The sequence below is a fragment of the Agelaius tricolor genome, unplaced genomic scaffold (assembly GCF_023055355.1).
Source record: "Agelaius tricolor isolate 1412-34295 unplaced genomic scaffold, bAgeTri1.0.p SCAF_3, whole genome shotgun sequence".
Taxonomy (NCBI): Eukaryota; Metazoa; Chordata; class Aves; order Passeriformes; family Icteridae; genus Agelaius; species Agelaius tricolor.
Window position 1 is genome coordinate 66,717,112 of NW_027269263.1, and position 60,948 is coordinate 66,778,059.

The 60,948-nt window shown below is 48.5% G+C and overlaps 1 protein-coding gene across 9 annotated transcripts; it reads right to left on the minus strand.

Annotated features, from left to right (window-relative positions):
* Nucleotides 1-14,842: 14,842 nt before the first annotated feature.
* On the minus strand, nucleotides 14,843-60,557 carry PFKFB3 (6-phosphofructo-2-kinase/fructose-2,6-biphosphatase 3). 9 transcript variants are annotated; one of them, XM_071424156.1, is made up of 17 exons: nucleotides 60,356-60,557; nucleotides 32,861-32,986; nucleotides 32,480-32,576; nucleotides 32,151-32,217; nucleotides 31,943-32,017; nucleotides 31,577-31,633; nucleotides 29,735-29,859; nucleotides 27,602-27,809; nucleotides 26,335-26,481; nucleotides 26,103-26,207; nucleotides 24,974-25,103; nucleotides 24,200-24,262; nucleotides 23,978-24,042; nucleotides 22,341-22,511; nucleotides 21,309-21,331; nucleotides 19,477-19,527; nucleotides 14,843-17,722 (listed from the first exon to the last, which is right to left on the minus strand). In XM_071424156.1, the coding sequence occupies exons 1-17, from the start codon at nucleotides 60,369-60,371 to the stop codon at nucleotides 17,716-17,718; spliced, it is 1,533 nt and encodes a 510-aa protein (XP_071280257.1). In that variant the 5' UTR covers nucleotides 60,372-60,557; the 3' UTR covers nucleotides 14,843-17,715. The 9 variants fall into 9 exon arrangements, with proteins under 9 accessions (XP_071280257.1, XP_071280254.1, XP_071280253.1 ...); XM_071424153.1 differs by lacking the exon at nucleotides 60,356-60,557 and adding an exon at nucleotides 37,273-37,892 and having other exon boundaries at nucleotides 19,477-19,524; XM_071424152.1 differs by lacking the exon at nucleotides 60,356-60,557 and adding an exon at nucleotides 37,273-37,892.
* Nucleotides 60,558-60,948: the final 391 nt, after the last annotated feature.

Sequence of the window (60,948 nt, forward strand, 5' to 3'; positions counted from 1 at the left end):
AAAATGGCAACAAGCCAGGGACCACAGAAGATTTTGGATTTTTGTCCTGGTTTTGGACATCAGCCCTTTTCCGCTGGCAGTCTATTTGGAGTGTTCCACACGGCCACAAAGCAGCTGATGGCTCCTTGCTCTGATCTCAGTGATCTCTCCAGAGGCAATTGACATTTATAGATTCAGAAGTGTGTCTCCAATTATAGAAGTGCTGCAAGGTGGCTCCAAGGCACTGTCTGCCACTGTCACCGTGGGACCCCTGGGGACTCCACTTCTCCAGGGTCAGGAGCCATCCTACTTCCTCTTATCTGATAGAACACCCTGGATCTTAGCTGGAACTTGACAAGTGGTTGAAAAAACACTGCTGTGACCTCCCAGACTTCCCTGCCTCTTCTTCTGATGGTTTCAAGGAAAAAAACAAGCAGAGGAAAGTATTCCTTTGGCTGCTCTGTAGGTGATACACACGTGGTGGTGTGGCTGGAGGAGGTTGTACCTCATGGTCACTCAGACCTGGGATCACAAAGATTTCTTAGCTGAAAAAAAAAAAAAGGCAAATTTGTGTCTATTCCACTGGTGGGTGGAAGAAATGCACATTTCCAGGTGCCCACAGCAAGGAGCAGTGGAAGGATGACTTCAGGTGGAGCATGTGTCATATTGAAGCACTTTCTGGCGTGGCTAAGATGAGTTGTGCCTTCTGTGCCTCAGAGAGAGCAGAGGAGATGGCCAGGTCTGCCTGATCCTGGCTCCCTGTCCAATCAATTGAGTCAAAGGCACATGAGCATTTTTTTTTTTTAAAGTCTAAACTGGACATTACACCTGCTGCTTTCTCTGGGAGCTGAGCATCACCCACATTTCCCTTGGAGTTAAATTGCAATATGGGCCCTGCTGGGGCACCTCAGTTAAGTACCGTGTGTTCCTGGCAAATTGGTGTCATAAGGGCTATAAAAGTAGATAAGGATAAAATATGTCCTTAATTGCTTGTGAGGACAGAAGCAACCAGACTTGGGCCAGACAAGAATCTCCACATTACCCTTAATGCTTCTTCCAGTTCAAACCAGTTCCAATTCAGGAGAAACACCCCGAGGATGACATCAGAACAAACCCCAGCTCCATAAAATACTCAAGGTAGCTGAGAACTTCCCTCTTTTTCACACCCTGGTAGACATTGGAAAAAACCTTCCCCTGGGGCCAGTTCCCTGACCTCCAGCAGCCCATGGTTACTCATCACATCACAGGTCATTGTTACCATTTTAGACAGGAAATTAAGGTTCTCACTAAACACCCCTTATCTAATCTCCGTGGTCAGTATTTCCACCTTGCTTGCACTAAAGACATTTCCTGACATCCATAAAGCTGGGACAGATCATGGGACAGTTATCACCTGGCTGTGTGTGCTCACAGTGAGGGGAAGCTGCAACACCTCCACATTTTGCCTGCAGCCTCATTAAATCAGACCTTGGGTGGAAATCTTCGGTGGTCATGTGATCAAACCTAGGAATTGACCTAGAATTTAGTCACACAAGGTAATTTCATTCTTCTCATGGCAGTTACCTTGAGATGATCAGGACATTGATGCCTGCACTGGATCCATATTGATTTTGCAAAGTACAACAGGTGCATGATTTTTTATATTTTTTTTAATGAACAGGAGCAAGGGCATGTGGTGACAGGTCAAGGGGGAATGGATTTTAATAGAGAGAGAGTAGGTTTAGATTGGATATTGTCACAGACATATTTTATGAAAAATCCTTTCACCAGGATCTTTTCTCCTGAGAAGCTGAGAAGCTTCTCCATGTTTTGTTGCTTTGGAATGTGATTTGGAGAATTGTTTACCCAGCATGTGAAATTGTTTTTACTTGATGACCAATGACAGCCACCTGTGTCAAGGCTGTGAGCAGTCACAAGATTTTATCATTCCATTCCCTTCTATTCCTTTCAAGCCTTCTGATGAAATCCTTTCTTCTGTTCTTTAGTGTAGTTTTAGTATATCATTTTCTTTTAATATAATATATATCATAAAATAATAAATCAGCCTTCTGAAACATGGAGTCAAGATTCTCATCTCTTCCCTCGTCCCGGGACCCCTGTGAACACCACCACAGGATATTACAGAGAAATTCTTCCCTGTGAGGGTGTGGTGAGGCCCTGGCACAGGTTGCCCAGAGAAACTGTGGCTGCTCCATGCCTGGAAGTGTCCAAGGCTGGGTTGGATGGGGTTTGGAGCAACCTGGGACAGTGGAAGGTGTCCCTGCCCATGGTAATGGGGTTGGAATGAGATGGAATTTAAGTTCCTTTCCAACCCAGATTATTCTGTAACTTTTAATTAATTGCTCCTGTTGAGGTTTACTCTGGCTGGGATAACCAGTGCTGTGTGCTAACTTAATTCAAACCAGAAACATTCCCATAAAAGCCCATCCTGGTGTTAAGCACACCTAAATGTTCATAACTAGACAGATGGAGAAAAGATGCACATGTGTGTGTGTGCCAAGACTGAAATGGCATCATCTGTCATGCATTCACTCCTGCAAACATCTGATTTATGCATCATTAATGCCAAGACACCCAGATTATCATTTCCAGCGCTGAGTACTCATACGTAGGTGAACGTGGGTGGATGGAGATTTATGTCTGTTAAATGATTTAGCATACACACATGAATATGTGAGAATTCTCAGTGCAAGATTAGAAATAGATAGACAAATGTGTGGTGCAGAAGAGTTGTTCAGATATCCAAAAAGAAATCTTGTGCACCTAGATGTCAAATTGCTAGAAATCCCAACATATTTATAACAAATCTTGCCAGCTCCTCTCCTCCCCTGCCTTAGCAGATGAAAGTGTGCCCAGGTTTGCTGGGATCAAAGGAATCCATCATCCACGAATGAGTGTGTGCCCCTGTGACACAGAAACAAATATTTTGATGCTGACTGGCAATAAATAAATACCTGCCAGTGTTTATTCCACACCCCAGGGTGGGGCTGGCACTCAGGCTGATCGAGTGAGTCCCTTTTGTGTTTGTTTTGTCGGTCTCCAGGGGGGCTTTTCCCATCCTTTCCCAGCCCTCTGGCGGGGTTTGGCAGGCAGGGGCTGGCAGTGCTGCTCTGTGTGACAAGAAAAGCTGCAGAGGTGGGCTGGAGATCGACTCATCAGGGAGCTTTAATGAGCAGTGTGGGGAAAGGAGAAGCATCTCCCTAAATACAGAGTGAGTCAAACTCACCTCTGGCAAATGGAGGAGAAGACCTGGAGCAGAGGAGGCGTTGGCAAGGCACCGTATGTGCTCTCAGTCACATCCTCCGCTGTTTACTCCAGCTGCAGGGATGTGAGCAGAAGTAAAACCTGATTTAGGTCACATATGCCTTTCTCTTTGCTCAGTGCTGGAATCAAAACATCCTGTGGGCAAGAGGAGGAGGAGATGAGGACCGAGTGCATTGTCTGGGAGATGAGATAGGACTTGATGCACAGTCCTGGACTAGGAACCAGGGCATTTCTCCCAGCAGAGAGCTGGTTTTGCTTCTCTCTAAAACCTTCTTTTCTGTTGTTGTTGTTTTTAATTCATGACAGGTAAGTTTGACTTATCTGAGACTTTATTTTCATAATCAAGAAGCTTTGCATAACTATTGAACTCTGTTCCCAGGTTGTTCTGTAAAGCAAACTCTAGCTGGCAAAGAATTTGTTAGATTGATGCACCTAAACAATACATATGGTTTGCTCCCTCATTTCCTGCCCACCCACCCAGCCTTTCCAGTGCAGCCTCTGAGCTCTGCATAAAACCACGTGCCCTTGGAGTCAGGAGCCAGTTTGGGACCTCTGACATCCCTTGGGACCTCTGACATCCATTGGGACCTCTGACGTCCATCTGCTGAGCAAAGGCAGAAGGAGCTGTGCCAGGAGCCCCAAAAACAGGTAACCCAAAGGCAGAAGGAGCTGTGCCAGGAGCCCCAGTCCAGGTAACCCAAAGGCAGAAGGAGCTGTGCCAGGAGCCCCAGTCCAGGTAACCCAAAGCACCTGACCCCATCTCATGCAATTTAGATGTGGGGCAGTGGTAGGACCATCACTTCCAGGGATGGGGCAGCAACAGCTTCTCTGGGCAACCTGTGCCACCTTCTCAGCCAAGAATGTCTTCATTTTATCTAATCTAAATCTCCCCTCTTTCAGTTTAAAACCCTTCCTCCTTGTCCTATCACCATCTGCCTATGTCAAAAATCACCCTCCATTTTATAATCCCCCCTTCAAGTACTGGGAGGTGTTTTAAGGAATCCCTGGAGCCTTTTCTTCCCCAGCTCTCCCTGGGGTCCTGTCTCCAGAGCAGGGGTTCTCCAGCCCTTGGAGCATCTCCATAACCTCCTCTGGACTCTCTCCAGCAGCTCCACATCCTTCTGCTGTTGAGGTCCCAGAGCTGGAGGCAGCTCTGCAGGTGAGATCTCACTGCAGTACGGCAGAGAGGGAGAATCCCCTCCCTCCACTGCTGCCCACACTTCTTGTGATGCAGCCCAGGATGCCCTTCAGCCACAACTCCAGTGAGTGAACTGGAAGGAGCCCTCTCTCCAGGAGGCCACACGTAGGGATGGCTCACAAGACCAGCGCTGCTGGCTGTCTCTGCTCTCTCAACAGCAGAGAAGGAAAAGGAGGCTTCAAGCCCTGTGACCAAGCAGTGGGAGAGCTCTCCACCATCTGCCTGCTGGTAAATTAAACATGAGCTCTGCCTCAGCACACGGCAATTACTGGAAAAGGCTGACTGTGACATGTGGTGACATCCTCCCCCTCGCTTCCTCTCTCCCCCCGTGCGAACGCAGCCGTGACTCCGGAGCAGCTGAGCCAGCCCAGGCAGAAACGCAAAATCTCAGTCACTTCTTGCACTCACCCCTGTGAAAAACGCCAGTCACTTGGTTTTAAAATTGTGAAAGTTTGATAGTTATAAAAATAGTAATACAATTAGAGTAATAATAATTTGGACAATTTGGATTAGGACAATATGAGACAATAAAAACAAACAGTTATGGATGTCCAGGTACCTTTTCTGGGCAGCATAAGCCCGAAAAAGGACCCACATTAACAGAGGATTAACCCTTTAAAACAATAACCTTTAAAACAATAACCTTTAAAACATTAACCTGTTGCATATTCATACACCTCATCCATGATGCATAAATTCCATTCAAACAAAGGATTCTGTCTGGGCAGTGTCAGCTTCTTTCTCTTAATCCTAACAGCATCATCCTGCATGAGCAAGGCAGGAAGAAGTTCATTTCTTCTGATAATGGAGCAATAAATTTTCTTTCTCTGAAAGATTCAGGTGTCCTGTGGCTGCTATCTCACTGCAAGTCCTTTCTTTAGAAAAAAAAAGTATCCTACATAGCATAGTTTCTATTTTAACATTTTATTATAACCTAAAACGATATTTAACACACTACTGAAGAGAATTAATACAGCATCACTTCCTAACACAACACATATAATATTCATTTGAATATTTGCTAAAAGCCAATCATAAAATAGGCATTTTTCACACCACATGTGACAGGGCTGCACTCACCAGAGAAATAACCTCTCACAGCCCCTGGCTGCCTCCAGGGAGCAGCCAAACCCACCTGCCTCTGCTCTTTGTGGAAATGGATGGACAGAATGCACCTGAAGTCCAGCAGTTTTATGGCTCAGGCTGGCTGCTGTTAACCTTTTGCAACCTTTTCCGACCTTTTCCTCCAGGTGTATTCCTGGAGCAATACAACAATTAATACCTGGCTGTCAGCTGCAAAGGGAGCGGCAAATTTTGCCAGCACCTGCCAAGCAAGGCACAGGCTTTAAATCAAAGCATCAACACTAATAAATGTAATGTCAATAAGCTAAAGGAAGTAAATATCCAGTTTGGACACCAGTTAGAGGTTCTCCTGTTCTTTATGACTCCTCTGATCCATGAACAAATAGTGATAGGATAAGGAGGAATAGTTTTAAACTAAAAGAGGAGAGATTTGGATTAGATGTTATGAAGAAATTCTTTACTCAAAGAGTAGTAAGGCACTGGAATAAGTTGCCAGGTGAAACTGGGACTGCCCCATCCCTGGAACTGTCCAAGGCCAGGTTGGATGGGGTTTGGAGCAGCCTGGTCTCATGGAAGGTGTCCTAGCCCATGACAGGGGGTGGAGCAAGATGATCTTGAAGGTTCCTTCCAGCCCAAACCACCCTGTGATTCTGCCAGCATCTGCCCCATCAGACAAGATCCCTTCTGCTGCAATCCCCCAACCCCAGCAGCTCCTGACCTAGAGGGCAGTGACCAAAGTGAGGTGAGAGCACGAGGTAAATGTGCCCTGTGGGAACACTGCTTGCTTGGGATCGCCTAACAGCAGGTCCCAGGATTGCAGAAAACCCATAACTGGGGCCATGGGGGGGGATGCTGGCTCTGGAGGGCAGGGAGGATGTGATTCCACCTGGTCTCTCTTTTGGGAGATGCCCTGGTTATGTTCTAGAGCAGAATGGGCGCCACATCTGAGCCCTGGTTTTGATCTCTTCCCATACAGGTTCGTGGCTCAAACTGATGGAGATCCTGGTGGGTGTGTGACTCTTCCTAGAGGCTCTAACAGGAATTTATCCCTCCAGGAATCACTGAAGTACCCCTGGGGATCACAGAGAGTGAGAAATGAGGCCATTCACCACTTCTGTCACACCCTTCCTGGACAAATGAACCAAACCCGGGGTTTGAGCTCCAACAGATCTATCCTGAATCCACTCTCTGGATCCCTCTCTGACCTCCTGGCTGCCAAGATGTGCAGAGGAGCTCATGCCACTCCCAGACATAACAACTGTGATAGTAACAAAGACAACAATGATAATAGAAATAAAAAGAAAATACAACTTTTCTGTCTATCAAGGCCAGACCTGCCTTGGGGTGATTTGCACACATACAGACATCATCAGCTGAAGGGGCAACTTGCAGTGCTTCAACAACAAGAGCTGGCAGCTGAAGGGGGAAATATTTTGTGTCTCTGCCCCAAAACTGTGCAAAACCAGGTGATTTCCCACAGCTGTCCCCTTCCATGTGCAAGTGGTGGGGATGGAGCTTCCCTCTGAGTGTTGGGGCTTTCCTGGGGCTGTGCACGGTGTGGCCATGGAGTGCCTCAGGCTCATGTGGCCGCAGCTGCTCCCAGTCCTGCCCAGCTCATCCATCATGGTTATTGTCCCCCTGACAGCAGAATGCTGCCCTCAGCTGTGCTCACAGACCCTGTAGTTACAATCCACACCACCCTGTGGTCCACAGGCTGCACCTGTGGTCAAGATCCTTCTCAGTGTGCCTCAAATAAGGAGGTGGCTTGAGCCCTCTGATTTATTTTGGGAGAGGAGCTTTGGACAGCAGACACCCCCAGCTGATGCATGTGCCCAGACTGGGTGATGGGTACAAAGTGGCTGCATCCCTGAGCCCTGGCATCCCCTGCACTGCTCCTGCCACACACCAGGGACGCAGCAAAACTCCACTGATGACCCCTGCCCTGACCCTGCTGGTTTGCCAGTATAAACACAGCCTGGCATGTAGATGCAGAGAGCTTCAATTTTTGACAAACCAACGTTTTCATCTCAGAAAAAAAGCTCACCCAGAAGAATCCTGCATGGCTCTGCCTGCATTCCCAGCCTCACTTAAACACAGATGACTTCTCCCAGCAGCCACAGCCCTGCCATGATCCCTGCCTGCTCAGATGAGCTCCTACAGACAGTGGCTATAAATAATCCCAGCCAGCACCAGGAATGACCTCCCTGACAGATTTAGTTGCTGCAGGCATGACCAATACACAGTGATTTAATTTGCTCTTTGCACATAGCTGCTTGGGCCCTTTGGTTAATTACCTAGAAGAGGATGCTACTGGATTTCCACCCTGGAATATTTCAGTTTTTGATGGCTTCAGTGCTGTACTCTGTCTCAGCAGAGGGGATGATAACCCAGAGAGGGTTGCAGCTAATGGGATCTGTCTGAAACATGTCCAGGTCACCCGAGGACACCAGGCCTGATCCTGATACAGCATTTAGGTCCATTTCCTCTGGTGGATTTGTTCCTAAGCCCTCCCAGGAAATGTTTCCTTATCCAGAGGTACCTTGATCTCTGGCATTTGCCTATTGAGGCATGAGGGGATTGGGAGTGAGAGTGCATCTCCCACGCAGCCTGGCCTTGGACTCCACCCTTCCAAAGTGGACCCAGACCTCTTCCAGACATGGATTCCACAGCTGTTTATCTCAAATCAGCTCTTCAAAACAATAGAGGAATTTGGCAGCTGCTGAATATTTCCCTTTAGCTTTGCACAGGGGCAAACACATCCCCTTTTGGAGCAGGGACAGTTTGCTTGTGCTCATTTAGCACTTCAACACTGACTTTCTGGACAGTTGGTGTTCATCAGTTGTTGCTTGTGTTTCTTTTGGCACTGATGTGTTTCTTTTGGCGCTTTTGGCACTTTTGGCACTGATGGTTTAGGTTTAGGTCATTCTGTAAGGAGTAAGGAGCTGGTTGTAATGATCCATATGGTCCCTTCCAACCTGATTTGTTCTACACTCCTACAGCTTTGATCCATAGCCTGCAAGAGATGCACAGACATGAGAACTCCATCCACAGCCAGTGGATGGGCTGGACATTGGGTTGTGTGGGCTCCTGCATGCTCTTGGCAATGGCTGTGCCAAAGACAAGCCATGAAACCAAATCCTCTCCTCCAGGCTAGCACAAAAACCCTCCAGGGCACCCAGGAGGAGAAATACTTTGCAATGCATCGCTGCCATTGAGGGCAGATCCCCAGGCTGCATTTGTGGGGGCAAAAATAAAAAATTAAAAATTGAAGAGGCTCCTAAAGAAGCTGCAAAACTCAAATTACAGTCTCAGACACACAACCAAACCATGGCAATGGCAGCCCATCAGCCAAACCCAGCACGTGCATGGCTCACCCTGTGGCATCCCTGTGATTGCCTGGCTTAGCTTAACCCTCCCAGCTCTGCTGAGTCGGCCTTCCTGCAGGAAAATCAGCTTCCCAGCTGAGGCAAAAAGCCATCCTGGGCTGGCTGACACCTTCACAGCCCTAAATCACCCTCCAGCCCGTCCTTCTGCACAGGGCAGCAGAGCTTTGCTAGGAGAGACTCGGGGAGGAAGGTGCAGACAGGCTCAGATCAGCTTAGCAGATAGGAAGGTAATTAATAGCCTGATAAAAGCACCAAGGGCAGACAGGTGGGCTTTGTGCTCCAGCCCAGACCTCCCAGCCTCTCTCCCTGTCTGGGGCACTGCTGACAGAGCTGCTGAGAGCATTTCCAGGGGTGACAGTGACACCAGAGACACCAGGCTGGGTCACACCTGCATTCCTGAGGTTGCTCCTCTCAGGAGGTGCCTGGGGGTGGTCCAGCCCTGTGCAAGATAAGGGCAGTGAAAACCTCATTTCATGTTTAATGAGTGATAAAAGGTCACTCCCATTCTCCCATCAGTGGTTCTTCTTCCCCCAAGAAGTTTTTTTACTTTACATTACTCCAGTGCAGGGTTTTCCAACAAGGGAATTTTTTTTTTTTCAAAGAAGGCCAACACTTCTCTAAAAACATCTTCAGCAAAACAGGGAAAATGATATGTCAGTTCACGAGGTCAAAGAGATCTTCAGAAATTTTGAAAAATATCAGTTTCCATTCCATTTGGACAGGGAGGTATTTTTATTTTTATTTACATTTTAAAAAGAAATCTCTGGTGAACCAAGATCCTTGGTGTTCAGCCAGCTGTAACGATGAGTCTTTCAAACCCTTTATTACAACTTTTCTGGCTTAATTCACTTCCTTCCCAGTCCCATCTCTCTCCAGGGTTTGCTGACTCCTGCAAGTGATTTTATTTAAGGGATGCAGGTGGATTTTTTTCTGCAACAGACCCCATCACGGGCAAAATTGTGCCAAAAAAAGAGGCTTGAATCAGTCTCTGTGCAGTGGCCATGCTCAGAAATATTCACCATAATCCAGTTACCAAGTCTGGAAAGGCATCCCAGTCATTATTACAAATTAATTGTGATGAATATCAATTTTTTATTATTTTCTTGTGCCTTGCTTATAGAGCAGCCAGTCCTTGCTGGGTAATTTATAGCCAGATAATAACCTCCCTGTGCCAAGTGACTTCAAAAAGGTGGGCTCATCCACACCAGTGATGGTGTAAAAATGTCACTGAGAAAGTGCCCAAATGGATGATAGGAAACTGGGACAAAACACCAAAGCAATGCTGAAGGATGAGGCAGGCAGAGAGGATGAGGTGGGTGTGTGGCAGCAGAACACATCTGAAGCTGTCACAGGTGAGCCAAGGCTGGCAGGAGGAGGGAGAGAGTCAGGGCACCACTGTGGTGTCACTGAGGGGAGAGGCTGACATTAATAATATCCAAAAGGGCGGAGAGCAGGGTAAATCCCAGTCCCTGCAGCCGTGGGAGAGGCAGGAGGCAGATCAGCCATGAGCACTGGGGCCATCACCCCGACATGCAGGTGACACCCAAGGGGACACCAAGGACAGCGTGCCTGCAGCACAGAGTGCATGGGGTGACCTCTGTGAGAGCCTCCTGTCCCCTCTGCCACTGCTGGATCAGTGCCCTGGGGTAATCAGTGCCAGTGGGTGGACATGGAGCAAGAACCAGAGAAACGCAAGGTGACAATTGCGTGGTGGGAGTCCCAGGGGAGGACATCGGTATTTTGAGGTGCCACCAACTGTGAAAAATGGCAATCCCTTGTATTTAAAATTTTAAAAGTTTAATAGTAATAAAATGGTTATAAAAATAGTAATACAATTAGAGAATTAACAATTTGGACATTTTGGATTAGGACAATATGAAACAATAGAAACAAAGAGTTACAGACAGTCCAGGTACCTCTTCTGGGCAAAATAAGCCCAAAAAAGGACCCACGTTGACAGAGGATTAACCCTTAAAAACAATAACCTGTAGCATATTCATACACCTCATCCATGATGCATAAATTCCATTCAAACAAAGGATTCTGTCTGGGCAGTGTCAGCTTCTTCCTCCTAATCTTAATGGCGTCATCCTGCCCGAGCTAGGCAGCAAGAAGTTCATTTCTCCTGATAATGGAGCAATAAATTCTCTTTCTCTGAAAGATTCAGGTGTCCTGTGGCTGCTATCTCAGCGTGAGTCCTTTCTTTAAAAAAAAGTATCCCACACAGCATAGTTTCTATTTTAACATTTTGTTATAACTTAAAACTATATTTACCACACTACTTAAGAGAATTAATACAGCATTACTTTCTAACACATATAATATTAATTTTAATATTTGTGAAAAGCCAATCGTAAAATATGCATTTTTTCACACCAGCCTCTAAGCCAACACATCCCCTGCTCACCAGAAAGCCTTCTCCTCTCCTCTCTTCATCTCCAGCTCTGCCCACAGGTTGGCACCCAGCTGTGGTGGAGGCATCCAGCACAGGCTCTCCAGTCTGGTTTGGATGACATTTATCAAAATGCTGGGTTTTCCTTCTGCTGATGCTCAGGCACTCATTTGGGTGGGTGAAGGCAGCAGAAGGCAGCAAAAGGCAAGACCCAGCTCTGGAAATACCTCCTCATAATAACCAAAATCACAGCTTAATTGTGGGGTTTGAGCTGCAGCTAGAAATGTCTGGATTTGGGGCTGTACTCATTCTTGAGCTGTCCTCCCCCATGGTAATTATTCGTTGGGTCTTAATTACTGTTTCTCTTTGTAGCTCTAATTCAGCTGCATTTTTTGGTCACAGCCTCTGCTGCCACCCACTTCTCTAACTTCTTCTCTGAGCCACCAACATCAAATCAGTACAAAGAGCACTCAGATACCTCTTAAAGATCAAATAATGTTTGCTGGTGTCTGGCCAGGAGTGGGTGCACTATCAGAGTCTGCATCTTCTACTAGAGGGAGAAGCAATTCATAAAGCCTGGGCGATCCTGAATGTTGTCTCTTCAGACCATGTTAGATCTGAGTCTTAGATCAGCAAGAAAAAAAATGTTCTCCCTGTGCAGGAAGCTGGGTGGACAGAGGCATCAGCTGGGTTTTATCTGGCTTGCCCTGAAGCTCACCAGACTCAGTAACAGTTGTCACAGTGCAAATTCGATTTTCCTTAGGACTGTGGGAGATAACATCCAGAGAAGACCTCTCAAGGCATTTATGCCACCATCAGCTGAGCTGGAGCTGCTGGCTACACCCATGTCCTCCCCAGAGCAGTCACAGCTCCTGGGGTGGACCACAGAGCAGGGCACTGCCAGGGGGAGCATGAGAGATGAAGCCAACCTTGATGTAGGCACTGCAAATTCATTTCCTAGAGCAGAATCACAGGATGGTTTGGCTTGGAAAGGACATTTAGAGGTTATCTTGTCCAACCCCCCTGCAATGAGCAGGAACATCTTCAACTAGATCAGGTTTATGGGATTATGTCAATGCCTTTGGTGTTGACTCTTACCACTACTCCTCCATCCACGTCTTTCAGCATTGCTGACAAATAAATTCATTTTTGATACACTTTTTTCTACTCACCACACCACTCAGCCTCAAAGAGGACACGGTTGGACACACAGACAAGGGAAATGTGAGGGGAAAAATATTCACATCCACACAGCTTCCCATTATCCATGAATGCAGCAGGAGCTTCCCTGGGGATGGGGAAGGGCCCCTGACATTTGGCAGAGTTTGGGAGCAGCAGGACTGATTTCCACAGAGCTAGAACCCAGCCAGATCTCTGGCCACCTCCATGAGACCTGTGTGTCTACAAAATGCCTCTAAGCCTGGGGATTCAAACCCTTCCCAATACCTCCACTTTCATCTAAAAACCAACAAAGGGGAGAAGATTTATGCCATATCTCAACATAAATATATTCCCTCCCAGGACGTCTTGGTTGCAACAAAACTGCCCGAGTGCGCCTGGAAATATTACAAATAATTCCTATTAGAGCCCCTTGCAAAGCCATTCCCAAAAACAGCCGTTCCTTTTTATCTTTTTCCTCACAGATGGATAAAAAAGAAGAAAAACCCCTCCAACCCCATGAGCGAGGGCAGCCACTCCCCATCCGCAGGCAGGTGAGCGCTGCCGGCTGTGCTCCATCCAATGTGTTGCATTGGGAAGGTTTGCCCGTGGTTGAGTTAATCCCAGACACATTCCTGAGCCATCAATCACAGCTGAGTCAGCCAGCGTGACTGCTCTGCCCTTTTTATTTTTTTTTTAAGCCATCACAAGTTCTCTCGCCTTGTTTGCCAGCAGGGAGCTGGGGGGTTTTTCTTTTTTTTTTTTTTTTTTCTTTTTTTTTTTTTAATAAAAATGGGGCTTGACTGGGAGCAGGGAAATGTTCCTGCTGTCAGAGTATAACCTTTAAGGCTGCACTGCCTGGAGGAGCTTCTCGTCTCTGGGATGCTGCTACAAAATGCATCACTTGGAAGGAAAATAAAGGATGCTGCTTGCTGCCTGGGATGGCACTGGCTCCCCTCCCTCACTTTGGGGGTGGTGTGACACAAGCCCCATCCTGCACATGGAAAAGAGAACAGATTTTTGGAGGAGAAACCTTGGAAATGCTGCCCAAAGCCGTTCTCAGGGAGGCAAAACCCTCCCCCCTGTGCTCTTCCCACAAGGACAAGGATTTATCAGGGCTTCCTAAGAGCCCCTGGGGAGGGCAGGGGAGCTGCTCTGATGTTGTGGCTTCGTGTGACCTCAGCCCACCCGGGCTGGAGGCGCTATCAGAGCCCCTGCAGGGCTCCCTGTGAGGCTGGTGCAAGGCCATGTTCATTGCCCTAGAACAAGTGTTGTGTCTCTGCCTGGTTCAAGGAGACAGCCAGGTTGCTAGAGATAAAAAGAATGTCTAAAAAAATAATTAAAATCTAGTGGCTGCTGGATTTCCTGGGGTCCTCCCTGTCCTCAGGATGCACGAAGGGACGAGCATGGCCAAAATCTCACACCTCAGCATGTCCACCTAGAAAATGTTATTGCAGGTGCTTCAATCACATTTAAAATGAGAGAACACCCTCCTTGGTGAGAGGGCCTGGAGCACAGAGCAGCTGGGAGAAGGGAGATGATCCCTGTGCACCCCAAAAAGCTCTGACCCAAAGCAAGACCTGACAGGCTCTGCCAGCCCAGGGGAGAGCAGAGCAAGGGCTGCACATCACCAGCAGGAGCCAAACCACGGAGCTGAGCTGGGATGCACAAAATATTCTGCACCTTTTAGCCCCTTCAGCTCCCCACGAGCTTTTAGAGATACAACTCCCATAGTGGGACAAGCCTCTTGTCACAGAATAGGCATCCACCCGAGGTGTGCTCCCAAAAATTACACCCTGCTCTGCCTTCTCCCACTTTTTCACTGGAACAATAAATGAATATTAAATTAATTGATAAAAAAACCCACACATAGTTTTACAGGGAATTTAAATGGCAGGTGGCAGCTGCTCTTTTCCTGCCTTCAGGGCAGAGAGCCCTTATCTCAGGGGACAGCTCTTGTCCAGCCCTTCACTCAGCACCCAGGTATTTGATTTCAAGAACTAGACTAGGCTTCAAGAAATGCCTAGTTCTGCCTAATTTGCACCCTGGATTTAGATTTAGACATGTCAAGTCCCAATACATCACTTTTTCTACCCAAGAGTGATGCAGCATGTAGAGCTTGGGAGGCATTTGCTTGTTCTAAGTAGCTGTTAACACTTATAGAATTCATAGAATGGTTTGAAAAACACCTTCCACTAGACCAAGGTGCTCCAAGCCCCCTTCAACTCAGCCTTGAATACTTCTAGGCATGAAGCATCCACAATCTCTCCTTTATGAGAATTTTTATTTATGAGGCACAGGAACACATGTGCAAGGCAGCACAGGGTGACCCTTAGGGCATGAGAGCATGAATTCTGACACAAGGAAGAAGCAGATCACATCTGTATTTCAACAAGATATTTTATTGGTCCAGCAATTGCAAAATATACAAATTTCTGAAAGGCATACCCTGTTTTTAAGCTGGCACAGCTTTATATCAGGCAATTATTCCAGATGTATATACAGAACAGTTAACATATCACAAATCCAAAAAAAAAGTAATCCCAAGTAACTACACCCTTCTCTCCAAGCTTTGCAGTATACATTAAATAAATAAAAAGCGCTTTGCTATTAAAAAAAAAAATTAAAAAAATAAATTCAAGTATCACAAAGGAAAACAAACCAGAGAGCAAAAAAAAGAAAGGTGGGGGAAGAAATCATTGGTGTGGTTTGACATGTCCTCACTGCCAATCTGCCTTGGCTGTGGCATCAACTGCCCAGTCCTTGGCTCTGTTAACTAAAAAGATGGACAGCAATTGTTTTGGGGCAGTTGTGATGGCACAGGGTTGACACCATCCCACCAACCCCTCCAGCACAAGATAAACTCAGGAAAGCATTTTTCCCAAAGCTGGAAAAAACACCATGTTCAAATTCCAGATTTCTGTAGACCTACTGAGACATCTATTACTACTCAAGGATGAAAGTTTAGGGCCATTTTGGGTTTTTTCTTTTTTTTTTTTATATATATATATATTTTTATATATATATACACACACAAACACACACCAAAACATCCGCGCAATTACACGTGTATGGGATCGATCTCGGGGCAGCCAGACGTCATGTTTGTATTTGCTGGCTTATCTTTTTGCAGCAGCAGCAGCAGGAGGAGAGAGATAAAACTCCCCACGAAGGAGGAAGTTGAAAAGAGCCAAGTGAGTGGCCTGCCCAAAACATTCATTTATCTGGAAGGCAGAGAAACCCAAAAAGCGCAGCTGCCACCCAGGGCACGGAGGGAGACGGAGGGAGACGTCTGCTTTTAATGAGGCTGTTAAAACAGAAATAAAGCAGAGCAGGGGTGGGGGGAGTGTTCTTTGTTTTATCTGTACAGGAATATGATACACATATGCACAAGCTGACACAGGCAGGGCAGTGCCAGGACTGTCACCCCATGGGACACGGGCTGAGCGTGGCCCCGGAGCCCTCCCGCCGTCGGTGCCGCTCCAGCGCGGAGCGCGAGGCACTGTGGTTCACCTTTTCCCAAAGGAAAAAAACAGACCAAACCCACCCCCAAAACATGCACACACCCACTAAGAGATCTTTTCTCCACCAATCCTATCTCTGGGGATGGTGTTCCCTACACAGGACGCTGGGGAATGCCATGGGAAGGATGAAGCCAAAGGGTTGCCCACCCCCGGTTCCCCAGCCTAGTGCTGCAGGAGGGGTGGCTCCCTCCAGCCAAAAAAAAAAACCACATGAGATGGGTATGGAGAAGATGTTGCATATAGGTGGAGGGAAAAAAAAAACCCAACCCAAAACCCTAAAAAAAAAAAAAAAAATTCAAAATCCACAGATTTTTGCACAAAGCAATAGTGGTTAATTGCTATTTTTAACTGCTGTCTCCCAGCTCAGGACAGGCTGCCAAAAAGGGATCTTATGGATCAAAACACTGGGAGTTGGCTGATGGAGTCAGTCAGGTCCTCACCCTGTCCTCCCCACCTCAAACACTGTAACTACTATTGTTTTGTAGTCCCAGCTTTCCAGCATGCAAAATACAATTAAAAACAAACAGAAAAAGTTGCCTGTATTCAGGCTTCCCCGTTAAGGGGCACAACTAGGAAAAAAATAAAGTAGTTATGCTTCTGCCACAAATAAAGTGCAAAAACCAAGCAGTTTCTAAGTATACACATACACACACGTGTGTGCATGTGTATATAAAATTTAAAAAATACAGACAAAACTGTCCCTTCTTGTGGCTCTTTGCAGTCAGACAGGGACTCCTGCAACCCAGCCAGACCTCTGGCCACCTCCATGAGACCTGTGTGTCTACAAAATGCATCTAAGCCAAGGGATTCAAACCCTTCCCAATACCTCCACTTCCATCTAAAAAAGAAGAAAGGGGAGATGAAGTACCAGCACAGCACCTCAAACAGTGCCCAGCCTCCCCAAAATTCAACCCATGCCTGAACTCAGACCATCCCTGGGTGCTCCCCAAGATGAAAGCATCACCCAAGCCCCTGCTGGCATGGTTCCTCATGCACTGCAAGCATCTTTCAACCAGTTTTAGCAGCAGATAAAACTGCAAACCCCTTTAAGGTATATTGATTAAAAAAAAAAAAAAAAGTGAAAGAATGGGTTGGTTTTTTTTATTAAACCCAGCAGTTCTTGCAGTGAAGGAGTTCACACAGCTGCTTTTCCTGGTGCTCACAGATCTGCATGAGCCAGGCTGGCATGTGTGACCAGCTGTAGTGTGGGTGAGGGACTGCAGCACAGCATGTTAGGGGCTTATTCAAAAGTAATTAACAACATTAATAATAATTAAAAAAAAAATAACGCAAAACCCCTTTTACCCACCCCCCCTTCCCCCTATTTCTCTACTAACCCCGCACCATCCACATATATACACACCCCACCCAGAGACAGATGGGTACCAATCATCTATACAGAAGATCAAAAACCACTGAAAAGAGAAGGAAATGAAACTCCTGTGCACTACAGAAGCACTTTACAGCTCGCTACGACCTAACAGGACGCCGGAGAGGAGAGCAAACGCTGCAGCCTGAAGAGCTGGTGGTGACCCTGGGATGGAGCTGGGCTCCTCCTGGGCTCTCCTGCATCCCTCCCCGCCGAGCAGAGCAGGGTTTGGGGCAGGGGGAGCAGAGCCAGCCCCGCCTGGGTTGGAAGCAAGCTTCGGCAATGGCGATGGGATGGGAAGCTGGCGGCGCCGGCGGCCTCACAGCGGAGCCCACGGAGTCACGACGGCTTCTGGGAGTTGTTCATGTTCTGGAATGAGAGGGGAAGGAGGGGTTGGGGTCAGGCTCCAGCCCAGCAGCAGCTTCTAGAACACGTGAACACAGCCACACATGGGTCACCACAAAGCACCCACCACAGAGGAGAGGACACTGCCCAGCCGAGGAGAGAGGCAGTGACTGACCCACTGCTCAGCTCCTTGCCACAGACATCTTTCAGGAAAAATCCTTTCCTTAAGATTTTTTTCTCCTGAGAAGCTGAGAGGCCTCAGGAACAAAATGTAACCAATGGTTATCTGCTGCTGTGGAATGCAACAGGTGCAGCTGGGATTGGGCTCATGTGGTTGTTTTTAATTAATGGCCAATCACACTCAGCTGGCTCAGACTCTCTGTCTGAGCCACAAACCTTTGTTATCGTTCTTTCCTTTTCTATTCTTAGACAGCCTTCTAATGAAATCCTTTCTTCTATTCTTTTAGTATAGTTTTAATATAATATATATCATAAAATAATAAATCAGCCTTCTGCTACATGGAGTCAGATCCTCATCTCTTCTCTCATCCTAATCCTAAGACCCCTGTGAACACCATCACAAGCCCCTCCTCAAGCACTGCCTGGCTTTAATTACAGGGTTAGAATTTAGATATATCCCTAAAATCTGAGCTGAACACCTCCTGATGCTGTTGAGTCAGGGACAGAATGAAAGACTCCAGGGATCAGAAGGCAATTTAATGAAGGTAGTGGGACTGGACATGGCACTTGGTGCTATAGTCTGGTTGAGGTGTAAGGGCATGGGGTTGGACTTGATGATCTTAGAGGTCTCTTCCAGCCTCATTATTCTGTGATTCTATGGGACTTGCTAAGGTGAGACTTGGTTGGTCTCACAGTAAAAACCCCTCACACTATTGGTGACCTATGAATAGCACACTCTGGAGAACCATATCTATAAACAATGGTTACAGAAGGAGAGATAATAATTGTTTTAATTCTTTTCTCCAAGTTTCCCAGGCTTGGCCTGGCAGAAATCATCTCTGTTCTTTCTTTTACTGAACTGAGAATATCCACACCCTCCCACCCCACCCTGTCTGCACTTCTGAAGCTGCTCTTTGGTCAAGGCAAGGTGACAGGGGACCACAGTCCCAATCAAGCAGCCCAATTAATCATCTCTCTCTTGCTCCCCTTGAGGGTGGGCAGTGTCCCCCTTTCCTGCCAAGGCCATTGTTTGTCCATCCTTGGCAATGCCAAGAACAGGCAGCTCCTGCTGGCCATGCCAAGGACCCACCCACCACCAGAGGTAGAGCAGCACTGGTGACACTCCATGAGGTCTCATGGGCCTGAGACACGCTCCAGACACAGCCCTGGTACAGAATAATGACAACAGGTACCCACCAGCACGTGGTGAGGACCACAAAACCAGAGACAACCAGCTACACACAAGCAGGAGCAGCCTCCCAGGAGAGATCTGCTCCAGGAAAAGCCCAGGGGACCACAAGGACATTGCCCAACTCACAGAACTACATGAAACAAGGTAGGGGAAAAAAGGACTAGGAAACAGCAAGGAAGGATTCTCTTCTCTCTCTTTTTTTTTTTTTTTTGTTTGGTTTTTGGCAGTTTTGTGTTTGTTTGTTGTTTTTTTTGAGTTTTTTTAATGTTTTTACTACCTAAGCTGCTCCTACAAGCACCAGCAATCCCAGCCAGGCTACAAGGCAGAGCAGGCTGAGCTGTTCTCTCTGTTGTCTAAGGAGACAGGAGGAGGGTGAGGAAAAGCCACATGCACCACAGCCATTTACCTTGGAAATATTAGCAAAGAGAAAACTTTGAGAAAGTGACAAACGGGTCTTCTTTTTAAGCATGAAAAGTGAAGGGAAGAAGAAGGGAGGGGGGAATAAGGTGACTGTTCAAAAGTGCACTTTGGATCACAAAGCAAGCAAAAGGAAAAGAAATCATCACGCCAGGTAGTCCCACATCCCCCAGCCAGCAGGACTCTGAGGCACTCAGCCACGTCCCCATCCCCTCCCAGGTGTCCCTGGTCCTCCTGGATGGGGGCCAAGACCCCAACAATGAGGGCTGATGCAGTGAAGCTCCCACCACCAACCCAGGCTCATGATTCAAGTTGTGACAGAGGCACTTTCCACCTCCCCAGCCCCTTACAGGTGGTGGCAGAGAGGGACCAAGCAGTGTGCAGGACAGCAGCCTCCCAGAGCTAACAGCAGTGAGTGTCACCAAGCCTTGGGGTTGGCATCATGTCCTCATGGGTGACACACAGTCCCACACGAGGAGGGGCAGGCAGGCTCCCAGCAGCTGGAGGTTTTAAACTTGCTGCTGCCAGCCTACACCTGGTGTGGGTAAAACCATCACTGCCTGCTCCAGCAAAATCTGACACATCCATCTCCCAAACTCTACCCCTGAGTGTCTTTTCAGGCTCCCAACCAGCAGCAAGGCATGCAGTGCCTTTTGTTACAACACAGATGTGAAAAGGGTGGAGGGAAGGATGGAGAAAGCCTAAAATGCTTTCAGAGCAACCCAAGAGGCTCAGGTTTCATCAGGGGCTTTCGTGGCCATGAGCAGCGAGGGGAGGATCACAGGCATGCAAGGCCATGCTGAGCAACTCAACTTCTACACTCTGTGATCTCACCTAACCCAGCCACCAGCAAAGCCAAGGGAAACAGCCCTAACTTCCCTTTTCTCAAAAATGTTTACTCTAAAAGGGGAAGAAATAGGAGATTCAAAAGCTGCTACAAGCAAGCAGGGCTGAGCTCTGGCCTGGCCATGGTAGAGCAGATCCCTCCATCTTCAGCCCACTAAACAACCCAAGCCAGGGATGCTCACAGGCTGATTTAAACTGGCCTCAGAGGGCAAAGAGACCCCCTGGATACCACCCAGTATCAGCTCAGCCCCAGAGTCTTCCCCAGATGTCTTTGAGAAGACATCTGAGCACGTAACTGCTGCTCTCAACTCAATGTAGCATTAACTAAGTCCAAAGGCTTCAGATTTACCCAGGAGCTGTCCTGCTCCTCAGGGATATAACAGTCCTAAGCAAACTGCCAGAGCTTGATTATTCATAATTAATGCATGAAATGCTCATGGTGTTTTGCTTTCTTAACAGAGCTAGAGAAAGAATTTCCATTCACTCCTCCCACAACACCTAGGCTGACTGTTTCCAAAATCCAGGTTTGCAGATGGCTGGTCCCCAGGATCATCCAGCTCCAGAAAACACATTCCTGAGAAGGTCAGAAGCTTCTCAGATGCCTCTCTGGTGCCATCACTCACAACCCAGAGCCCTCAGGAAGGACTGAGCACCCAGGTCTCACCTACAGTACAACATTCTATCACAGAGGAGACAGCTCCAGGAAAACCCAACAGCATCACCATCAGAGTAAAAGTCATAATTTGCTTAATTTCACAACAAAACTGGGACATTCCATCCAGCTAGGATACAAACCAGCACCCACAGTCTCCTTTTTACCTTTCCTAAAGCAAATCCCCCCCAAACCAGCAAAATATTAACTCCAAGAAATCCACACCCCGTCCGGATTTTGCAACAACCGAACAACCCAGCAGGATGGCAAGAGACATGGAAAAAAGGGTTGGAAAGGGGAGTAAGAGGCAAGAAGGTACTTACAGGCATGCCTTCCCTAGTAAAGGCTGCAGAGAGACAGAGAGAACAGAGAGAGGTGTCAGTAACTCTGTGCCACGCTGGGCAGAGGACAGTGGACAGCAGCGAGGGGCACTGGGCAGCCAGAGCTGGCAAAAGGTTTTTGTGAGGCTCAACCAGCCCAAGCAGAGCCCTGGGAGCTGACACAGACCCAGCTGTCCTGGGAGGCTCATGCAAAGCAGCAACCAAGCAGAGCAGTGGTGGAGCACAGAGCCATTCCTAACCTGGGCAAGGAGGGGGACATCACACCAACACAGACAACAGGGAGAGGGGCTGGGCAAGACAGCCAGGTCCAACAGGCAGCTGGTGGGAAGGGCAGCATGGTAAAGGCTCCTATAGATCATATAGGACTCCTTAGTGAGCTTGGGAGGGGGGGTTTGTGCCTGGGAAAGTGAGCAGCAAAGCAAGGCCTCTCTTCCGATGTCCCTTCATGGGTGGGTGACAGAGGAGAGGACACATGAGCACCATGGCAGCCACCCACAGGGTTTCACCCAGGTTCACCACACCAAGAGCCTTCTATTCAATTTTGGTCTCCAGGAGGAAGGAGACCCTTCCAGCCAAAGATGAGTCTTGGCAGCAGCTCCTCCTTCAGAGAAGCACAAGAGCATTTGATTTATTGCCATGGCCAGGTCTACAACAGAGCCAAGAGCACCCAGAGGGAAGGCAAGGCACGAGCCCTTTGCTCCTGCTCACTCCAGGGAGGAGCCCCTCAGGAGGCTGATGGCACTAAATTAATGCAGCCTAGAGCTTGGTGGAAGTTGATGATGCTCTCAAAACCCAAGAGAGGATCAACAGTGACCCAAGGCAGGGAGGGGCAGCAGCCATGGGAGGAAGATGCATCTCAGACAGCAGCACAGCTTACGACAAGTGCAAGCAGCTCCTCAGCTTCAGGAGTGACAGGAGGACAACAAACAATAAAACAACAAGAACAACAACAAAAAAAAAAAGGAAAAAAAAAAAAGGAAAGGAAAAAAAAAAAAAAAAGAGAGTTCAACTAACTTGTCCCGGCATCTGCGTGGGCACTTCCTGAGGAACACAGCCTGGCAGGGCAGGAGAAACAGCCACATGCTCCTCCAAGCTGTTGATGCGAGGTTTTTTGGTGGGCTCTGGGCTTGCTAGAGGGGTAACGCTATTACGTCTCATGAGCGGGTTAGGTCCCTTCTTTGCTTCCTAAATTAAAGTGAGACAAAGAAAATAAAAGTAAATATAAAAAAATAAAGCAAAATAAAGGAAAAAGGAAGAAGGCGACAGTTATAAAGGAAAAAAAAAAGAAGCAAGTTGCTTTGGTTTTCTTTTTTTTTAATTTTAGAGCGGTCTCTGTTTTTCCCCATAGTCACTGTCCATGAGCAAAGGATGCACTGAAAGTCTCTGGGCACAAAAAAAAACCAAATCCCTGATGCAAAATGCTTAAGAGCACAGAAGGGGAGGGGAGGAAAAAAAATGGCTCTGCACTCAGATATGAGACAGATTTTTCTCCTCATCTGAGTCCCAGCTGACAAAAAAAAAAAGGTAACTACAGGTAGCTGAACACACCCAGCAGCCAACAAGCCATGACTCTGCAGGACACAGAGGTGCCCATCAGTCTCCTCCTCGAAGCTGGTCCCTCCACCCAGAGAGGAGTGAAAGCAAGAAGAGGGAAGGTGAGCCAGCCCAGGCTGATCAGGAAGATTTGGGACATGGGAGCAGAGCAGGCAGCGAGGGTCAGCACCACGCCAAGCTCCAACTCAAGCAAGGGGGGATGGAGGCAAAGCTGAGCAGGGGCACCCAAGCACTTGGCACTTGTCACACCCTGTCCTACCCAAGGCCTTGCTGCCATTCCCAGAGAGGGTGGCAGAGCAGGGCATCAGTGTCCCCATGCAGGGGGAAGGACTGGCTTCCCCCCACAGCTGCAGGGAGGGACAGGCAGCTCAGGTGCTGCCACCAGACAGGGGAAGCAAAGGAAAGGAGATGTGGGCCAAAAGCATCACTTTGGGCTCCACCACTAAGCACAAGTTGGAAATGTCCCAAGCATCCTGGGACATGGGTGCTGCCCACTCTGTGTGGCTGCCCAGCCCTGACACTGAGCTTTGCATCCTCCTGTTCTGCCCTCTGAGCTCCAGTGGAGCACTTGGCAGACAGACCCAACCCTACAGGAATTTTTCTCCACAGGAGGGGCCTGCTCCACAGAGCATCCCCAGCCCAGCACTGCCACCTCCCACCCTGCAGAAGGACAGAGAGCCACGGGCATACCAGGAAAAGACCCTCAGATGCAGGGCAAGCATTGAGCCCAGGCTCTGCCAGCCAGCTGGGAGACCTGGGAGAAGTCACCTTCTCCATCCACAGCTCTGGGCCAGCAGATGACCATGCAGGTGAAAGTCAGAGACCAGGGAGGAGTTTTCCCTGGACCAACACACAGGGAAGCAGGAACGTGCAAACAGTCCTGTTCCCTTGGAAAACCCTCAGCTGGCCACGACTTTGCAGAGCAAGAACACATCTGATGCTCCCAGTCTTCCAGCAGCACTTCCAAGCACCCAGCTGAGCAATCTCCCCATGCCCACCACCACCCCAGGCAGGATTTGGCAGTTCCCACTGCCTGGTGACCACAGGGGACAGGAGGGGGACACCACAGGACAGATCCAGGGAAAAGCAACACTCACCTCTGGCCGATCTCTGTGGGTGTTGACTGCTTCAATGTTCAGGGAGATGGATTCCACCCGGCAGCCTGCAGAAAGGAGCACAAAGGGACAGATCAGCAGGGCCAGCAGGCACAGGATGTTCCCAAGGGCCCCACCACGGATCCCTGCTTTTCCCCCAGACAGCCTGGAGTCAGGAGGAGGCACAAGTCAACCCCCTGGCATGTTTAGGAAGGTCTCACTCACCATAGGCCACCGGGGTCAGCTTCAACACTGTGTGCAGGGGACATTTCAGGTAGGGCATTTCATCTGCAGAGACAGCAAAGCAGGAGGGTTACCTGAGCAGGAGGCTCAGACACCTTCATCCCACACCAAAGAGATGCACACTGCTGTCACAGACACATTTTATGAAAAATCCTTTCCTTAGGATTTTTCCTCCTGAGAAGCTGAGAGGCCTCAGGAACAAAATGTAACCAATGGTTATCTGCTGCTGTGGAATGCAACAGGTGCATCTGGGATTGGTCTCAGAGTTTTCTAATTAATGGCCAATCACAGTCAGCTGGCTTGGACTCTCTGTCTGAGACACAAGCTTTTGTTATCATTCTTTCCTATTCTATTCTTAGCCAGCCTTCTGATGAAATCCTTTTCTTCTATTCTTTTAGTATAGTTTTAATAAAATATATATAATAAAATAAATATCATTTTATAATATATTATATTATTTTATAAATAAAATACACAATATTTTAATATATAATAATATAGATATTTTATAATAAATAAATTACTATATAATTAATAAAATTAATACTATGATGTATTAATATATAATAATATATAATTATTATATAATAATATAAAATAATAAATCAAGCCTTGTGAAACATGGAGTCAGATCCTCATCTCTTCCCTCATCCTAAGACCCCTGTGAACACAGTCACAGGATGTGAACAGCCCAGAGCTGCATCCATCATCCCTCCTCCAGCAGGGCAAATCCTCTTCCAGAGACAGGGAGCTCACCTGCACTCTTGTCCAGGAAATAGGCTAGGAGACAGCGCATGACAGCCTGGTGGCAGATGACAAGGACGTTCTCTTGCCTCTCCAGCTCCATGATCACTGGCTCCAGGCGCTGCACCAGGTCCTGGTAGGACTGGGAAAGAAGGGAAGGGAGGTGAGGCATGGAATCAATGCAATGAGCATCCCAAAGAAACAACAGTCCTTGTCTTGGTACACCTCCTGATTTCGTGCCTCTGAGCAAACCAACAAACTGCTAAAGACAAATAAACCCTCATCCCCAGGCTACTTTGGAACTTCTAATTCTTCTGGCAGAGAAGGAGCCATGCACATCTCAGTGAATCACAGCTCAGGCCTGGAGAATTAAGGTAAACAACAAGGGCTTTGAAGATAGAGCCTCTCCATCATCTTGATATTTTATTTGGTAGAGGATTTGAAAGTTCTGAGAAGTCTGGAGCAACCTGAGAAACCCTAGGGTTTTGAAGGGCCTCATAAAAACCATGACAGGCAGCCAGAAGGAGCCCCAGAAACCCAGAGCTGGTGTCTGATATCCCCACATATTCTTCTGTTAGATACAGGGTCATGAGGATGTCTCCAAAGATTTTTCTGAAATGTCTATGGGCAAGACTCTCAATTTGAGGATAATTAGCTCAATTCACAGCCTAAAGTATCATCCAGAACTGATGTCAATTCCCACCTCATTGTGTCACACCCTGAAAGCAGACTGCCAGGAACAGAGATATTGCCATCAACCCTTAGGGAATGATACCGAGAACAAGGTGAAAACTGCTTTTTTTGGAAATTAAAGGAAAGAAAATTAGGGCAGCACAAAACTGTGAGCAGATATAATGATGGAGGTTGGAATAGAAACCTCCAGAGACCTTTCCATGCTAATTTGCTATAAAGTCAGTGGGACTGTTTGTTAAGTGACATATTTCTTAGTGAGATCTTCATATAGCAAGATTTTGAAAGAGCTCAAGGTAGAGGCAAACATGAGCCCTGCTCTCTTAATTCTAGCTTCTTGGAGCTCCCACTGCTCCTTTGCTCAAGAGTAGGGGACAGAATGAGGGAAAAAAGGGCCACATTTAAAGTACAAGTCCTGCAGCCTTTGCAGGAGGTGTCCCTGCACACCTACCTCCCCTGAAGGATAACGGTAGTAATATTTATCCTGGTCACGCAGAGCAAATTCCTCTGGGTGTTGCTCCCTGATTTCTTCATAGGTCATTTCTTCACACACACCCTGCCAGGGCAGGACAAGCACGAGGTTACTGGACATGCTCTCAGCACAGCCACCAGGCAAAACCTCATTTTCTCTTGTTCAGCAACAACCAGCTCCATCCAGCTGTTGTAGCTGCACAGATACTCACAGCATCGATCTCATTGAGTGCCTTCCACTGCTCATAGGGCAGCTGGAGAGCTTCTGCTGTTTGGATTGTCCTCTTTAGCTGGCTGGTCCAAATTTTGAGGTCTTTCAGGTTCTGCTCTTCCACAAATTTGTTCAGTGCCACTGCAAACTGTGAGACATAGAAAAGAAGAGGTTGATTCCTGGTCCACAGCGTCCTTTGTTCCCTATTCCCAGTAAGTGTTGCCTTCCACAGGCAGAAAGATCAGCCTCCTGCTCTGAGGGGAAGGGCAGCCACACATTCATTGATCCCCAAGAGCTACAGATGGACCCTCAGCAGCCCAGCTGTCACCAAACATGCATTTCTGATAGATGAGTAATGATTGACTCTCACAATTAACAGACAAATATCATGTATATAGGTTAAGAAAAGTATTATAGATTTATAGTTATGTTGTACCCCCTTGCATTGTTATCAAGGGACATCTGGGAGGGCTGGCTTGTCACTGTGGTGACACCTGACCTCCAATCAGGATTTGGGGAAGAGATCTCCACCACTGGACAGCGAAGGTGGAGTAAATATCTGGGGTGTTGCAAAGAGAATCCATCAGATGCTAGGTCAGGTTCTCAGTGGCTGCTTTCACATTGGACAAATGGAAAGTGCACATCCAGGAGCCAAAAGAAACAGATCCTTCACAACTGCAGTGTCCAGGACATAACAGCTGGGTCTGTTCCTGAGGAGCTGGAGAGTGCATTCCAGCCAAGCAACAGGTTCTTCAGCAGATGAACCTCAAACCCACACTGCTCAGGGTGCAGGCTGCTGGAATCATGGAAAACCTTCTCGTGACTCAAAGCAGGAGAGAGGTGTTTGTGCCCCAGCTAATCCTGCAGCCCTGTTTGTGGCAGCTGAGGTTTAATTGTATTGATACTATAAATCCAACCTGTGCAAGCTGGTTCACTGCACCACAGTGCCAAAACCTGTGGGAATGCCACTTTTCTCTTGTTCTACTTCTGTTTCCAAAGTAGGAAAGTAGCAAAGAAGGGGTTGATGGACAGAACTTTGGGAGGGGTTAAAAAGGGAAAACCTCCATTGTGAGAGGGCTGAGCACATGGCAGGAGGGAAAATCCTTTGCTCCCAGCACCGTAACCTTTTTTCTCTATTCGGTTTTCTGCTGTATTTTTGATAATGTTTAATAAACCTTCCTAAACTATGAGTAACCATTCCTCACACATTTAACCCAAAGGCACAGCATCTACTACAGCCACAGGGGGACATTTTCCTTCTCCCTCACCTTCTTGCCCCTGTTGGAGAGGCCAGAGTCGCCTCCAATCCTGCCCTTGAGGTTGAACTCGCTCTCCCCGTGCCGGCAGAGGTAGATGGTGCGGGGCTGGACGTGGATGTTCATCAGGTAATAAACAATCCTACTCTGGATGTGGTCCTGGACCCTGTTCACCAGGAACCTCCGACCAACATCGATGACTTTGATGAGAGAAAGTTCCCTGGGGACAGACAGAGACTGTCTATGGTGTATCTATATCTATATATTCACATATATCTATCAATATATATATCTATATATATATTTATATCTATATATATCTAGATATAAATATCTATATATATTTATATCTATATATATCTAGATATAAATATCTATATATATTTATATCTATATATATCTAGATATAAATATCTATATATAGTTATATCTATATATATCTAGATATTTATATCTATATATATAGATGTGTGTATATATGTATATAAAATGTATATAGTCATATATTCTTATATATTTGTATATATAAATATATACTTATATACTTTATATATTTATTTATACAAATATATTTATATATTTCTATGTCTTTCTATATTAATATACATTCCATATAAATTTATATACATTTATATATCTTTATATATTTTATATATTTATATATATAAAATATATTTATACCTATTTCATATATATTTATACCCATTTCATATATATTTATATATTTTATATATATAAATATATATTTATATGTATTCAATATATAAGTCCAATATTTCTTAATAATTTCTCATCCTTTCTGTAATGGTCTGATTCCACTTCAGACCCCTCAAGTCTACAAAATAAGAACTTCCTGCTTTTCATTCTTCTGTCTTTCCTCTTTTCCATAAAATTATTTTTCTTGAAAGGACAAAAAGATAAATTTTATCTTTAAACAGAGATGAAAATCTTAATGAATAAAATGCACAAGTTAGGGATCTTGATTTCTTTTGCCCAATAGCTCCATATTGCTTCTGTGACAAGGAGCAGAAGAAAAATTAAGTAATTTCACAATGCCAATTCATTCCTCCAGCTTATTTAGTATTATTTTTTAAAATAAAAATGATCACAATCCCACATCATTTGCATTGATTAAAACAAAACAAAATATTACAATATACTGAAATAATTAATATAGATATTAAAAGAGTGGCCAACATGAAAAAATATATTCTTTTCAATATTCTGCTTTGGATTTTCAGGCTCTCTTCTGGCACAGGCACTTATAACCTTTATAAATGTCACTTCAGTTAACACCAGCTGAAAACATCTGGGCTGTGATACCAGATGTAGCATCATGCACGGTTTCAACCTGCATGATTCTTTTGTAGCTGCTTCCTTCTGGTTTCCCCAGTATCACAGAGGTTTACAATTTCTCCAGGGAGTACTTTTCCCTTTTCCTGCTTTCCTGTCATTCTCCAAAGCAGCCCTGTGAGTTATCTCTGTCCATGTAATCAGCCAGCTCAAAGGATTTCCTGCAGGCTATTTTCAGCAGGGAGCCAACAGGTGATGGGGATTCATGGAGAGCTGAATAGCAGCAGTGTAATCACCACCCCTCCTCTTGCAGCAGCAAAGAGGATTAACCAGGACTAACAGGGAACATGCTCCTCCCCAGGACAGGGACAATCCACACAGGGCACACACACAGGTGTTTGTGAGCAGTGGAGAGGCTGGGAGGTGCCTGCAGAGTCAGGCAGGACAGCAAAGCTCTCCCAAGGCACACAGCCACCACAGGGCTTGCTCAATCCTGTGCTTTGAGCCAAGCAGTCCCTTCCTCTAACTGAGACAGTGAAAAAAGCACCTCAACCACTCCACCTCAAGAGCTTTCCCAAAGCCTTTGTATCTAGACCTGCAGAACAAGGTTGAAAACAGCTCATCTGAGCCCAGAAGAGCCTGGCAAGGCATCAGTGCCCATTTCCCTGGCACAGGGCCTGGGGAAAGCAGCATTTTCCTATGAGAGGCCTAAATTCAAGCTGAGGCCTGGCCATAAATCATTCTAGCACAGTTTGAAGTGAAATCCAAAGTGAAATAGAGCTCCACCCTTCACTGCTCCTCTCCTGGGAGAGGGCAGGTGCTCAAGGCAGCTCAGAAGTCAAGGTCCCTTACCTGTCATAGTCATCAGGGTCGAGGGGCTGGTAGCTGGCTTGGTAACAATTGATCCTCTTCATGAAATCCTCCATGGCATCCGTGGAATTACAGTCCCGGTAATCTGGGCTGGACAATTTGACTTCCTGCAACAGAAAGAAAAAAAAAAAAAAACATGCCACAAGGAGGTTAGGAAGCTTTCCAAGCCAGACAATGCTAATCTGGAATTTCAAAGTCCTGCCAAGATCCAGTGATTAGCTGAAACTAAAGTGATGAGTACTTTATAGTCATCACTCATCACAGGGCAGAAAAGAAGCAAATTAGACCCAAAACCAAGCATCAGGTGGGAGAATTTGGTATCAACCATTGTCTGATTAGTACAGACACCCATCAATCCACTCCCATTCTCCCAGAAGTTGGGCTAGCACTTCACCACCCAACAGCAGGAAAACTGAGCTTCCTAATGGCTAAAAAACCCCATCAGGTTCAAATTCAAGCTGAGAAAGGGAAGTGCATGAACTGGACAAGCTGCTTATCCCAGCTCAGCATCAGGACAGTGGGATGGCAACATTCAACCCCTTTTTGTGCATTATTTGCTGCAAGCTGTTGGGCTGAAAGACACTAGAAACAGGCAGTGTGAATATCCACAACCCTCGTGGACTAATTCCTGCCTGAACTAATCTAACAGGCTGCTTTTCCTGAAGATTTGGGTTTGAACAGCAGCATTACACACTGGTAACTTCACAAGCAGTCCTGAAACCAGCAGGATAACACAATGGATCAACACATGTGGCAGCATCCCAGCCCTGGGGTGCATTTTCCACACTGATCCAGCACTAAGAGCACCATTCATCTGCAGTTCCCTGTGGAGCAAAATCCTATGCTCAGCTAGGAGCTGATTTTCTCACCCTTCAAGCATTAGTTTCCAAATAAAGGGATTAAAATCCTCAAAAAAAATCCAGCTTGGGAAAAAAAAAAAAAAAAAAAAAAAAAACAACCTAGCAAACTGAGCATTTTGTTGTAGAAAAGGCTGTATGCAACCTCTCAAAAAGTTGGTCACTGGGATAACAGTTCCCAGCAGGAGTAAAAGACACTCTTCACCCCCTGTCAGGCAACAAAATTTGCCTCCAGTGAAGCCATGCTGGCTGTCACCAACCACCTTTTTATCTTCCATGTGCCTCAGCAGAGCTTCCAGGATGATCTGCTCCATTATCTTCCCAAACACTGATGTGAGACTGCACCTGTAGCCCCCAGTTCTGTCAGGGTTTTGTTTTTCCCAACCCAATTCCTGGCTGCTCAGACAATCTCTGTGTTCCTCCCAGGCTGCCTGTCCCTGCTTCCATCCTCTCTCTGTAGGCTTCCTTTTAGTGCTTGAGTTTGTGCAGGACCTCCTTGTTCATCCTGGCATTTTTGATGGCTGCATCACTTGGAGAAGATGATCCTTGAACATGAACCAGTTTTCTTGGGCTCCTCTCTTCCCTCCTGGGCTTTTTATCCCACAGTACTCCAGGCCAAAACCTGCTTTCCTGACATCTCACTTCACAGCTGCTGCAGCACAGGCTGCCCTGGAGCTTCACATTCCTCACCAGCCCCTCCTTGTTGGTGACAACAAGGTGCAGCGCAGAGCAAACAAGGAGAGGTGCTGTCACTTGGAGAGGACAGCAGAGAGAGGACACTTGGAGAGGTCACCAACACATTCCAGGAACCTCCTGGATTGGCAGTGCCATGCTGTGGTGTCCCTCCAGCAGATACCAGAGTGGTTGAAGCCCACCACAAAGACCAGAGCTTATGAAGGTGATGCCATCCCTACCTCTCTATGGAGGGAAAGCAAAAGCAGGACATTCCCACCAGTTCCACACTTACCATAACGTTGGTGGCAACCACGTTGGGATCATTGCAGACAGATTCGATGAAGAACACCTGTGAAGCAAAGCAGACCTCAGCTGAAAGCCACCAAAACAAGGTTTGTAACAGTCAGCCAGCTGCTTGCTCAACCCAAGCTCCTCCCTGCTGGACCAGAGAGCGCTCCCTCTGCCCCACTCCCATCCTTCCCTTCCCCATGGCTCACTACAGGGAATTAAGGACAAGTTTCGTGTTTTTAATCAAACCCAGCAGTGAAATCTCCCTCAGACAGGAGCAGCATGAGGATGACACATGAGTTAGACAAGATACACCAACACTACACCACAGTGGACTTCACAATGCAGGCATCAGCCCCACAGCACCAACCTTGAACCCGTTCTCTTTGGCAAAGTTTAGGATCATCCCTCTCCTCTCCCTTGTGGTATTGGTGGCATCAAACACCTTTAAAAGCAAAAGATCTCAATGAGCACCACCAGAGCCTGGTTTCCCAGAGGGCCCCTCCTCAGAGAAGGGACTGCAGAGGACTTTTGGGGTCAGCACAGCTGCCAAACCCCAGAGCACATCTGGAGCTCACCGCAATCTGCCCGGCCTCCTCCGTCAGGTACAGCTTCACATCCCTCAGGGCAGCCAGGGCACATTGCCTGCAAAAGAGGGGACAGACGTGTGGCCCTGGTGTCCTCAGGGTGTGGTGGTCACCCTGAAGTCACCAATCCTGTACAGATTCAGTTTTGAGCCCTCAGAATCCTCCTTGAGCAGGCAGGGGAAATTGAGAACCCAACTCCGAATTTCAAGTCGAGGGGGAAATTCAGAGCCCAACTTCTGTGTTCATCACCCCCAAACTGGGTAACTCTGCTCCCAGCCATGGGCCTCAGCACCATGTGGGGTCAGGGAGCCCACTCTCACCTCCTGACTTTCATGGCTTCCTCGTTGTCAGGACGGAAGAAGTCATAGGAGCTGTAATGCTTCACGGCCTCGCGACGATACTCCCCAACGTTGAAAACTAGGTGGGAAAGGCAAAAAACAAACCATCAAAATGAGGGGCATGACCCAGTTGTGTACCTTCTGCAGTTAAAGCAAGCTGGGGCCACAAAATTACATCCTCAGGGCACCCCTTGGTCTTCAACATGAAGGAGAACCCAGGATATGAAAAGACAGATATTTATATTCAGCCTGTGGAATCTTGGAAACATCTCCCACTAACTCCAATCTCCCATAGCAGTGATCTAGAAGAATTCCTGAGAACCAGACCTGCTGCTTTCCTCTGGCAGCCAGTGCAGGCCTTACCTTTTGTGGGGACACCAATCCAGTTGAGGTAGCGAGTCAGCTTCTTGGAGATGTAGGTCTTGCCACGGGCTGGGAGGCCAACCATGACTATCACAGTGGGGGAATTGGCAAGCTGAGGCCCACAGGCTGCAAGGAAAAGGAACAGGAGCTGTTAATTCTCCAGCTCAGCCTGCATTGACCCAACAAGGCACTTGTTTTCATCTGGACTCCTTCCAAGTCCTTCAGCAGCTGGAGGAAACATGAAAGCCACAGCAAGAACATCCTGATGGGTGCAAAGTAGGCAAGGAGCCAGCAGCTGGCCCAGGCTCCCTGGAGAGCCTCTGTGCCTCAATTTCCACATTTGCAACTCAAATAAAAAATAATTCAAAAAATAAAATTCAAACTCAAGGCAAGCACAACTTCACATTGCAATGGCTTGGCAATCCCATTAAAAGCTCAAGGATAGCCAAGGACTTTGGACCCATCCCTGCAGCAGTGTCTGTGCTGAAATACCAGGTCTGGTCCAGATCTTCACCCACAGAAAGCATCTCCTAAAATATTTGACTAGATTTCCAGCTGATAAACAGCCAGCTAACTGGATTTTCTGAAGACAAACAAGGCAAGAGAACCACAGAACTAGCAGCATTTAAAAGCAGATATCCAAGTGATTTATCCTTTTTTTTTTTCCTCACAAACCCAAGCTGGGTTGTTGGGATTTTTTTTGTTTTTTGTTTTGTTTGGTTTTGGGTTTTTTGTTGTTGTGGTGAAGAGGGTCCATGTCAAACAGCTGGAAGGAAAACCCATTGGCAGCATTTGCAGGACAGATGGGACCCTGCAGGGGATTTCTCACCCACTCTTCCATCCCTCCGGTGAGCACAGAGACCTCATAGGAAAGGAATGCAGGGAGTGAGTGGCTGGTGGCAGAGCCATAAAACCCAGCTTAATTATGGCCTGGGTGGAGAGCTCTGCCTGCCTGCCACAGCTGCCTCAAGGTGGGACCAGGGGATGCCAGGGGCTCCCCGGGATGGACACAGGGCTGGGGAAGGTTTTTGTCAGTGTGGCTCTGGAAAGGGCAAACAAACTGAGGGGAACCCATAGAACATGCAAAGCACATGGGATCACCTTCCCCTTCTAGGAAAATAAATCCAGTACCTGGAGAAACCAAATTAAGGCCACAAGGAAGATTTATGGCACTGGTACCCAGATGGCAGAAGAGCCACCCATCATCTTCCCAAGTTTCTCACCAAAGCAAACTCAGCAGGCAAGGGATAAAAAAACTACCTAAAATATACTTTTTTTTTTTTTTTTTTTTTGTTTCATTCCCCAGGCTGGAGCTGCCCTCACTCCCTCCTCCCTTTGTGCAACCTGCCTCCTGCCCAGTGCTGCATTTCAAAACCCCAGGGCAGCTCCCAAAGATTTTGGCAGCAAATGCCAATTTTCTGTGCTGAGGCACAAGGGAGCTGTGCAACATACCAAGAAAAACACTTTCCCCCCTCTAACCATCTCACATCCTCATCCAAGCTATGGGTGCAAGTCTGCTTTGCATAAAACCCCCACAATCATTAGATAAAGGAAGGAGGAAGGGATAATACCTGAATAAGGAAACTCTTCCTTTCCCTACCTGTCAGTGGACAAAGGATCTCAAAGAGCAGAGCTAAGAGGATTTAGGGCCATTAAATAGCACTCCAAGAGTAAAGGGACAATGCTGGGCACTGTTCGTGTCCCTGTGGCTCCAGACAGCTGTGACAGCAGCAGGGCTGGCACTGTGTGGGCACACACGTGTCACCTCCAAAGGCTGCTGCAAGAGTTAAACACCCCGAATTTGGAATTTTTGCTGCCCTAGCATCATGGAACAGCACCTCCCATCAGCGAGAGCAACTTTTCATCAGGAATCTGAGCCCAAACCAAAAGTCTCCGAGAAACTTCGCATCAGGGATGAAACAGAACCCAGTGTTTTGCTCCCAGTCTTTCACAAAGGCCTCATTCATCATTTCTTTTCACCACTGCTGGGAAGCTATCAGGGATTTCAATACATATTCATTACTCCTTATCGACATCTAGCCAGGTAAGTCAAGGGCAGGGATGATTTTCAGGCTCAGTCGGAGGGTATTTAACAGGAGCTTATCACTTTTGCTATTTGCCAGAAAGTCAGCTTCACCAGTGGGTAAAAAAGGAGGAAAAAAAAAAAAAGAACACCCAGCCCAAACGGGAAGGAAATTTGCTTCTATAACAAGTCGGATAATACAGCCACCTCCCCACTTCAGGCATTTTCACTCTCTCCTCCTAAATATTCCCGAAACCCCCCCCACAAGCCAGACTGCCCGTTCTGTCAGTCCCATTCCCCTTTTCCCAGCTGCAATCCCAGCACCTTCCCTGACCCCGCGCTCCCCACCGCGGGCACCGCTGTCCCCGCCACCGAACGGGACCGTCCCCGCCGTGTGTGCCACCCCCACCGAGCCCCAGGGAGGGGAAAAAGCAGCCCCAAGGATGGGGAGAGGCAGCGGCAGCCCCTTCCCTGCCGGAGCATCCCCCTCCCCTCGCCCGGCTCTGCCCAGCCAGCGCCTTCGAGGGCTCCGCTTTCCCAGCCCCTACGTGAGAGACGTGCGGCGTGACAGCAATTTAATGGATCGCCGTCAAAAGGGCAGCTGGAGGAGTCCCTGCAGCCTCCCCTGGACCAGCCAGCACACCATCGGACTGGTTATTTCACACCCGGGATGCGCCATTCCCGGAGGATGCTCCCGCTCCCTCCAGGCATCACGCTGGAAGTGGTCTCCGTTATCCCTCCCTTCCCTCCCGCCCGGCTTTGCAGCCCTCGCTCTTTGTTGCTGCTGAGGAATTAACAGCACATCGCTGTTTAAAATACCCCGAGTTAAAAAAGAGTCAGCTAAAAAAAGCCTAAAAAGCCTCTTCTCACAGCGTGGCTCGCTCCCACCCCAAGAAAATATAATTACAAGCCACATTATGTTATTAATAATCCCCTTGGTGCCTTAATAGATCAAATATGTTAGCTTTTTCCGCTACCAAAAGGGAGCTCTCGCTGAGAAACCCGGCGAACGAAGTGGCAAAAAACCACTGCGTGCACAAGGGATTTCTTTCAGAGGTGCCAGTCCTTGAGAAAAACCCAGCCGCAGAGACACACGTGCAAAGCATTAAGCCGGGAGACGTTTTACCCCACTCCAAGCGAAGCCCCTGGGCTACCCAGATGTGCAGCCTGTTGCTGAAACCCCATCTCCTCGGCAGCTCCCGCTGCAGGGCCGCCCTTGCCAGGCACAGGCTGCGCATCCCAACATCTGCTCCAGGGCGCCTGACCCACAGCCACGGGCAACAGCAGCTGGCAACTTCACAGCATATCTATTTTTTAAAATAATTATTATATATAAACTTTCCAGCCAAGGTAAATAAACATCGGAAGCGACTTTAAACGCCTGATGAAGGCAAGCAGCGGAAAGACTGATTCACCCAAGCCACTTCCATCCCTCGCCAGGCTGCGAGTGCCGCCCCCTCCATCCCGGCTCCGCACATTCCTGCGAGGCTCATTTCGAGCTGCGAGTCGCACAACCGGCAGCTTGTCAGTGTGGCTGCTAAAGAGCTGCTTCCTGAGCTTTCGGATGGGATCACGAGTCGAGATTTGGTTTATAGTAAGACCGGGATGACCCAAACATTTTTATATTGCGAGCTTCAGAGACAAGGGGAAACCACTGCAGAAGTTTCAGCGCTGATTTCCGCCTTCCCCTCCACCTGCCTCCTCATCCTCAGGGTTAAATGGTAAACTGCGAACGGCTGGTGTCTGGTTGGGGTTTAAAATGCATTGCCCTAATCCTTCCTCCACCTCCCCCAAATAAATTAATTTAACACGCTAATTGGACAGGATTTGGAGCAACCTGGTGTAGTGGAAGGCGTCCTGTCACATGGCAGGAGGGTTGTGGAACGAGATTATCGTTACGGTCCCTTCCAACCCAAACCATTCATGCTTCTACCATTAACAAATCCCCGGGCGAGCCGCTCGAGCACGGCGCAAATCCCAGCTGAGCTGGCACCCCGGCTGCGAGGTGAACAACCTGCTCCCTCCTTCCCTTTTAATCCCAGCGCTGGCAGCGCAGAGTGGAAATGGGGCCACGCGTGTGCCGGCACCTCCCCGCATCCTGCGGGGCCATGTGACAGCGGAATGCACCTTCCTGCCCTGCCGAGACTGAGTCACGGGATGGCAGCGCTGGGATGCGGGCACCGCCGGGATGCTGGGGCTGGGGGGACGCGGGCACCGCCGGGATGCTGGGGCTGGGGGGACGCGGGCACCGCCGGGATGCTGGGGCACGCCGAGGAGAAGGGATGCTGCAAAGAGCCCCGCCGCGGTGCGCAGAGAAACGGGAGAGTTCCGCTCCCCATCCATCCCATCCCATCCCATCCCTCCGGGATGCTGCCGTGCCCGTACTCACAGCGGCGGGGCAGCGCCGGGCGGTTGTCATTGGGAAGCCAAATCTTCTGGATGCGGCTTTGCGTCAGCTCCATGGGCATTTTTAAAACAAAGGTCTTTTTGCGCTCCGCGTCCACCTTGATGCGTTTGAGGGAGGGAGGAGGAGAAATAAAAAAGGGGAGGGGGGAGGAGGCGGGGGAAATATACGATAAAAATATAATAAAAAGGGTTTTTGTTGCAGTCGGTGGTTTGGGCGAGCGGCTGCGGCGCTTTCGGATGCTGCTGCGAGCCTCGTGAAGGTTTTACGGCAGGAGGGGGAGGAGGAGGAGGAAGAGGAGGGCCGGGTCTGCAGGGCACAAAGCCGGGCAGGAATGGCCCCAGCGCAGCCGCTGCGCGCTGAGAAGGAGCGAGGGCGAGCCCCGCTGCGAACCGCGATGGAAAGCGGGGTGGAAAAAAATACAGATATTTTTAAAAAAATAAATCAAAAATTAAAATATCTTTCCTTTGAAATCGGGAAAAAAAAAAATAGCAAGAGAAGAAAGGCAGGAGAATCTCCACGCGAGGCAGGCGGGGAAGGAGCGGTGCTACAATCGCGGCTGCTGCTGCTCGGGCCGGCTCCGCTCACGATGTGCCGGCAGCCGCCGCGCCGCCTCTTTCTATCCCGACAGGCCGGGACCGCCTCCGGGGCGGGGCGGGACGGGCCGGGCCGGGCCGGGCGGGCGCTGCGGCGCCGCGGAGGAGGAGGAGGAGGATGGGAGGAGGAGGATGGGGAGAAGGAGGAGGAGGAGGTGGAGGAGGATGAAGGCGCGGATGCCGGCGCGGCCCCTGCCGCCCCCTGCCGGCCGCACCCCGAACTGCAGCGCGGACAAAGGACGCGCTTTGTTCCGCGGGGGGAGCGCGACACCGAGCCCTCCCCCACCGCGGGAATTTGGGGCGCGCAGGGGACCCCCAGACTAAAATATGTATGGTTAAATAAATGCCCTACTTCATTTCTCGCGTCTTTTCGACCAACGATATAAAACGATGTAAAACGATGTAAAATGATGTAAAATAATGTAAAATTATAGAAATTGAATTAATTTTTTTAAAGGAAAATAGAAACTCGACAAGAAATAACTTTTTAAAAAATACTTTAAAAATAAAAAAAGGAGTAAAAGATGCGAAGAGGAAAAAATATTTATTAAAAATTAATTAAGAAAATAAAATAGGGAATAGAGGCGAAAATAAGAAGGGGGAAAGGAAATAAACTAGAAAAAAATTGGGAATAAAGTTGAACAAAATAAAAAATCAAATTTTAAAAAATAACTAGAGGCAAATGAAATAAAACCAATTTTTAAAAATAAAATAGAGGGGGGGAAAAATAGAGAAAGAAACCCTTAGTACAACAGCGGTGGGATGCGGGGGGCTCCGCCGGCGCGCCCCTTGCGCCCCTCACTCCGCGGCCAGCGGGCTCGGGCCGGGGGTCCCGGGGGATGCCGGGGGGTCCCGGGGGGCCGGGGGATGCCGGCCCTGCGCTCCTGCACGTCGCTCACGTCGCACATGCGGTGCCGCGCCGCCTCCCCCGGAGGGGATGCCCGGGATGCGGCGGCTCCGCCTCCGCCCGCGGCCACCGCGGCTGCTCCGCCCCGCTCCGCGCCCGGGCGGGGCCGCTCCGCGCCGGGGCCGCCCCGCGTCCCTCCGCCAGCAGCGGCCCGGGGCCGGCTGGAGCGGCCGCAGAGCTGGGGATGCTCCGCGGGGAGCCTCTGCTCTCAAACGGGCGCTAAAGCTAATTTTTAATCCATTTTTTAAATTTTAATATTATTTTAATTTAATAATCTAGAGTCATTATTTATTATTTAATGTTTTCATAAAATTATGTTCTTATTTTTATTATTTTTTCATTTTACTCTTATTTATTTTTTAATTTTTTAATTTTTTCATTATTTTATTATTTCATTATTTCATTTTATTTTTTCATTATTATTTATTTTTTCATTTTACTCTTATTTATCATCTGTTTTCATAAAATTATGTTCTTATTTTTATTATTTTTTCATTTTACTATTAATTTAATTGTTCTTAATTATGTCATATTAATATACAAAATAATAATAATAATAATAATAATAATAATAATAATAATAATAATAATAATAATAATAATAACGTTCTTTTATTAGTTTATTAAATGTCTTAATCCACTCGCCAGGTTCCTGCAAGTTATATTTCCACTCTAAATTAGGCTGCAAACTGCACCCCAGCAATGCTGACACAGCCTCTGTTTGCAGCATGAGGGGCTGGGACCACCCTGGAAATTCCTGTGATGACACCCAAACCCCAAACATGCAGGTGCCCAAACCCCCTTGTCCCCCAGCACCGATGGAGATGATCCCACCTGTCATGGAGGGGTTTCTTTGGAAGGATTTTGGGAATTTGCCACAGCAGGGAAATGTGGGATTGTGTCACGGGTGGGAAGAGCTGTAGAGGTGGGAGCATCTGCTTTGATGGTGTTTAATACAGCAAATTTTGCTTCACAATTTAAAGCCTGATAAGGAGCATCTCAGATACCTAAAATGTTCAATAATCTTTTTTTACTTAGGGCATTTTCCTTCTCTGGAAGCAAAGGCTTGTATTCTTATAACGCATTTAGAAGGAAGATATTTCTGGCTAATTCCTTACATGGAGCCAAGATGAAGTAAAAAAGTGCACAATCTTTCCCTCTCCTACACAAGGGAAAAAATATTCATAGGCAAAAAGTTAAAAAAAAAAAATTAAAAAGAAATTTTAAAAAAAGCTACTATGAGTGAGCTGGAAAACAACCAGAGATTCGGGGTGTGGGAAGGAAGATGGGAGAGAGCTGTGAGTGCTCCAGTTGGCAAGGATGGGATGGGAGTGAGGCACAACAGCCCTCCCTGGACCACTCTGCACAAAATCCCCAAATCCTTTTCACATGCAGGGCAACCCAAAGCTGCTTCCCAGCTAGAGCATGAGTCAGAAGGAGGACAAAAATTCACATGATTTTACAGGACAAGGAATTCGGGCATCATCATCATCCCCCTTCCCCCAGCAGCTCTCTCCCCTCTCCACGGCTCTTTCCCACCTCACAAATCACCACCCCCACGACATGAAAAGGAGCCCGAAAGCGAAACCCTGCCTGAATTAAAATCACAGTCGCTTCAAATTAGATCCACCTAGTAACTCTTGGCTTAGAAACTCCCAAATAACTGGAGCGGAAAGCTTCAACTCCTAAATAAGTGGCCTGGATTTCAAAGGCACCAGCACCCAGCTGCTCCCAGGGAGGTCAGCTGGAAGAAGCATTTCTATTTTTAAGGCACTTGCACCCTGGGGAGAGGGCAGGGAGCACTAGGTGCACTCACAGGATTATTTTTCCCCCCTCCCAAATTGTGCTATGCAAAATCCCAGCTTCCTAAAAATAGCATCTGGAGTGGTAAATAAAATGCTGCTGGCAGCTGCTGTGATAAGAAGCCCAAAGGGGTGCTTAGCTCAGCGATTTTTCAGGAAATCAAGTCACTGGTGCAGCCTGAATGCTGTCAGGAAGATGTTTCAGCTCCTGGAGAGCCACCACAGGCACAGGGGGACATGGGACAGGCAGTGATGCTGTCCCATGCTGTGGCACAGAGGGTGCAGGCAGGAATCAACCAGCCACACATACCCCAGTCAGGAACTGGCAGATATTTAACAGATGAGAAGGGACAGGGGCATAAATGTAATGCCAGGGTTTGAAATGTGAAAGTCACGGGGGTAGATGAGAAAAAATTTGACCTTAAGAATCCAAAGGATTCATGCAGCAGGTCCAGAGAGGTGGGAGAGGGAAGTACAAAAAGGGAAAGTCTGGAAGAGATGGGGGAAAACCCCATTTCTGTGAGAATGGAATACCCACCTCTTATGGGGTTTACAGTCTTCAAACTTCTCTGAAACACCACAACTAAAACCTCATAATTCCCTCTTTTGTTCCACTGCTGCTCCAACGTCAAACTCACCTAGCAACCCATCCTGAACAGTGGCATTAGGCTCTGGATGCATCCCAAAATAACAGCTCCAGACTTCATTCTCCATCCCCTTTGGAAGAACCTACTGGTCACCAGCCAGCCTTCCCTGTCATCAAAATGCCAGCACCAACTCTGACTAAGCCATGATTCACCCTCCTCTTTTAATGCCTTTTCTTTTTTGAATTTATTTATTTGATTCCCTCTAAAGGAAACTTGGAAGGGAAGGACCAGTCACGTTCTTGCCTACATTCAGTGCAACACACATCCTCTCCTTTGGATGTGCAGTGGAGGGAGGGGGGGGAGATGCCTGGTGGGATCCCAGTCACACATCCAGGAATTCTTTGCACGGTTGGAAATTGGGAGAGGGTGGCTGGGAGCTGTGTGTACATCTCTGTGTAGGTGCAGCCACACATTGTGCTCCATTCATGTCAGGGCAGCTTCATCTGCAGCACTTTCCAGTGTGGCCTTGGTTTATCAGCCTGGAATGTGGGCACAGAGTTCAGAATCACAGCAGGGTTTGGGTTTAAAGGGATTTTCAAGATCATCCAATTCCACCCCCTGCCATGTCCAGAGACAACTTCCACTATCCCAGGTTGCTCCAAACCCTGTCCAGCCTGGCTGTGAACACTTCCAGGGATGGAGCAGCCACAGATTCTCTGGGCACCCTGTGCCAGGGCCTCACCACACCCACACGAAAGAATTTCTCCCTAATATCCCATCTAAATCTACTTTCATCCAGTTTAAAGCTGTTCCAAAGTGCTCCCTTACCCCGGGAGGGTGGTTGCAAAAATCAGGCAGCAGCTGCCCAGACTCTTATTAGTGTGTTAATGACATTTTCTTGAAAAATTTATTCTTCTGGGCTGACCAAGGGGAATTTATATGGTTTTCAGGAAGAAAACAAAAACAAAAACAAAAAAACCCACCCAAAAACAAAAACAAAACAAAAAACCAAACAAAAACAAGAAAAAAAAAACCCCAAAAAAACCCAAACAAACCAACAGCAACAGCAACAAAAAAAATCGCTAAATTTTGCACTTACAAAAAAAAAAACATTAAAGTGGTGGGATACTGAAGAAGCCAAGAAAATTGTCCGCAACATTTTTCGGGGAATTAGATGCTTTCAGAAAGGTCAGGAAGGAAACCAAATGGTTGATGGACCCCCGCCCTTGCCAGCTGGATGCTGAGTAGTTTTCAGCGATGATGGCGCTTTCTTTTGGAAGGACTTGAGAAAAAGCTGCTGCGGGTCAGCCTCGTGGAGGGGAGGGTGATAAAAGTCTGATTTTATCAGGCTGATAGAAATGTTTGGATTTGGAGAGGCAGCTGGAGTTCACGGTCCTTTGCGCCTGCAGTTTTCAATTGCCTCCCTCGCCCCTCGCAGGTATTTCAGTTACAGGAATAAATAAACAAGGAACAAAGTGTGAACTGTACCTGTACCACCACCCTCCCTCTCCCTCATCCCACCCAGCTCCTGATGCCCGGGAGGGACACCAAGAGCTCCTGCATCCGTCCCTGTAATGGATCGGGGTTTTTTCTGCCATAAAAAAGAATTTTTTATTTCCCTCCTCTAAACAAGTTGTGGTTTGCTTCCTCATTTCTCGCCTGTCACCTCCCCCCCCCATTCTTGCAGTCACATACTGCTTTTCTTCCTCTTGCCACAAAGGGAAACAGAAACCAAGCCAAAACATCTCTTCACGATATTATTTGCAGGCAGCAACATCAGGGAATCACAGAATGGTTTGATTCCCATCAGGGAATCACAGAATGGTTTGGGTTGGAAGGGACATAAAAGATTATTCAGTTCCAAGCCCCTACCATGGGCAGGGACACCTTCCACTGTCCCAGGGTGCTCCAAGCCCTGTCCAGCCTGGCCTTGGACACTTGCAGGGACCCAGGGGCAGCCACAGCTTCTCTGGGCACTCTGTGTCAGCCCAAACTCTGTGCCACGAATAGGACACCTCTCAAAACAAACAGATGACCCCAGACATGGTTTCCTGCAGGGATTAAGGGTTCCTCAGCAGGGATTTACCCTAAAATCAGGGGAGCTCCTGGTCCCTCTGCAGCAGCGAGGCTGAGCCCTGCCCGGGGTGCAGGACGCAGGGCAGGAACATCGTGTGCTCCAGGGCTCTCCCTCCTTTCACCCACCAGTGCAGACATGTGTGCTCCTTTCTGGCTGTGGACAATCCGTGCAGTTTTCAGCCTGTTGCACCCTCTAATTGCACCTGATGTGCTCATGAAACTCCTTCCTCGGCCGGTTGCAGGGAATTCCAGTCATTGCTGACAGCAGCCGGGTGCTGGGACAGCACTGGGGCAAGAGCTGGGCTGCCACATGCCTGCCTGTGGCTGCAGCTTTGCCTAAAAATAGCCACAAGCAGAGAAAAGGGGGGAAATTCAGCTTCTGGCATTGAGAAAGCAGGGCTGAGCCCCAGAGAGGGAAATCCCCAGCAAGGCACATGGCATTGCTCACCCTGCTATCAGCCCCTGTCAAACACTGCACCCAGGGCTGGCCTTGCTTTCCTGGCAGCCAAGGGACAGGAAAAGCCAGGAAGGGGTTGCAGAAATGCAGAATTCAGCCTCATTCAGCTGATATAGCAGGTTGGGGATCTGCTGGTTTTGCTCAGCCCTCTGCTCTGAGCTCCCTGTGTGGTTTCACTGCCACACTCTGAGCCATGCAGGAACTCTTTCAAGGACAGTAAATTCTTCCTGAAGTCAACACTCTGCAAAGTTGTTTGTTTAATTTCTTTTAATTTATAACTCTTCAGGCAGGAGGACAAGGGTTCAGACCTTATTTTCCTTTTGAGTGGTTGGATTTGTGCCCTAACTTAGAGGTGCTTGGTTATAATTGGCTGAGTTAAAGGGTAGCAGGAAAGGAAATGGGAGTTGTAAATGCAATGCCTGGCTTTGATGAATATGGGGAAGAAGGAAGGAGGAGAGCCTTGATTCAATCTCAATTAATCAAATTAAAAGCAAAATCAATCAAGGTTTCCTCTACTGTCCTCAGAGAGGTGGACATGTGCATCCAAATGTGTCTTGGGTGATGCTTGGGAAGACCCAGTAAATCTTAGACCAAAAATGGGGAGGTGTACAACAGGTGTCCATTAGCCAGGATTGCTGACTCCAAAGGAGCCTCCCAGATGGAGGTTCATATTTAAGAAAGGAGGCTTATTTGTAATTTAAAAAAATAATTCTATTCTGCAGTTCTCAAAAAAAAAATAATTTGGGGATTACACTCTGAAGCTGCAAACATCCATTAAAGCAGGGACATTTCTCAAAGCTGGCAGGTCTGCTCAGAAACTGGTCCAGGAGGATTGAGCAATGTCCTGTGAAAGTTCCTGACTGTACAAGACCAGTGCAAAACAAAACTCACCCCATAAACGGGCTAAACCATAAAGATAATTGACTCCATAGGTGGCAGAGAGGGTAGATTTAGGGTAGATATTGTAAATAAATTCTTTACTGTGAGGGTGGTGAGGCCCTGGCACCGGTTGCCCAAAGAAGTTGTGGCTGCCTCATCCCTGGAAGTGTCCAGGGCTTGAAGCAACCTATTTTTGTGGAAGGTGTCCCTGCCATGGCAGGGGTTGGAGCTGGATGAGTTTAAAGGTCACTTCCATCCCAGGCCGTTCTGTGATTCTACGAAACACAGGTTTCTAAAAGTAGTTATGGGGTAATTAAATGGCAAGAAGTTGGAATATTCCAGTCTCAGGAATTTAATACTGGTTCTTCTTGAAACAAAACCTGGCTGCAGAAGTTCAGGCTTGGTCTTAATAACAAGGGTTAAAGAGTGCAGATCAGTCAGAGAGCCACAGTTCAGGTTTTGGCATTGTTAGAGCTTCTGAAAAGACAATATTCACATTATCTTGGCACTGGGTTGAGCCTTCTAGTCCCAGGTACTTTTAGTTACATGAAAGGAACACTTCCCTGTTTGCACTGTTATTTTAAGGTGTGAAATTCCCCACTGAAAATCCTGGGATTGCTTTAGGGTGTAAATCCACAGGATGTTGAGCTTGACTTTAGGTTTCCTCATCTCTAATCAAGAGGCCACAACCACCTGCGACAAGGCACTGATCCAGCAGAAAAATCCTGCTGCTCTGAGAGAAAAGTGTGTTTACAGGGCTGCTCTGTCCCCGCTGCCAGATCAGATGTTCCTGTCCTGCTGCTGCCAGCAGAACCTGGCACGTGTTACCACAGTGCCTTCTCCGGGAAAATCAGCAGAACTACAGCCATGTGCTCACACCTGAACCAGACCTAATTTAGGATTTTTATGGTTTAACCCCGGCTGGGAGCTCAGCCCCACTCGCTCAGTTCCCCCACAGAAGGATGGGGGAGAGAACTGGAAGGTAAAAGTGAGAAAACTCATGGGCTGAGGTACAAACAGTTTAATGGGTCAAGAAAAGCCACGTGCACAAGCAAAGCAAAACAAGGAATTAATTCCCCACTTCCCACAGGTTTCCAGTGATCCCCAGGAAAGCAGGGTTCCATCACACGTAGTGGTGGTGGCTTGGGATGGCAAACACCATCACCCCTTTACTAAACACGGCAGAATGGAATATTTCATGGCATATTTTTGATCAGTTTGGGGTCAGCTGTCCTTGCTCTGTCCCCTGCCAACTCCCTGTGCCCCCCCAGCCTCCTCAGTGGTGGGTGGGGTGAGGAGCAGAAAAGCCTCGACTCTATGTGAGCCCTGCTCAGCAAAACCAAAACCATCTCTGTGTTATCAACACTGTTTTGGCCACAAGTCAGAATCACAGAGCAGCTCCCCTGAAGAAAATCAACCTGTCCCAGCCCAAACCAGCACAGTGCTGCAAAGCAATGCAGCATTTTGGAGATCCGATGGGAAGAACAAAGAATTCCAGCCCTCCTGTATGAGCAGATTGCTACAGGATTTATTTTCATGGAGTTGCCCAGTGGCTGAAGTATGTTCACTGAAGAACTGAATTCCCAGCCGGTGATGCAGGTGGGATGCAGCTCTCCAGCTCTGCTGCCTGCAGGGCTCGGGGCTGGCTGTGAAACCCCTCGTGGATGATGAATCTGTCCAGCCCATTTAGGGTGGACGATGATCACCCTCCGGAAATCTCAGCCTGTCATTATCCCCTGGACTTTGCTATTGAACTGTTTCCTAACTTCTCATTACCGCCCACCTTTCATTAAGAGCCCGGATCGTTATCTCGTCATTGCAGGTTATTAAATCCAACAATGGCAAAGGCTGTGGCCTTTCTGCGGCTGACTCACCTCATTATGTAACAAGCCCGGGCCGGTGACAACCTCAGCATCGTCATGGTGACAGGGAAGCGTCTAAAAAAGTTGTAGGCAATGATGTGGTGAAGTCAGATACCCCAGAGATGCTGGGGAATCTCTTCAAAGTAATGCAAAAAAAAAACCCCTAAAACACAAAGCTCTGGGGGAGAACATGGGTTTGTGTTTCTGATCATCAAGGAGGACGCGCTTGGAGGCAGCGGCGGGCAGCAGATTAATCACAGCCCAGGAAAAAGGGTATTTTTTAATCTCAGGTCTCAACCCCCGCTGATAATCAGTTTGGCTCCTGACAGAGGGCCTTTTGAAGCTGCATCCCAGAAGGATCTGCACTGCCTGGGAGGCTCAGATGGAAAGGCTCCCCTGAGGGATGCTGAGCAGGGAGGAGGCGTTGAAGCTCTCAGCTCCTGCTGTTCTGCCTCCATCCACAGCAAAGCTGTGGGTAGAGTTGGGGAAGGATTGATGTCATTTTGGGGTGCCTACAAGGAATTGGTCGCCTCTGACCACTTTTACCACCTGTGGAGAGAAATGGGCACTCACTTGCACAGGGAACAATCCAGCTGCCCTGCTGTGGGCACTGACTGCAAACCAGGGTGAGATGTGTCCTGGAGGACTTGGTGTCCTCTGAGCATGGAGGGGACCTCAGAGCTGCGCCCAAAACCATTCCACACACACCTCAGTGCTCGAGGTGACCCAAAACACAAGTCCTGGTCCAACCCAGAGCCCCATGCAGGGAGGCAGGGCAGAGCTTTGGCGAGAGCTGCGTGTTGAAATCGTGTACGTGCCGAGCATCTTCCCACCCACACCTCACCTTTGTGAGCACATCTGCCCCATGGACAACCTGCTCACCCCTGCTTCCTCACGGGGCTGGCACAACCCAGACCATGGTTGCCCAACAGTGGCCCACACACCTCAGCTCTGGCCAGGAAGAGCCACTTTTGGGACCAGCACCACCCCTGGGGCTGAGCTGCTCCCTGGATCTGCCTCCCCAAGGGCTCCCCTCTCCCTTCAGCTGCTGGAAACCACAAGGTGAGCTCTCAGTGTCCCACTTTTCCACAGTGCTGCCATGTGCTCTTAAACTCAAGACCTGCAGGCATTCTTTTAGGAGCTCTGTGGAAGACAAGTGAGAGGGAAAGTGTGTGGTCAACAGGCTGAAATTTAGAATAGCAAGGGCCAGTTTTGTTTCTATATCTTTTGCTAGAACTCCTTAAAGTCACAACCTCTCTCAGGGAACCTCCAATTTCCTAACACCTCTCCTAATCAAGTTTTGGACCCAAATCACTGGAATCAGATCACACAGATTGCTGGAATGCAGAAATTAAATAACCAAATTTCCTTATCATGGTTTTCTTAAAATTCTTCCACTTACAGAGCAATGATTTTAGTGCATTTAAGTCCAAGCAGATGATTTTAATTTGTGTATTTCATTTACTTTTTTCTATGCCATGGAGACCTGGCTGGGGAAGAAAAAAAAGTCTAAAATTATTTAAAAACATCTACAGAATTTGTTTCTTCTTTCTCTGATATTTTCCAATCAGACATGAAAAATATTAATGGAAAATTTCTCTGGAATTTTGGGGCAAGCTGAAACAAACAATATGGGGAGCTTGCTGCCAACATATTTTCTCAAATACATTTATATTTTCCAACCCGCAATGACAAGCTGTTAACAGCTCCTTGGGGGGAAAAAAAAAAACAAAACAAAACTGAGCTCAATGTTTAGATATCTGCCCTGGAGTTTAACAGGGAGTAGCAAAGCAGGGTCTGGGTGCCTGGCAGGGGTCACAAGGAAAGATGCTGTGCTTCAAAGCACTTGTGAGGGCCTCAGTTTTCTCCCAAATAGCTGCTGTTACTGGAGCTGAGAGCCAGAGCCAGGAGGGCATGGCACAGGTGGAAACACATCTTGGCCATTGGTTATGACTCATCCTCACTGGATAAAATTTGAGATGGGGGAAAACCACTTTTGTTGTGTCTGCTTCAGCACTTCCAGCAACATCGCCCATTAGGGAATCACAGAATGGTTTGGGTTGGAAGGGAGATAAAAGATTATCCAGTTTCACCCCCTGCCATGGGCAGGGACATTTCCCATTATCCCAGGTTCTCCAAGACCCATCCAGCCTGGCCTTGGACACTTGCAGGGATCCAGGGGCAGCCACAGCTTCTCTGGGCACCCTGTGCCAGCACAAACCTTATGCCACAAACAGGGCACCCCTCAAAACAAACAGATGACCCCAGGACAGGGCCTCACCTCACATTTCCATCCCCCCGTGTGCCCCCCTGCATGGCTCTGGTGGGTTCCTGCTCCCTGCACGTCCCTGGGCTGTCACCTGTGGTGACAGCATGGCCACAGCCAGGGTTTCACATTTCCCAGCCCAGCTGTTTACCCAGAGCTCAGCCTGAAGGAAAACAACTGCTAGACAGTCAACAAGAGATCTGAGAGACACCCGACTCCTGGGCAGGCTTTCCTGCCAGCTTCCCTCTAAAGGAGAGCCAGGCTCAGGCTGAAGGCATGACCTTCCTTCAGCTCATGTTGTTATTACCCAGGCTGGGACAGCCCCAGGCTCCTGACTGATGGGCACCTTTCACCCACTGCCGGGTGAAATGCTTGTGGTGCCTCAGGAGTTCCATGGATGGTCACTGGGGCACTGGGAGATCCAGTTTGTACCCATGGAGCAGAGCCCAGAGCAATTCCCAAACCTGCCAGCCATGCAAAAGCAAGGCCTTTCTGCAGCTGTGGCTAAGGGGGATCCCAGCAGGATGGGTTTGTGTGACCGTGTTCACAGGGGTCTTAGGATGAGGGAAGAGATGAGGATCTGACTCCATGTTTCAGAAGGCTGATTTATTATTTTATGATATATATTATATTAAAACTATACTAAAAGAATAGAAGAAAGGATTTCATCAGAAAGCTAGCTAAGAATAGAAAAAGAATGAAAACAAAAGCTTGTGGCTCAGACAGAGAGTGACTGTGATTGGCCATTAATTAGAAACAACCACATGAGCCCAATCCCAGATGCACCTGTTGCATTCCACAGCAGCAGATAACCATTGGTTACATTTTGTTCCTGAGGCCTCTCAGCTTCTCAGGAGAAAAAAATCCTAAGGAAAGGATTTTTTCATAAAAGATGTCTGTGACAGGTTTGGGATGAAGGTGGGGCAGCCAGAGGGCCACAAGATCTGCTTAGAGCATGGATGTGCTGTGCCCCTGCCTGTCCTGCCCTAAACACTGGCACTCATTCCAGACCCAAACAGCTGAATATCTCTGAAAACCCATCTCAAACCCATCACAAACCCATGTGAGCCCAGAGCAAGCACAGCTCCCCTGCACACGTGCAGGAGCACACGCAGCCACCCCAGCCCTGGCAGCCTCCAGTGCCTCGGGATGCTGCTCACAAATCTGGTCCTCTTGCATTCAGGCAGAGCCAGTCATCGATGGCAGGGGTGACTAAAGCTCAGCACTGGCACATGCCAGCCCCATCCCACGCTGCCTTGTCCCATCTTGCCTGCAGCTGGGCCACCCAGCCCCGTGTGACAGCACAGGCCAAGCCAGGCTGGAAAAGGTAACCTCAGGTCATCCAGAATTTGGGCTAGGAAAGTCACATCCATAAAATAGAATGCTTCCCACCCTCGTGCCTTCCACCTAATTGCTGCTGCTGTTGCAACAGCCCTACATGATCTAATGGTTTATTACATTGTTCTTTTATTTATGGTGTAAGTGTTTTGGACGTGATTGGTTTCTCAGCAGCTCAGCTGCACCCAAAAATTATTAAGAGAAGAAAAAAAATAAAAAGGGAAAGGAGAAACACGACAGCAACCAGAGGTGATTTAATGTTGAAGGGAAACAAAGGCTTTGCTGACTGTGTTCCCCTGGGCACGTGATCTTCACAGCTGGCAGGAGATGGAAATCCATTCCCTGCCTTTGGCAAAGCCACCTTGGAGAAAAAAAATAAACACAAAAATCACTGCTGGCAGGTGCCTCTTCTGCCTCAACTCATCCTGCTCAGCTTGGTGCAGCAACATGGAGATTTTGGTGGTGAAGCTACTCCTGAGTTCTTCTTCCCACCCCAAAGCCTCTTCCTCAGCCATGAAAGAGATCCAGCCCTCCAGCTGGGAAATGGACACAGGCTGGGAAAAAAAACCCCAAATGCTACCATTTATTGTTATTTATTATTATTCTATATAGAGTTTATTCTACAAATTTATTTTTCTTTATTTTGCTCTGAATGGGAATGTTGTTTTGTGAGCACGGATCCATCCCTGGAGCAATTGGTGTTGGCATAAAGACATCCCACATTCCTTTGGTGGAAGGGCTTTATCAGGGTGCCTAAATCACAGCCTCAGCTATGTCCTGCTGCTCCTGTGAGAAATCCCTTGCTAAGAAGGAGGATTTCTAAGAAAGTCAGTGAGAAGGAGAAAAAAACCAAAAACAAGTAAAATTCTCAAATCTCTGCTCCAGCCATGTTAGAGTCTCCTACTGGCATTAAGGTGAGTGCTTGCCTGGGTCATACCTGGCATGAAAGCACAAGAAAGAACAATTTTCCTCCAAATAAATTCATTTTAGTGGCTGAGAAGCCTTTATTTTGCACTTGTACCAGTGACCTGGCAGTGCTCACTTGCATTTTTGGGGTGGAAAAATTTGGTCTCCTGAGCACAGAACTCAGCAGTCCTCACCTTCAAGCCCACGAGCAGGACCCAGTGCAACCCTGATTATCTCCCAGTAAAAGCAGCTGACACTGTGGCTTCCCAGTTTCAGTCTCTGGCTCAACAGAGACTGAATCTGGGAAGCCACATCCCTCCTTGGGGCTCATGGATTTGGGAGCAGGAGATACAAAACCCAATTTTCCTCCCAGTACTTTGGGCTTACCTAGGAACAGAGGCCAGACAAAGTTAAAAGAATAAAAATGGATATATTTAATGAAGGGCCTTCAGGTACATTAAGGGCAGACAAAGCCTCCCCAAGGGGCTACACCCAAAAATGAATGACTGTCACAAGTTTTTCAGACATGTATGAGTTTGGTCTGTTTGCATATCAGGGGTTAGTGAAGTCACATACCCCCAGTTTGCTCCCCTCCCCAATTCACTTTTGTTTAGACTTTTGGGGAGGCTGTAGGATATCCTTGGATCTCAGGCCCAGAGGGATTGTTCTGTCTGACCAAAATGTGAAGACATTTTGTGAAGTTGTCAAGTGAACTAACACTTTATATGGAGTAGACAAAGCCTCCCCAATGGGCTACACCCAAAAATTAATGACAGTCACAAGTTTTTCAGACATGTATGAGTTTGGTCTGTTTGCATATCAGGGGTTGATGAAGTCACATACCCCCAGTTTGCTCCCCTCCCCAATTCACTTTTATTTAGACTTTTCAGGATCTGAGGCTGTAAGGTGTGCTTGAAACTCAGATCCAGAGGGATTGTTCTGTCTGACCAAAATGTAAAGATATTTTGTGAAGTTAACTAACACTTTATAGGGAGTAGACAAAGCCTCCCCAGTGGGCTACACCCAAAAATGAATGACAGTCACCAGTTTTTCAGACATAAATGAGTTTGGTCTGTTTGCATATCAGGGGGTAGTGAATCACATACCCCCAGTTTGCTCCCCTCCCCAGTTCACTTTCATTTAGACTTTTGGGGAGGCTGTAGGATATCCTTGGATCTCAGGCCCAGAGGGATTGTTCTGTCTGACCAAAATGTGAAGACATTTTGTGAAGTTGGTGAAGTTAACTAACACTTTATATGGAGTAGACAAAGCCTCCCCAATGGGCTACACCCAAAAATTAATGACAGTCACAAGTTTTTCAGACATGTATGAGTTTGGTCTGTTTGCATATCAGGGGTTAATCAAGTCACATACCCCCAATTTGCTTCCCCCTCCCCTGCAAATTCACTTGGAGAATCCCCCAAATTCACTTTTGTTTAGACTTTTCGGGATCTGAGGCTGTAGGGTGTGCTTGGATCTCAGGCCCAGAGGGATTGTTCCATCTGACCAGATTTTGAAGACGTTTTGTGAAGTTTGTGAAGCTAACTAACACTTTATATGGAGTTCAGAGTTCCGCGCTACAGGATATGAAAAATAGAAGAGCAAATAGAAGAGCCCAAGTCACCGGCACCACGGGGAGACACTGACACATGATCCCTGTTGTTTACCAGGCTCAGCTGCTCTCGGGGCTTCCTGGAAAGAGCAGCAAAGGGCACACACACACACACAGACACAGACACACACAGGAGCAGGGTTCCTGCACGCTCCCTTCGCGTGGCTGCGAGGAGCCCGGAGCGCTCCACGGGATGGGGGCGTGCGGGGCCCGTGGGGCCGGCCCTGCCAGCAGAGCCACTCAAATGACAAACCCAGCTGGTAAACAAGCTCAGCCCGGTGCCCTGGGAAAGGCTCTCGGGGCGTCCGGGCGGGTAAACAAGCTGCAGCGGCGGCTGGAGGGGAGCGGAATGAATAAATAACTCGGGCTGGGTGAAGGGATGCAGCTGTTTCACACCAGCCCAAAGCGGGGCTGGGGCTACACAAGGACATGGCAATACCTCCTTTTCTCCGTGAATTACCACCACCTTCCCCACCATCCCTTCCCCATCACCCCTTCCCCACCATCCCTTCCCCATCACCCCTTGCCCATCACCCCTTCCCCAGCAGCATCGTTTCTCCCCAGCCCATCTCACAAGGAGGCATTGGTCTGTCTCAGCTTGCCCCCTCTGCCCTCAGATGATCTTTTCCAGGGCTGAGCAAAGCTGCCCTTGATTCCCAACCCCAATCAACATCTCTGCAGGTGGGGTTTTAGCACCCTGCTCCTGCCCACAGGGGTTGATTTGGAAGCTCTGCGCTGCACTGCAAGGAACCTTGCCCCAGTGGTATCCCCAAAATGGAACTACACAGGGAACACACACCTCAGGATGCTCTGGTACTGCCAGGATTGGTGCAGAGAGAGCTGGATCCATGGACATGAGCAGCTAAAGGCACCACCAGCACAGCCTCCAGCCCATCTCAGCCCTCCCGTGCCTCAGTTTCCCCTGCCTCAATTGATAAAGCTGGAAATCACCCAACAAGGAGGAAAGGACTGGGGAGAGGGGGAATAAAAAGGTCTCAGCAGTCAGTTCTGAACAAGCAGCATGAAGTCCCAGAAGTAAATATTATTATTATTATTATTATTGTTATTATTATTATTATTATTATTAATTTATAACTAAATAAATGGGAAGGCAGGGAAACCAAAAGGAAAGCCCAATTCCATGATGTTTTAGCAAGAGGGTGGCATACAAAATGCAGAAAGGTTGGGTTTTCTGGACTGGACTGGATGGTGCTGCTTCCTCAGCACCAAGGAAGGGCACATCTCACGCCAGGCCCTGTGGTTTTTTGGAAGAGGTTCAGTCTGGGATGGGACAAGGTGGGCAATAGCTGGGAGATGTTTTCAGAATTGGGTATTTGGGAAAGGACAAAATGAGAGTGATTTTGTTGTCCAGGGAGGAGAAAACTGGGGAATAGCTTTCAGCCTGGAAAAGGATGCTATGGAGAAGGTAACAGCTGTCCTTTATAGCAAGGAATATTTAAGGTTTATACAAGATCTGCTGCCCCAGTGGAATCCCAATACCCCTTGCCAGGACAAGGAATTCTCCAGAGGAAAACACAAAGGAAACCTAAATCTGCTTGTGTGGGCTTCATCTTGACTCCCAGCTGGGGACTGTGCCCCATCCTTTTTATTTTTTCCCCAACCTTAAAGTGTAGTAATGATGGGAAAGAGAATCAGGTGCCCTGCAGAGATGTGAGTGCCTGCACGCACACACCAGGAAAACAGAGATCACACCTTGCTGGCTGCTGGTTTTGAAATCCTCCCACGTCCCTCCATGAAAAAAAAAAAAAACCCAAAAAACCTGTGGTCATCTGATTTAAAGCCTTTGGAGCTGTTTTGTGCTGAGATCAATTTCTCCATCACAGAGGGTGTGTTAGGGAAAGGTTCAGCACGGCAGCAGCTCTGCTGGCAAGGCTCCCAGTGGCACAGGGATGGTGGAATGCCAGGTGGAGAAGGGACCTGGGGTGTTGGTGGTGGGATCTGAGCGCTGGGGTGAAGCCCAAGCCCAATCTGAGCTGCTCTCCTGTGTGGTAGAACCACTGAGCTTGGTTTCAGCTGGTGGCTGGAGATACAGCAGTGGAGAATCCTTCCCCATCCCTGCCAGGAGGGAGGCAGGACAGCAAAAGGAGGGGTTTTCCAGCATCCTGAGTTGCTTGGTGGGGTGCTGGCCCTGGCAGGGAGGTTATAGGTGTGTCTGCCTGCTCCCAGGCTGGGCCATGAGGATGTACCTTCAATATTGTTACGTGGTTTAACTCCCAGACTCAGGAAGTCTGAGAGCTGCTAACAACCCACATCTGTCCTGTCCCCACCAGCTGCTTTCTGTGGAGTCATCAGAATGCAGAGCAGGTGCCAAAAGTCCCCCTGCAGCCTTTAGAAGCCTCCCACAAGAGTTTCTAGTGCAGTGGGGGTTCCACCTGCAGCTGGTGGCAGCCAGGATGTCCCCCCTGGCCACCATGGCCTGGCATGTACACCAGCACCTTGAGACCTGGTGGCCTCTGCTGCTTGCTTGTGCATGACCCAGTGAGTGATAATTGGAACAAAACCAGGCATGGTGACCCTGAAATCCATTAAAAACTCCCCATGAGTGGCCATAAATGGTAAAGAAAGTGCAAAGGCCAAGAGGCAGTGGAAAGGTCGTGCTCACCCAGGGCTTCCTTGGAAGTGCAGGGAGGGGTGAGATGTGGGACAGACAGCTGCTCCTTTGGGTGCTTTGAGGCTGCTGAGGTGAAAGGGGACGAAATGAAACCAAGAGCCAGAGTGAAAATACCACAGTGAGAACCACAGGCCAGGGGACACAGCAGGATGGGAGGGGATTTCCAGCCTTCCAGGGAAGGTGTTCAGTGAAAACAAGGTGCTGGTTTGACTCAGGCACGGGCCTGTGAGTCAGGAGAGCCAGGGCCAGTTCTGCCACACGTTTCCTCCCTGCTCCTTGAGCAGACACCCACGGTGTCACTGTCACCAGGGAGCTGCAGCTGGCAGGACCCCCTCAGGCAGCTCCCGACTCCTCACGAGGCTTCTCTGCATCCATCGGTGCTTAAAAACCCTGCCCAGTGCCTCTGACAGGAAATCCTGGATCAAACCTTTCCCAGGGCTGCCGGGAAGCCACGACATCAAGGAGTGCTGGGTGACATGGCCAGCAAAGGCAGCAGCATGTGGGACTGCAGGGCATTGCCAGCAATCCAGAAACCCTCCCAAAGTGATGAGATTGTCCCTTCCAGTACCTAAAGAAAGCTGCAGAAAGGCAGTTCTCCACTTTAGCTGTACCCATTCTGCCAAAGCAGAGTTTCCCATCAGGGGGTGCTGTGATCTGAGTCACTGCAGGAGCTGGCACAGCCAGGAAGGGCTCGGTGGCTCAGGGGACAGGCAGCAGAAGGGACAGCGCTGGGATGTGGCACAGTCCTGCCCTTTCCCTTCATGCTGCAGGCAAAAGGCGCCTCTGCCCCTGCTAGCAAGAGCCTCCTTGGTCAGAGCAGGCAGAAATGAGAGCAGGGGATGGATGTTGGAACTTCTTGTGCTAACAGGATGTGCAAAGCAGGGGCAGCAGTAGAAGAGTGAGGGGTCCTGCCCATGAGACCCCACCTGGAGCACCACGTCCAGCTCAGGGTCTCCAATACAAGAAGGACGTGGAGCTGTTGGGGCAAGTCCAGAAGAGGCCATGAAGATGCTCCAAGGGCTGGAGAACCTCTGTTATAGAGCCAGGCTGAGAGAGAGGAGGTGTTCAGCCTTGAGAAGGCTTTGGGCAGATCTTAGGGCCCCTTCCAGTGCCTAAAGGGAACCAATTTTTAAAGGGGACAGATTTTTAGCAGGGTCTGTTGCAATAGGACAAGGGGTGATGGTTTCAAAGTGATGGTTTCAAATATGTATTAGGAAGAAATTTATATATATAAATTATATATATATAAATATATATAATTTATATATAAACGTTATTTTTATATATTATTTATATATAATTTATAATATATATTTTTATATAATTTATAATATATATATAAAATTTTTTCTCCTTCCTTATATTTCTATATATAAATAAATATATATATATATATATGTATATATAAATTTTTATATATAGAAATATAAGGAAGGAGAAAAAAATTTCTTCCTTATTAGAAGAAAAATTTCTTCTAATAAGGAAGAAATTTTTTATGATGAGGGTGGTGAGACCCAGGCACAGGTTGCTCAGAGAGGTGGTGGATGCCCCATCCCTGGAAGTGTTCAAGGTGAGGCTGGAGTGGACTTTGAGTAACCTCATTGAGCACAAGATGTTCTTGCCTTGTCAGAGGACTTGGAACTGGGTGATCTTTTACATCCTTTCCAACCCAGACTGTTCCATGCTTCTGTCATCCTGTGTTCATTCTCTGCTCACTCGCATTCCCTCTTATCTCCAGCTCCTTCCCAGCCAGCAGCACAGGGATTTCATTTGTCCTTTGACAGATGACAAATGTCCTGCTGGCTGGCAGTGCCCTGCCAGCTTATCACCTGCACACTCCCAGGCTCCCTGGCATCAGCTGCAGTAATTAAATCAGATTTTTCAGGAAGGGCACTTTAGGTGAAAGCTCCCAGCACCTCCTGATAGCAGAGCTGCAGCCACAGACAGGCCTTTGCCAGGGCAGTGGCACTGCCTGGGGACCAGGGCTCTCTCCAGTGCTCCCAGCTGATGCAGCAGTGCTGGGAGAAATTAATTTCCTTCCTAAGCTCGTTCCTCCTGGCTATGCTTGAGCACCCCTGCTAGAAATACCTTTCTTTAATACCTGAAACTGCCAAATGCCTTGAGGTTGGCTAAATGGCAGCTGTGACACAGCCAGGGAGTGCAGGTCCTGTGGCAATGCCACTGGCTAAGATGCCCAAGGAGAAAGGAGGCAGAACAGAGCCAAGGCAACCAGGATTTCACAGACACAGGAAAGGGCTGCCAAAGCTGCAAGCAGCGAGAAACCAGCCAGAACAGGGGTGGAGCTTGCATTTTCCACCACAGGATGCTCCATTTCCACACAAAGACAGCTGAGAGCCTCCAAAATGCTCATCCCAAAGCGTCCTTGTGCCTCAAGAGGGTCTACAGAGCAGCAGCCCTTGGGCAGAGCCTCCTGTTTGCAGCCTGGATCAGCCCTGAGGTGAGATGCTGCTCCCAAAAGGCTCCCAGAGTAAAGGCTCAGCCTCCTTGCCAAGCTGCCTGGAGTCCCCATGTCCCTCTGGGAGGGTCAGGAGCACAGCCAGATCCCAACCCAGCTGAAGCCACCACCTTGAGCAAGGATTTTTATGCACCAAGCTGAACTAGAAGGAAAATATCTTCACACCCAGCTCTCCTGCACACTCAGCATGTGCACAGCTTGCTGTGGGCAGCTCTTGAAGGGCAGCCACAAGGCCGTGCTCTGCACAGCTCTGCCCTTGGTGGCTTGTGGATGGTCCCTGGGGAACCCAGCAGCCACTGAGCAGTGCTCCAGGCAGGGCTGGTGCTGTGGGGATGCTCTGAGCTGAGGTTAAAGGCTGCAGCCAGGTCACAGCACTGCTAAGCCACCACTAAACCATGTCCCCAAGTGCCACATCTGCATGTCTTAGATCCCTCCAGGGATGGTGACTCCACCATTCCCCCAGGCCCCTCTTTCCCAGTGCTTGACTGTGGCATTCACATTTTCTGAAAAAATCCCTTCACCCAGGATTTCTCTCCTGGGAAGCTGAGAAGCCTCAGAGACAAAGGAAAACAAATTCTTATCTCATTTGCTTCTCCTGTGTTGTGCTCACATGTGGAATGTGTTTGGAGATTGTTTATCAACAGGTGATTGTTTCATTGGTTTCATGTGAATTATTTTGACTCATTGACCAATCAGGGCCAGGCTGTGTCGAGGCTCTGGAGAGAGTCACGAGTTTTCATTATTATCCTTTTAGCCTTCTGTAAATATTCTTTAGTGTAGTATTCTTTAATATGATATAGTAGATAAAATAATAAATGAGCCTTCTGAGAACATGGAGTCAGATTCATCATTCCTCCCTGCCACGGGGCACCCCACAAATACAATACTTGGCAACCCTTGTGGTGACAAAATTATTCCCAAAATACACCAGCAATGGACAAACCCCATGCACACCGGCTTCTCTGCCACCTTGGAGCCGCAGGCACGGAGCTGCTCTGGCATTTCAAGGTTGACCTCTAGAGGAAGTTTGGAGGCAGACGAGCCACGGCTGCCACGGTGCCACAGGGGCTGCAGGACAGAACCGCCGAGCATCCGCGGGTCAGCTGTGCCCTGTAAATCCTGCAGCGATGGCAAGCGCAGCACGGTGTCCCAAAGCACCCGGTCCAGGTGTGCTGGGCAGCACCGCGTGGAAAAGCATCAATTGCTGCAAATCCACCTTGTGTCCCCAAGTGCTGGAGCCCTGCCCTTCATTTCCACCCCAGCAGGGCCACGGGAGCTGCTCAGCAGCACGGGAAATAACCCCCAGCTCCCTCCCTGCTCCCCCGCTCCGCTCTTTTAAAGCCTCACATGCTCTTTCCTCCCCAGCATCTCTCCCTCTGCTCCAGATGAATCCGTTTATCACCTACAATTAATTAAACTGTGCGCTGTCAAGCTGCGAGGGTGTGAAGCCCATCCTGCTGCGCTGAGCTCCAAAGGCAGCGCAAGCCTCGGCGCCTGAGATGCGGCTCTGTGAGCATCACTGCGGGCAGCCCCGGAACGTCCTCCAAAAAAAACACAAAATCCAGCCCTCTCCCCGCCGGTTTCATCCCTCCCTGCTGCTTTGCGATGTGCCAGCGCCAGTGTGTGACACCTCTGTCCCTGCCCCCGCCGGCCGGAGCACCTGTGTGCGATGCTGGGCAGCGCCTTCCGCCCGTGTCCGTGCACATCCCGAGTTAACCCTGCCTGCCCTGGCTCGTCTGTCTCCCGGAGAAGGCTTTTCCCCTTCTATTTCTCCAAAAGAAACCACCACAAGCATCCCACTCCCAGCTTCCCTCTGGACAGAGGAGGAGGTGACACTTAAGAGTCTCTGCCTCCCCTGGTTCGTCTGTCTCCTGGAGAAGGCTTTTCCCCTTCCCTTTCTCCAAAAGAAACCACCACAAGCATCCCACTCTGTGTCCCACCGATTCTCTCTGGACAGAGGAGGAGGAGGTGACATTTAAGAGTCTCTGCCTCACAGCAGCCCGGAGAGGATGGAAACTCCTCCACAGCAGCACAGGAAGCACCCAGCAGGGCTTTAGATCCCATATTTCAGCACCCAGCAGGGCTTTAGGTCCCATATTTGATGCTTCTTGCCCACACTGCCAAGCCAGGGGGCGGCGAGTGGGGATTTCTGTGGAAAAGGGATGGTTTGGGGTGCAGATCTGAGGCATGGAAGGTGAGGGTCGTTTACCTGCCCAGTCTCTCCTTCCAGCCCCTCCCAAGGACACAAGTGCCCGCAGGCATTGCATTCTCAGCTGCATCGGCCCCAGCAGCACCCCCGGCCAGAACCATCCCTGTGCCCTCTGTCCCCAGCCCCCGAGGGAGGACAGCAGCTCCTGCCCCTCGCAGGGCACAGACGGAAAACCCCACAGGAAAGGCGGAGAGGGGACAGCCGCCCTTTTCAGGCTGCACAGAGCACACCCGCACAACCTCACGGGTGTCCCCCATCCATCCTCCCCCAAACCCCAAAGCCGGCGGTGCGGCAGAGCCGGGCACAGCCCGGGGCTCCCATCGCCCACCCTGCCGGAGCCACCCCTGGGTGCCCAGGTAATCCCTGGGTGCCCAGGCGGTCCCTGGGTGCCCAGGTAATCCCTGGATGCCCGAGTAGTCCCTGTGCGAGCATCCCGGGATGCTGCCCTCCCCTCCATCCCTACCTTTGCGGAACGGCATGGAGCGGGAGGAGGCAGGGCTGGCTCGGACGCCTGGGTTCCCCGGACGTGGACGGCTTCTCTTCGATATAAACAATAAAAAATGTACATATATTTCCTCTGTATCTCTATTTCTTTCCTTCCTCCTCCTTCTTTCAGGAGGAAACGGACATATTTGGGCAAAGCCCGGCAGAAACCAGCGTCATTCCGAGGGTGGCACTGCAGAAGGGAGGAAGTTCTTGCAGTTTCAGAGCTTTTAACCCTTCACTTCCCGGAGACAGCAGAGATGGGAGGGAGGTGACAGGGAGCTGATTGCCTTAGAAAAGGGTGGAAGGTACTGGGAAAGGGTTTTTGAGTGGATTTGTGGTGTTTTTTTCTTGGCAGGAGCAGTACAGAACTGGGTGTAATGGATGTGGGTGTGATCGTGGAATTTTGGCCTCCTGCATCACTTATGCAAATTTGTGAGCTCATCAGAGCACCAATCCCATCTTCTCTGTGGGACAAACTCAGAAAACCCAGCTGCTTCAGAAACAAGGGGGTCAGAAACTCAGATCCCCCTGTTCAGCATCTCCTGCCCTTGCACAGGGCACTGGAAATTC

What these genes read in the sequence shown, in the direction of transcription:
- PFKFB3 (XM_071424152.1), bottom strand. Translation starts at nt 37,351, where the DNA reads ATGCCCATGGAGCTGACGCAAAGCCGCATCCAGAAGATTTGGCTTCCC. An exon ending in CCAAAGAGAACGGGTTCAAG is followed by an intron (nt 31,634 to 31,942) that starts GTTGGTGCTGTG and finishes TTTGCTTCACAG; the next exon opens with GTGTTCTTCATCGAATCTGT. An exon ending in GACCCTGATGACTATGACAG is followed by an intron (nt 27,810 to 29,734) that starts GTAAGGGACCTT and finishes GTCTGTCCCCAG; the next exon opens with GGAACTTTCTCTCATCAAAG.